Source organism: Humulus lupulus, chromosome 1 (assembly GCF_963169125.1).
Source record: "Humulus lupulus chromosome 1, drHumLupu1.1, whole genome shotgun sequence".
In the NCBI taxonomy this organism is placed as follows: Eukaryota; Viridiplantae; Streptophyta; class Magnoliopsida; order Rosales; family Cannabaceae; genus Humulus; species Humulus lupulus.
The window spans coordinates 292,295,290-292,367,378 of NC_084793.1; the positions used below are offsets into that span (position 1 = coordinate 292,295,290).

The 72,089-nt window shown below is 36.3% G+C and overlaps 1 protein-coding gene, 1 long non-coding RNA gene and 1 other non-coding gene across 5 annotated transcripts; 1 reads left to right on the forward strand and 2 right to left on the reverse strand.

Annotated features, from left to right (window-relative positions):
• Positions 1-34,471: 34,471 nt before the first annotated feature.
• Positions 34,472-35,216, forward strand: LOC133809846 (uncharacterized). Its single transcript, XR_009881586.1, has 2 exons — positions 34,472-34,782; positions 34,887-35,216. It is a non-coding gene; the product is annotated as an uncharacterized LOC133809846 (long non-coding RNA).
• A 182-nt stretch (positions 35,217-35,398) lies between these two features.
• Positions 35,399-40,312, reverse strand: LOC133809809 (PI-PLC X domain-containing protein At5g67130). 3 transcript variants are annotated; one of them, XM_062245979.1, is made up of 10 exons: positions 40,150-40,312; positions 38,577-38,675; positions 38,119-38,205; positions 37,907-38,029; positions 37,686-37,823; positions 36,975-37,073; positions 36,577-36,880; positions 36,249-36,472; positions 35,915-36,001; positions 35,399-35,751 (listed from the first exon to the last, which is right to left on the reverse strand). In XM_062245979.1, exons 3-10 carry the CDS (start codon positions 38,200-38,202, stop codon positions 35,566-35,568), a joined length of 1,245 nt encoding a protein of 414 aa, XP_062101963.1. In that variant the 5' UTR covers positions 38,203-38,205; positions 38,577-38,675; positions 40,150-40,312; the 3' UTR covers positions 35,399-35,565. The 3 variants fall into 3 exon arrangements, with proteins under 3 accessions (XP_062101963.1, XP_062101964.1, XP_062101962.1); XM_062245980.1 differs by lacking the exon at positions 38,577-38,675 and having other exon boundaries at positions 40,155-40,312; XM_062245978.1 differs by lacking the exon at positions 38,577-38,675 and having other exon boundaries at positions 40,150-40,311.
• Positions 40,313-61,308: 20,996 nt separating this feature from the next.
• Positions 61,309-61,415, reverse strand: LOC133813105 (small nucleolar RNA R71). The gene has a single exon (XR_009884149.1). It is a non-coding gene; the product is annotated as a small nucleolar RNA R71 (small nucleolar RNA).
• Positions 61,416-72,089: the final 10,674 nt, after the last annotated feature.

Below are 72,089 nucleotides of genomic sequence, written 5' to 3' on the forward strand. Positions count from 1 at the left end.
TCATTACATCGTAAAAATTACAACCCGCCGATCTAAGCAGCAAAAATAGGGTTAACCCCTAGTTCCTCTAAGAAACACCTTGGCCGTGGTGGTCAAACGGCCGCATATGTACACATCGCCACCTAAGCTCTCCACTCAAGACTGGGTGAGCTTTTCTTTCCCTTTACCTGCACCACATAGCACCCGTGAGCCAAGGCTCAGCAAGAAAACTTATTACTGCATATATGTAATATCAGTAAATGATTTTGGGGCTTGCAGCCCTAATCGGATAGTGAGTCATACTTTGGGCTCCGCACCCTAATCAGATAAGTGACTATTAAGTCATACTCTGAATAGATGACTAATAAGTCTATCTCTGGATAGATGACTAATAAGTCTATCTCTGAATAGATGACTAATAAGTCTATCTCCGAATAGATAACTAATAAGTCTATCTCTAGGGCTCTGCACCCTAACCCATGTGACGTTCAGTCACCCGAGCCTTTTGGCCCTGACTCTACGTAACTAGCCTTTAAATTAGACAAGCGCTTTTAGTTTTCATCGAACTTGGGGTCGGTCAAGCATTTCATGCTCATGTTGATTAGATCTAATCATTTTGGCCTGTGTTAAACACATTAATGCCGTTCTTGACTCTTAAGCCAATACCATACGACTAGTGCTCATATCACCGCTGAAATTGACTGATAAGTCATAGCTTCAGGATCAATACTAAACACCACTACCGTTCTCTGACTAATAAGTCAGTACCATACACATATAAGTAAAGCTGCTATGCATTTACTATGCAATCAATGTTCATATATAGAGCACTCAACATGTGTAATGCCCCGACTAATTCTAAGACCTCGGACCATTAAAAACTACTAAGACATAGCTACTATTTTGGAAGACATGCATAAAATAATATAAACTTTATTATAAAAATCCAAAATATGGTACGGGATCCCATTGTTTAATACATAAAAACATAAAGAAAACGTAATCTTTAATTAATTGTCCAAAACTATATGCGGAAAATAAATACATAAATTAAAGACTTAAAATAACTTCATCCTCGATCTTCCAGCAGTCCATTCAATCAGTCCATCCCTAATACACATGCCAAGCTGCCATAAATCTGTTCCGCCTTCCAAGTTTATTTTCTTGCACCATCTAAAATAAAAGGAATGAGCCTAATGCCCAGCAAGGAAAAACTACTAAAAACATATATCATAAATCATAAGACTATATCATAAAACATATACTATAAAACATATGACGTAAAAACGTATATCATATAGGACTACAATATTAATGGCCATTAACTCATTACCGTAGCATGTGATAAAACCATCTAGGTCCTCAGTCTACTAATCGAGGTAGGTTAGATCACAAAATAGTATATCCATGTAGGTCCTCAATCTACAAATCAAGGTAGGGTAAATCATAACTCTACTCCACGATAATGATAAAAATCTTAGGATTTGCTATATAAGCAATTATAAGTCCCAAGTGACTACAAAACATATTTATACATATATACATAGCACATACCATAAACATATCATAACACATATAATCTAACATATTTTCCTTACCAAAAAACGGGATATTGGAGACAAGAACGGGATTGGAAAACTCCTAAAATCAACAACAAGAATCATGAGTTTCTAAAAAAATGGAGATGAAAAGAGATCTAAACCATCAAGATAGAAACTTACCGAAAAACCTTAAGTTTCAAGAAACTTAAACACCTAACCAAAAGCCATAAAATCAAGTTAGGATCTGAAAGAAAATAAAAGAACTATGATGAACTAAATTTGAGGATAAGAATACCTTGATAGACTAGAACTTCGGTCTACACTCAATACCGAAATGTCACTCTATCTTACTTCCCAAGTGTTTAGAAAAGCTTAGATTGGAATCCCAAAACCCTAGTGTTTTCTCTCTAGAATAAACTTAGCAGCTTGGAACCTCTGAAGAATGCTTGAATAATGAATGAAATGGCTGAGTATTAGGTCTTATTTATAGAGTTCAAGGAGTGAAACTAACTACTTTTAAAATGAATAAATTAATGAATAATAATTGAATCAATTTGAATTTTCGTTTCAACAGATGCCCAGAACTCGGTCAAAAACGTTCAAGAGCAAGTCCAAGTGGTTGAAGGCTGTTTCTAGCTCGGTTTCCACGAAGTTTCAAAAATCAACCAAAGGGCCGATATATCGCCCTACCCTAGGTGATATATCACCTATACCTATGCCCGAGCCTCCGTGGTTTCGTTCGTGCGAAGTCGACGTGTTTTCCGTATCTTCCATAGACGATGTATCGACCTTATAGCTGCGATATATCAGCATACGATGATATTTTAAACACATTTTTACACACTTTCAGCATACTTGAAGTTTGTTAAAACAACTTTGACTGAGTAAAACATAATCCTAACAATTGCTGGAATGTTCTAGAGCTTCTAGATCTATCTTTTATTAATTTATTCATCTAAAATGCTTAAATCCTCAATAAACATGCTTGTGACAAGTGTCATGTTCTTATTAGTTCTATCTAAACCTTAGGTTATACTAAATAATATTTCTAGGACCAGCTATATTAATCAAACCTTATGTTATAATTAATATTTCTAAACTTATAAAATCTATAACTGTTTCTACGAGTTTCCAACTAAATCCCAGCTTAAACCAATAGCCACGAAAACTAAACTACTACAAGCTACTACTACTAATCTCGGCTTGAACCAATAACCACGAAAACTAAACTACTACAAGCTACTACTACTGCTATTACTACTGCTACTGATACTGCTACTGCCTACTACTATCTAGCTAAGTAAAATTCTGAGACGCTACAACATGCTTCATCAATAACCATACATGTCACATACTGGGTGCAATTTTCTTACCTTTAGTTCGAGCGTGAAATAATAAAAGAACAACCTTTGAGAACGATCAGTCCTTAAGTCCCTTAGCGGTCACCTAGTCTTAACCAAATATGAAATTCCATCAATAAAAATAAATAATAAAAGGATCATAATGTAAAACCTCGCTCCCGAGGCCTCGAATCGTACTAAAACGGTTAGTAGATTCGATCCCGAGCCTTAGGAAATGAAACCCCGAGCGTAAACCCTTAAAAAAACTCCTCCCTGGCACAAAAGGAAGGGGTGGGCTGCGACTTGGCCTAGTGAGTTGCGGCGCACCCCCAAGATAAAGAGCAATCTGTCTGGGGTACCAGGGGTGGGCTGCGACTTGGCTTAGTGAGTCATGGTGCGCCTGCCTAACAAAGCCCAGGGGAGGCTCTGGCTTGGGTCCAAGTCGCGACTTGCATGAACTTGGTCGCGACTTGACCCAGCGAAACCAGCTCCCCTACCCATTTTATCAATTCAAACCAGCCAAAATCTTCACCAATTAAATCCCAAAATCACACCCAAGCATTACCACAACATATCCATCATTCAACCAACAAAACCTAAGCTTTAAACAATTCAAAACCACATCAAATAACCACTTCTAAGATCAAAACTCTTAAGCTCAAGAACTAACTCAAAAACAGAGCAAACTAGAAAACTATGGCTGAAATCTTACCTTAAACACAGGTTTGAATCCCCTCTAATGGCTGATCACTAGCCTAAAACCTCAAGCTTTGATTCCCAAACTTGAACCCTCAATCTTGCTTCAAAATTCAAGCCAAGAAGAAGAAGAAGAATAAGAGATGATCGAGAGAGATAGGAAAAGAGCCATGTTTTTGCTGTCTAATTCCTTTTACAACCAGCCACTAACCTTAAGTATATCCCATGGTCAAAAGACCAAAATGCCCCTAAGCCCATTTAATTCCTATACATCCACCCAAGGGCGAAACAGTCATTTCTCACTTATCCCGCTAATTATAATTAACGTCCTCCGATTCCCGTTATTCCCAATATTCTCAAATAATAATTAAATCATAACCCATTACTCGTTCATTCCCGATAATGTACTAAACATCAAATTACCCCCAGACTTACCCCGAGCCTGGAAATTAATCCCGTTATAACAAAACCGTTAACTTGCATTCTCGGATCGTCTCATGTCGAGTAGCTCGAACATATCCACATTATAATGTGGTCTCATCCATAAATCATAAAACATGCACATAAATATACATATATGCAATTATCATCATATAATCATGCATTTAATCATGTAATTGCATAATAAATCAATTATGACCCTCTTGCCCCCCAAATCCAAGCATTAAACCTCATTAGGGATTTTGAGACATTACAACTATCCCCTCCTTAAAGAAATTTCGTCCTCAAAATTTACCTGAACAACTTGGGATACTGGCTCTGCATCTTTGACTACAGCTCCCAGGTCGCTTCCTCAACTTTGCTGTTCCAACATAATACCTTAACCAAAGGTATAGTTTTATTTCTCAGGACCTTGTCCTTTCTGTCTAGTATCTGGACTGGCTGCTCCTCGTAGGAGAGATTTTCCTCAAGCTCCAGATCTTTGTAACTCAAGACATGAGTCACATCTGATACATACCTTCGAAGAGCTGAAACATGAAATACGTTATGTAAGGCCGAAAATGCCGGTGGTAAGGCCAACCTACAGGCCACCTGACCAATCCTCTCCATGATCTCAAATGGACCTACAGATCTAGGGCTCAGCTTGCCCTTCTTCCCAAATCTCTTCACCCCTTTCCATGGTGAGACTCTAAGGAAAACATAGTCTCCTACCTGGAACTCCATGCTCATGCGTTTAGGATTGGCATAACTTTTCTGTCTACTTTGAGAAGCAAGCATCCGAGCTCTAATCTTCTCAATAGCCTCACTGGTCCTCTAAACTGCCTCAGGACCCAAGTATCTCATTTCTCCTGTCTCATCCCAATGAATGGGAGATCTGCATTTCCTGCCATACAACATCTCATAACTGTTGTTATAGGAAAACTCTATCAAAGGTAGATACTTACTCCAGGACCCACCAAGTCCAGCACACATGCTTGTAGCATATCTTCTAATATCTGAATTATCTTATCAGATTGTCCATCTATCTGAGGATGATAAGCAATACTGAACTTTAATTGTGTTCTCATGGCTTTCTGTAAACTTCCCCAGAACTTGGAAGTGAAAGTGGGGTCCCGATCTGACACGATCGACCTTGGTGCTCCATGGAGGCGCATGATCTCTCTCACATAGAGATTTTCATATTGGTCAACTGTATAAGTAGTCCTCACTGGAAGAAAGTGAGCCGACTTGGTATATCGATCCATAATAACCCATATTGAATCATGTTGACCTACAGTCTTGGGTAACTCCACCACGAAATCCATCGTGTTGTCTTCCCATTTCCACTCTGGGATATCCAAAGGCTGCAATAGCCCTGCTGGCCTTTGATGCTCAGTCTTGACTTGTTGACATGTCAAGCACTTAGCCACATACTCCACTACATCCCTCTTCATCCCAGGCCACTAATACATTGATCTCACATCCTGATACATCTTCGTGGTGCCTGGATGCAAAGAGTAAGGAGTAGTATGAGATTCATCCAGAATCTGTCGCCTCAAAGCAGTGTGTAACATAATATATATCCGACCTTTGTATCTCAACAAACCCATGTCTGATAGTGAATAATCTCTAGACATCACCCAACTGACTTTCCTTGATTCTCTCCAACAGCGTAGACTGTAGTGTAATGTTGGCCAACTGGCCCACCAATAATTCTATACTAGCTCTGGTCATATCCTCTTCTAATTCTCTGGATATCAGCCTCGCACTGAAAATCTGTCCCGGACCCTTTCGGCTTAAAGCATCTGCTACCACGTTGGCCTTTCCTTGATGATACAGAATCTCACAATCATAATCTTTTAGTAACTCCAGCCAATGCCTTTATCTCATGTTCAGGTCTTTCTATGGGATCTGCCTTTTCCCAACATGTCTGATGGGATCTGCCTTTTCTGTATATACTGGCAGCCCCAGTGCTTTATATTTTTCCAGTGGCTAGGCTGCTTTAATCCGGGCACAAAATGGGCTGCCACTCTGGTGGTCTATCGCATCCATCCCAGAAGATCGTTTTGACAAATCTTGCACTGCAGGTGTTAGCACGTCAAGCTGGGCTTGGATGGCTAGTGCAACTGAAGAAGTTCCAAGGTCTTGACCGCCTGGTCGGGCATTACCATATGGTGCACTGTCGTCAAGTATTTCTACTTGACTGGCAGGGCGGTTCAGATTTTGCCCTTCGATCGGGACGGTCCTCCTCTTGTTGGTGATAACGTCCCTTAGATCCTTCCGGGAAGCATGTTCTCCTACCTGATCAAACACTGTACTTTTCGATTTTTCAGAGGGCTTACTACGCGGAACCTGCTCTCTCCCACTACGCTGTTGGCCGGGATGTAGTGGTGGATTTTTGGTACGTCTCAGGCAGTCTTTTCCTCCTTGTTGGTCGTTGCCCTCTTTGTCCTTTGATTGGTCGGTATGATGACTATCAGCCTCATCATGACCATGCCCATCTTTGAATTGTGAAGTCCCCTTATCTCGACGAGTCCTGGTCTGATCCTGCCTGGGTGGACTCTTTTTACTACCCAATCGGTGACTCTCTAATCTAGAAGTTTCTGATCGGTGGCTCCTGGAGGGGATTCTAGAGTTCTCCCTTTGCGTCGAGGCAGTTCCGGATTGGACCCCATCTTCCCAACCAAGGGGTTACTCCTACTTCTGTCTGATCCCCGAGAATTGGCTCTATTAGTGGTCCTTCGACCATCATTATTATTTCTTACTCACTGTGCGGCTGCTCCTCGTGCTGCGGTCTGGGCATTGGCCCGGGTGAGCTGAGTGGCTGCTTCTAGAGAGAGTGCAGCCTCATGGTGTCGCCGATCAGCCTCCTCCTGTCGTCGCCTAATATCTTCACTCCTGGAATCCATCTCTTGTTTTTGCTGTTCTAACGCAACTCTCTGCCTGGCCATCTTTTCAGCGAAAGACTTTTACCGAGCATTGAATTGCATCATCTTCTCTTGGAAAACACTTATTGCTCCTTGGAGTTGTTCAACCTCTGGAGTCGTCTCCTCGAGAAAGACCCTGGGTTCAGTCTCACGGTCTTGAGGGTAAGGACCTTCTAATCTAGCAGGCTCTTTGGAGGCCGCATTGGTATTCTTGGGCGCCATAATGATACGATAATAGTATGTTTCTTCTCTTCAGGCTCTCAATGAAAGCACCAAAATGTTGACCACGAATTTGGCCAACGACGAATAGACGTCAAAACTACAGTAAACCTTCAAGAGAAAATACGACACTAATAATTTTATAGTGGTTTAGCCCCAATTTATTTTGTAATAGCCTAATCCACTTGGAGTTGTGATATATATATCCTACACTTAAGATCAGATGAACTTGAGTCAACTGAGTTTCTTAAGTGTAAGTAGAAAAATACAGAGTTTCTCTCTCTAGAGAATACAAGCTTTCTCTCTCTAAGCTCTCTCAGAAAATGCCCCAAGAATGCCCCAAGTAACAGTCCCAAAGTCTAAAAACTAGAGAGTTCTTTCAGTCTCCCAAAAAGATCAGATCCCCCAAAATGATGCCATGAGTCGTTTATTTATAAGCTTATGGATCGTACATCAGATATATCCCTGTGACCCGGTCCTTGGTTCTTCCAACAAACTTTAATTAATAAAATATAAATAAATTTAAATTACAATAATACAACTATTATTCTGGGATATCTGAAAGATTCCCGCGGCAGTTGAGAATGATTCGGGTTGAAGTTGTTACTGAGGCTTTACTGAAGAGTCACTAGATGGTAACTTCTGAGATTCTGATCCGTGGAACAACCAAATCCACTCCCGAAGTGACTGATCGGCCAAGACAACTCATCGGTTGACATAGGCAAGCACCTCTCGTCGGCATAGGCAAAGCACTCCTCTAGCACATCTCTGGTCTAGCATGACACATCTCTGGTCTAGCATGACACATCTTTGGTCTAGTATGACACATTTCTGGTCTAGCATGACACATTTCTGGTCTAGCAAAACACTTTACTGGTTAGGCAAAATAAATGACTGGTCGGCCAAACTACTCCATTGGTCGGCCAGAACATTTTACTGGTCAGTCAAAAATCTTTACCGGTCGGACAAAAATTCTACCTGGTCAGCCAAATCACTTCCAAACCAGGTAAATAATTTTCATGACCAGTAATATCACAACTCTGAAGATTAATCTCAAACCTTTCCCTCCTTGGTCAATACATTTATTGACTATTAATGTGTCATTTATTGACCATGCATTGCCACTTGTCACTTCTAATTGCCACATCATTGAACTGAAATTTTGGGGATAACAGTTATGATTAAGCTTTTGCAGTGGATAATCATAACTTGACCAAACTAAGCGGTACTTCAATGTTTAAAAGAGAAAATGATGAGTTATTATAAGTTTTAAACAATAAAGATAAGAATGTCTTATAAATTCTCTAAGATTAATTTGACCGACCCTAAGGCAGCACTTTAATTGTTAGAAAGTTTTATCATGGAAATTAAACTTTATTTTATGTGTTTTAATTGTGCTCATGCATCACGTTTAATTTCCAAAACTTTGATATTTATTTTTCTAAATATAATAATATTTGTATTTATTTATTTATTCCCAGCAAAAATATCTATTGGTGAATTACACACCGATGCTTTTCTCAAATCCTTGGTTTTTGAACCTGAAATATGCAACATTGGTTTCGAGGCATGTTGACCATTCTTTCCTATAAAAGGATGATGTCAACCGTCTGTGAAAAACCTCCAAGAGAACCACCTTTGGCTACTAACTATGAAGCAGAAGAAAAATATGCAAATTTGATGAAATCTGATCGCTTGGCACGTTATTGCATGCTTTCAACCATGCTTGATGAAATAAAGAAAAAATATATACACTATGACTCAGCACATGAGATGTGGCGAGCAATGACAGTGGAAGTCTTTGCTGAGTGTCATCGTTTATATCAAAAGAAAAAGGTAAATAAGATTTACATATATTTTTCAACTTTGAATAGTAGATTCAAATACTATGAATATCAGATTCAAAATTTTTGGATAGTAGATTCAAAATTATATGCCACTAATCTATTTTTCTTTTGTTTTTCCTTTCGCAGAATCAGAACCCTGAAAAGCAGGAAGAGACTGATGAGGATTTTGATAGCGAGTAAAGAGCTGGAGGAGTTGGAGAGTAGTTTTATTTAATAATTTTATTGTTAGTTGAACAATTTAAATTTCTTTATTTTCTTTTATAAATTTTAGATTTCTTTAAACAAAGAAAACTGCAGTCTAGAAATTTAGTTTATTGTTAGTAATTTTAATTATTAATGTTTGGAAACTTATTTCTATTTTTTGCATAACATTTATTTCTTTTATTAATAAAGTAGTTATTATTTCAAGAAATTATCTATTTAATTGTTATGCAAATGCTTTGGGATAAACAAAATTTGCATACTTACAATGAATGACAAATTTTTTATAATTCTGAATTATTTAAAACAGCTAATCCTAGATCTATTAAACTGATTCCGATTGTGAGACATATCTGTAGCACTTGAGATTGGGCCATATTGGTCTAGACAGAATAAATAGGCTTGTAAATGATGGTCCTTTAAGAGAACTATCTATTGGATCTCTCCCTGTTTGTGAATCCTGTCTAGAAAGCAAACTGACCAACCTTTCTCTGCTAAAGGTTCAAGAGCCACATAACCACTTCAACTAGTACATACGGATGTTTGTGGTCCATTTAATGTACAAGCAAGAGGAGATTATGAATATTTCGTCACTTTCATTGACAATTATTCAAGATATGGTTACCTATATTTGATGCAAAGAAAATTTGAAACTTTTGGAAAGTTCAAAGAATTTCAAGCAGAGAAATTAGGTAAATCACTAAAAGCACTTCGATCTGATCGAGGAGGAGAATACTTGGATTTTGAATTCGAGGACCATCTGCGTGAGCATGGCATTCAATCCCAACTCACAGCACCTGGAACGCCACAGCAAAATGGTGTTTCAGAAAGACGGAATAAAATGTTATTAGATATGGTTAAATCAATGATGAGTTTCTCATCATTACCACTGTCATTCTGGGGCTATGCGATTCAATGTGTTCTATACATATTGAATGATGTTCCATCTAAGTCTATCCAAAATACACCCATAGAATTATGGAATGGTTGTAAACCTAGTTTACACCATTTTCGAATTTAGGGGTGTCCTGCACGCGTGCTTAAAGGAAAGACCGGGAAGTTGGAATCATGCTCTGAAGTGTGCATATTTGTGGGATATTCCAAAGAGACTAGAGGTGGAATTTTCAATAGTCCAAAAGAAAATAAAACATTTGTATTGAAAAATGCAACTTTTCTTGAATATAACTATGTTAATAACCACAAACCTCACAGAAAGGCTGTTATGGAGGAGTTGATCTCGAGTGAAGTTGCAAAGTCACTAGCAACAACCAATGAAAAACGACAAGAGGAAACTGCTAGTTCTAGTCAGAATAGTAGAGAACTTCGTTGTAGTGGGAGGGTTAGTAAGCACCCCACACGCTATGAACACGAAGTTCAAATGCTTGTGTCTGACACAAACAAAGACGATCCATTGACATTTAAAGATGCAATGAATGATTTTGACAAGGAAAAATGGCAAGAAGCCATGAACCAAGAAATCGAATTGATGTATTCCAATTCTATCTGGGTTCTTGAAGATCCACCTGAGAATATCAAACCCATCGGTTGCAAGTGGATATTTAAGAATAAAAGAGGAGCGAATAAGAAAGTAGAGACTTTCAAAGCAAGACCTGTAGCAAAGGTTACACACAGAAAGAAGGGGTTGACTATGAAGAAATTTTTTCTCCTGTAGCCATGCTAAAATCCATTCGTATACTCCTGTCCATAGCTGTGTGCATGGATTACGAGATCTGGAAAATGGATGTCAAAACAGCTTTTCTGAATGGCTACCTTGACGAAACCATTTACATGTCTCAAGCAGAAGGGTTCAAATTAAAAAGGTCAAGAGCAAAAGGTTTGCAAGCTTCTTAGGTCCATTCATGGACTCAAACAAGCTTCTAGATCTTGGGATCTTAGATTTGATGACACAAGTAAAACATTTGTTTTTTGAACAAAATGTTGACGAACCTTATGTCTATAAACAAATCAAAGATGGTATAGTAGTATTCCTCATTCTTTACGTTGATAATATATTACTGATTGGAAATGGCGTAACATCATTATCAAAGGTAAAGAACTGGTTAGTTGAACAATTCCAAATGTACGATTTGGGAGAAGCCAAGTATGTTCTGGGCATTAAGATTCTTAGAGATAGAAAGAACAAAAACTTTGGCACTGTCTCAAGTAACTTATATTGATAAGGTGTTAGAACGCTTTAAGATGCAAAACTTCAAAAAGGGTGATATGCCAACCGTTCTGGAGTATTCCTTTCCAAGGAGCAGTGTCCCAAAACACCTCAGGAAAAGGAAGACATGAGACAGTATCCCTATGCCTCAGCAGTAGGCAGTCTGATGTACGCCATGTTGTGTACAAGACCTGACATTTTTTATGTAGTAGGGATAGTCAGCCGTTATCAATCCAATCCTAGATTGAGTCATTGGATTGCAGTGAAGAATATTCTCAAGTATCTTAGAAATACTAGAGATTATATGCTTGTATATTCAGGTGGAGACCTGAACCCCACTGGTTACACTGATTCTGATTTTCAATCTGATAGAGATAGTCGGAAATCGACTTCTGGATCAGTGTTTACTCTTGGAGGAGGAGCGGTAGTCTGGCAAAGTATTAAACAAACCAGCATTGCAGACTCCACTATGGAAGCCGAGTATATAGCGACTTGTGAAGCAGCTAAGGAGGCAGTTTGGCTCAAAAAGTTCTACTCCGATCTGGAAGTTGTACCAGAAGTGGAGAAACCACTTGTTCTTTACTATGACAACAGTGGAGCAGTGGCTAATTCTAAAGAACCAAGAAGCCACAAGAGGGGAAAACATATAGAGTGCAAATACCACTTAGTCAGAGAAATCGTACATAGAGGAGATGTGTCCATTCTGAAAATCGCATTAGAACACAACCTGGCAGATCCATTTACGAAGACGCTTCCTGCAAAGCAAATCAAGGGTCATGTACGTAATATGAGATTGAGAGAAATGCTCTACTTGCTTTAAGTACAAGTGGGAGATTGTTAGGAATATGTCCTAAAAGCATGTAAAAGATATTTATTATTTCGATGAATAAATAAATACAATGGTCAATTATTGTTGTATTTAGATTATTAAATTATTGTTTGAATAATTTTGTAAATATCAGAAAAATTCCATATTCATTATTGAGGATGTGATCTTGTATTAGTACGAGAGAATTAAGATCACATGAATGAATAAAAATAGTCAACAACAACAAATTGAAGTTATGGAATTATTTAATTGGGGTTGTAAGTACGGTTTGCTGAGTATCATGTTGATACAAATAATCTAGATTCAGATTATTGATGTGGTAAGACATCTCGGTAAATGTGCTTTATATAATATGATTATATATGACATGGACCGATATGAATAAAAGTCTTTATCCAAAAACCATTTAATAATAAAGACTTGTAATTCATATCATAACTGATGATCATTTATAGATCAACCTAAATCCTAAGTGTTCATGAACTCCTGTTCATGTTTATTATATCTTTTGATTCATTCGTTAAGGTCTCTTCATAGAATGCGGCTAATGACTTTTGTTTTGGAGATTTAATATCATGGATGGCTAGGAACATGTATCAACAATACGAAATCTAATCTTTCCTAACAGATCGTATATTAGTTCCCTTAAGGGTTAATTCTGGAACTGAATGATTTTGAGCTCAAAAATTATAATTAGATTATAGATTAATTATTCACTAGTGAATTAATGGTACTTAAGGAATAAGAAGTAAATTAGAAAGGTAAAATGGTAAATCTTCCATTCTAATTTATGAACTAATTAATTAGAGGGTTGAAATATTGTAAGATGGTTATATCAATGGACAACTTAGAATAAGATTTATGTAAAAGTATATCTATAACATAAAGAGTTCAATTCTGAATTTATAGTGGAGAAATATCAGAATTAATAAATTAACTATTATAATTAGAGAGTTTAATTATTTAGTTTCAATTTATTGGAGCTTAATGTTATAGGTTCATGGTCCCCGAAATGGCTCAAACAAATACTGACAAGGATAAATACAAAAATGGGCAAAATGACTTATTTTATAAGTAAAATATTTTTCTATGCACTAAACATAATTATTGTATAATTATTTGTAATTAATTAATTAATTAATTATTTAATTTAACAAAAATATAATTAATTTTGAATTAATTTATTTTTGGGATTTTTTGGTATTTAAATAATAAGAAAAATTGGGAAAAATCACATGCCTTCCTTGGCATGTGGTACATGTGTAGCACAGTGCACAGTCACTGTGCTACACACACAAGAAGCTTCTAGAAGTTTCTTTGTTCCACAATTTTAGTTATTTAAATATTAAATAAATAATGAGATATTGTAATGTGATTAAAATATTATTATTTAAACAAAATCTGATAACTGATTAGTTATTTTAAATTGTTTTAAATAACTAATATTTTATTTTAATATATTGGATATATTAAATATAGGATATCAGTTTTTCAGAGCGATACTTTTCAGTGATAGAAAATATATTGTGAAATCCCTGAGAGAAAGAGAACAGTGATACAAGCATAGGTCACTGTTCTTCAAAAACTTAGGTCCAAACTTTATGAGATCTCATGTGTTGAGAACATCTGATAAATAGATTTTGTCTATTGTTTTGTATAGCGAGCCCACACTCGTTCTTTGTGTGCTGAGAACATTTCGGAAGATCTTGATGTGAGATCTCAAGGATTTTTTCCGTACAAAAAGATAGCAGCAAGGAAGGACTTAAGGTAATTTTATGTTCATCTCTTTGATTCAATATATATATATATATGTTTGTGAAGAATTAGATCTAGAAATCTTGTGGGGCTAAATTAACAATTTTGATTGTTGTTCCGCTGCGTATAATCTCTGATTTGATCTATAAAAACCAACATATCATACATATCGTACTTATCAATTTATCACACTTAACATGCATATCATGTATATCGTACGTATCATCTTATCATACTTAACTTACTTAACTCACTCAACACAAACACGAGTGTATATTTAAAATACATCGGTTACTAAGAATCCTAGAAGAATTCAACATACTCTCATAATCTTAATAGTTTGATTCCAGAATCATCTTACATACATGTGTCACGGAGTTTAACCGGACTCTTATGTCACGGGTTTTAAGCCAAACCTCTTACTTATATCGGTGGCCAATCGAGCTTATTTACCAAGTCACCGGAGGCGTCCGATGCTTGTTTACTTACTTATCGAGAGATACCCAGTTCTTAGTAGATACCGGTAGCTAGCCGGTTGTTATAATCATCACTGCTTACCTTACTTATGAGTATGTGAACTCCCTTAGGACAACGATCTCAAGTAACCTTCCAGAACTAGCTTCTAGTAGTACACTTAAGTCTTAATATTTTTTTTTTAAAAAACTAGTCATATCATGTTGTATCCAAATATTCATAAGTTGTCTTATTTGGATTTCTTAGTTTGTTTGCAAAATTTCTCTATCTAGAGGTGAGCCTTCCAGCTTAGGTGACACTATAGTGAACCCATACAGTGACTCAGATTAATTATGGCAATTGAATTAGAAAGTTTATGTTGGGAATTATGGCTTTACTCTTTACAAATCAACAATAAATTATGATAATAATGCAATATTCCAAACCCTAGATATTGATCAAGATTCAAATTCAAAGTATAAAGACAATTCTTGATAATCAAAGAAACATGTTCATGATATGAATGTTAATCTTGAATATAATGAACTAAATGATTAAATGATGATAATATGAGTTTAGATATATTAAATTATCAATACTAACAATGAATAACATAATAGAATTACAAAATACAAGATTATGGTTAGAGAGATACAACCTTTGTATTGAGCAACTTGAATCTTCAACTTGGGGAACTTCTGAGGCTTATACACAATATGAATATTGTTGTCCAAAATCTCTATTCCAAGCCTTCCCAATTGCTTAAAGCTTCAACTAAGTAGAATGAGATTTGGGATTGAATAAGCCTTGAAACTCATGCAAGTCAAGCAAACTTGATGAGTTTCTTGGAGAAACCTTTGGTCTTAGAAAGCTAGAGAGAGAATGAGTTTTAGAGAAAGAGTTGGAAAGTGTGATCAAGACTTTCAACTCTAATAACCCATATATATAGTGTAGGCATCATCATTAGTCTAACCAATAGGATTAGACCATTTAAAATATATCATTTGGAGCATTTTGCGTAAATTGTACGGCCTTAAAAGACTGTCAAGGCGAAGCATCGCCTGCATGCAGACGATGTATCGCCTGATAGGTGATACGTCGCCTACTAGCAGGCAATGCATCGCCTGCTAGGGCTTTTGAAGCCCTTCACATTTAGGCGATGTTACGCCACTTAGGGGCGACGTATCGCCACCCTCTCTGACTTTGGACCACTCCAATGGTCCTAAAATTGCTCCAAATGCTACCAAAATTTTTGGGAATGTTTGGATACCTCATTGTATCACTTTAGACCCATAAAAGTCACTTTTAGACGCCTTCTACACAATCTCATTTTTTCACTTCTCTTTAAGTGAAAATCGTTAAGTGTTTTGCACCTCAACGTGTAAACAACTTAACCATTATATTTAACGAATCTCAACACTCCCCCACTTGGTTAAATATAATCATCTCTTCTTAGATTAACAGTTTTGGTGCATAAAATAAAGTATCTTTTGATTTGAATTTTATCTTAGTGAAAGTATTACAAAGCCTTATCGAAGTCATTGGTGTCTTAAAGATTGAACCAAGTACTCCTTAATGATAAAACTGGTAACACCACATACACCCCCACTTAACCATTCATTTTACCACTTTTCTCACTTAGCATTTATATGGCCATGTGCTCATCCATTTCATGAACTTCCCGGGGAGAAACTCTAACTCCCATGAGAGACGACACCACCTCTAAGTTCACATAGGTGAAGTTCTTACAACATCTTTGCTACCTTTAAAGATGCTTGTTGCACACAACTAAACTTCATTAAAAACCCTAAGCTTAACCCTCACTCGGTAGCAACCAACACTAACCATTATTGGATGGAACACATGATTTTAGTGTTGAAACTATTCACCCAATAACTTGTTCTTACCCATTGAACTTTTACCCTTGATGTTCACAAGTTTGGAGTTGGGTTACCATCATTGGTGAATATAGTCTAGGAGTTTTAGTCCTATCCCTTTTGAAGTAGAACTTACTAACCTCTTCGCAAGAGGTTTTGTAAATGGATCCGCTAAGTTCTAACTTGTCTTAACATATGAGATTGATATGATTCCTCCATGAATCAATTGTCTCACATACTCTTGTCTTAGACTTATATGTCTAGACTTCCCATTATATACTCTAGCCAATGTGGCTTGACTATCATAAAGTATCGAGAACGTCGATACCTCATCCTCAGAAATTGGGTTCTCCAACATGAGATCCCTAAGCCACTCAGCCTCTTTGCTGGTTGCCGCTAGAGTTATAAATTCGGCCTCCATGGTTGAGTGTGAAATACATGTTTGTTTCTTAGAACCCCAAGAAACCGCTCCTCCTCCGAGCATAAACACTCAATCGCTTGTGGAGAGATTATCTCAGACACTTGATATCCAACTCGCATCGAAATATCCTTCAAGTATATTCGAGAACTTTGAATATTGGAGGCCTAGCTGCTTGGTCATTTTAAGGACCCTAGAACTCTCTCAATCACTTTCCAATGTTCCATACTTGGATTGCTAGTAAACCTACTTAGTTTACTAACTGCATATGCAATATCTTCCCTTGTACAATGAGTGGCGTACATTAGGCTCCCTATGCACTTGCATACTCAAGTTGAGCCACTACTCTACCATTATTATTTTCAAGCTTTATGCTTGAATCAAATGGTGTATTTGCCTCTTTAATTTTAAGATGACTAAACTTGTCAAACACTTTCTCAACATAGTGTTCTTGACTTAAGGCACCCTCTATTTCTTCTCACTTTTATACCCAAGATGGTATCAACCTCTCCAAGGTATTTCATCTTGAAAGTGGAAGATAGAAACCTCTTCATTTCCATTATGCCTTTCATATCATTACTCAAAATCAACATATCATCAACATATAGACACACCAAGATGACATAGTCATCACAAGTCTTAGAGTATAAGCACTTGTCCTCATTATTGTGTCTAAACCCATCTGAAATTATGGCTTTATCAAATTTCTCATGCCATTTTTTCGGTGCTTGCTTTAAAACATATAATGATTTAACAAACCTACACACTTTATGTTCATTTCTGCTTAGAACAAAACCCTCTGGTTGTTCCATATAAATCTCATCATCGAGATCTCCATTTAGGAATGCCGTTTTGACATCCATTTGATGAACATAAATGTTATATATTGATGATAAGGCAAATAGTACTCTTATAGTGGTTGTCCTAACAACTGGTGCATACGTGTCAAAATAATCGACTCCTTCATTTTGTTTAAACCCTTTGGCTACTAGTCTTGCCTTGAAGGTTTGTAATGTGCCATCGGTGTGATATTTCCTCTGAAATACCCACGTGCACCCAATTGGTTTTGAACCTTGAGGAAGGTCTACCAATTTCCATGTGTGGTTTGAAATAATTGAATCTATCTTATCATTTATTGCCTCATTCCAAAAAGCGGAGTCTCTCAAAGACATTTCTTCTTGGAATGTTTTGGGATCATCCTCAACTTGAAGAACCGGTTTCCCTCTACTAGTTAGAGTGTCTCCACTTGAGAACATGTCTCATTTGATACTAATTCTTTAAGCCTTTGGCTTCTCCGAGGCAATATGGGTTGCTCATCAACCTTTGGATCTTTCTCTTTAAGAGATTCTCCAACACTTGTGGGTTCTTGAGAATTGCTATCACAATATAACATATTTTCGAAGAACTCCACTTCTCTTGATTCAATTACCACATTAGACTCCAAGTATAATAGCCTATAGGCCTTGCTATTTGAGGCATAGCCAACAAATGCACATTTTATGGCCCTTGGACCCAACTTGGTCATTTTAGGCTCCGTGCTCTTGCAATAAGAAATGCATCCCCACACTTTAAGATAGCCTAGGTTATGCTTCTTTCCTCTCCATAACTCATATGGAGACACATTTTTCTTTTTCATAGGAAGTCGATTCAATATATGACACGCAGCAAGCAAGGCTTCACCCCACAAATTATAACACAATTTAGCATGTAAAAGCATAGAGTTAATCATCTCAAGATAAGTCCTATTCTTCCTTTCAGCTATTCCATTTTGTTGTGGAGTGTATGGTGCAGTGCATTCATGTATAATGTCATGTTGTTCACAAAACACATTGAAATCATTTGAAAAGTATTCACCACCTCTATCACTTCTAAGAGTCTTTATTTTTCTTTCCAATTGATTTTCTACTTTAGTTTTATAGATTTTAAATGCATTAAATGTCTCATCCTTACTCTTAAGTAAATACACATAAGTATACCTAGAGCAATCATCTATAAAATTATGAAGTATCTATTTTCTCCTTTAGTCAACATGTCATTCAAAATCACTATGTATTAAATCTAGCAAGTTTGAACATCTATCAACACTTGGAAAATGTTTCTTTACCATTTTAGATTTAACACATAATTCACATTTATCATGCTCATTCACATTGTAATTAATTAATCCACATTTAGCAGCTCTTTTAATTGTGTTATAACCTATATGAGCAAGTATATTATGCCACAAAGTAATAGAATTAGAATTAGTCACATTGCAAGATTTAGATGCCATATCACTATTGTCACTATCAAGAGCACAAAGTTTGATCGCTCCATCACATGTATAACCTTTTCCTACAAAAGTGCCCAACTTAGTCAAAGTAAGTTTACTGAATTCAAACTCCATTTTGATATCAGATTTACTCAATAGACTTCCACTCATAATGTTTTTAGTGATATTGGGAACATAGAAAACATTAATTAGGATCATTTTCTTTCCATTAGTGAAGAACACATCAATTCAGCCCCTTCCAAGTTCCTTGGATCTCTTTTCATTTCCCATTTGGACTTCAAGTCCCACCTTTGCACTTTCAAAGGTTTTGAAAATAGTTTTATCATAGGTTGCATGAATGGTGGCACAAGTATCATACCATCATCCTTGTACCTTTCCCTGGGTGGCATTAACTTCACTCAAGGTTGCAATGATCTCAACATCAAATGCATTGGCCTTGGTATCTTTACTTAGGTTTGCAATAATCTCAACATCAAATGCATTGACCTTAGTATCTTCACTTTCTTTTGCAATGATCCCATCATCAATTGCATTGCCATGTTCTTATTCTCTTAAGGTTGCATTAATCTCATCACTACATGCATGAATTATGTCAATTATCTTTAGGGTTATCATACATTCCTCATTGAATGCATTAAATTCAATTAATGTCACCAAGATCTCATCATCAATTGTATTGACCTCAATCTCATTATGGTTAATTTTACAATTTCCATATCTCACATGATGATCAATAACTTTACAAACAAAACAAGTACAACAATAACCATTGAATTGTTTATTAACATTCACCATTGTACTCTTAATATAAACAATGATATCAAACTCACAAAAATATGGCAGCAAACACATTTCATTCAAATTCTTGAAATCTACGCATTTAGAAATAAAGAACTTGATGATACCAGTCTCCTTAAGCATGTAATCCCATTGAGTTGTCTCATCCTTTGTTGATGAAGACTTTGAATCCATATCCACATTCATGTAGAGCATTTTTAAATAGAACTTTATTTGATCTTTCATGGTTATGTGTCCAACATAAACCAAATCTTGAAACAAGGATTCGAAGGTTGTAGAAGATGAACCAATTACCCTCATTATTGATTATGGAAAACATAAAATGAAAGTAATTAGAATTAGAGATTTTGATTGTTGGGAATATATGGCTTTACTCTTTACAAATCAACAATAATTTGTGATAATAATGCAATATTCCAAACCCTAGATGTTGATCAAGATTCAAATTCAAAGTATGAAGGAAATTCTTGATAATCAAAGAAACATATTCATGATATGAATGTTAATCTTGAATATAATGAACTTAATGATTAAATGATGATAAGATGAATTTAGATATATTAAATCATCAATACTAACAATGAATAACATAATAGAATTACAAAATACAAGATTATGGCTAGAGAGATACAACATTTGTATTGAGCAACTTGAATCTTCAACTTGAGGAACTTCTAAGGCTTATACACAATATGAATATTGTTGTCCAAAATATCTATTCCAAGACTTCCCAATTGCTTGAAGCTTCAACTAAGTAGAATGAGATTTGGGATTAAACAAGCCTTGAAACTCATGCAAGTGAAGCAAGCTTGATGAGTTTCTTGGAGAAAACTTTGGTCTTAGAGAGCTAGAGAGAGAATGAGATTTAGAGAAAGAGTTGGAAAGTGTGATCAAAGTTTTTCAACTCTAATAACCCATATATATAGTGTAGGCATCATCATTTGTAACGACCCAACTATCTATGAGACTTAGGTCATTAAACCTACTAGACATAACTACAACTTTGGAGAGAACATACATAAGAAAATTCATAATTTTATTGAAAACTTTACAAATAATATTTGTAATACATAAATGAGCTCATTGTTTTAAAATGAAACATAACTTTAAATAAAATTGTTTAAAATCTAAATGCGGAAAAATACATAAAAACGTAATTTAAAGAGACTAAAACAAAAAAAAAACGTTGTCCTCGAATCGACACGCAGCCCATCCACTCCATTCACCTCCATACACACACCAAGCTTCCAAGAATCCTTCCGCCTTTGCATCTATTTTCCTGCATCACACTAAAAGAAAATGAGTGAGCCTAATGCCCAGCAAGGAAAAACTACTAACAACATAAATCATATACATAAAATTATATCATAAACATATACTATAAACATATCATAACATATACTATAAACATATGACTATAAAAACGCATATCATATAGGACTATACTAATAATGGCCATTATGACATGTGATCAACCATCTACGTCCCCTGTCTAATATTTGAGGTAGGTTAGATCACATGTAGTGTATGATAACCCATCTAGGCCCCCTGTCTAATATTTGAGGTAGGGTAAATCATAACATAACATATCAAAACATAAACTTATCATAACATATTATACATAAACATAACATATAATCATAACATATCATACAAACATACAAGATCTATCATATTTTCCTTACCAAAATCAGGATATGAGCACAAATGCGGGACTTGGAACACTCCTAAATCAATAATAAGAATAGTGAGTATTTCTTAAGAGAAAGAGATGAAAATAATAGAACTAAACCACCGAGAGAAACTTACCGAAAAGACACCTTAAGTTCAAAGAACTTAAAAACCTAACCACAAAACCATAACAAAAGTTAGAACCTGAATGAAAACTAAAGAAACCAAAGAATCAAACAGAATTGAACTTAAGAATAAGGGTACCTTTGTTGACCTTATGGATTTGCCTAACTCCAATACCGAAATACTCTAATCCTCACTTCCCAAGTCTTTGATAAAGCTTAAGAATGGTAAAGCTTTTTCCCAACCCAAGTGTTTATCACTCTTATGGTCTCACTAGCACCTTGGAGTTTGATCACAGCTGAAGAGTAAGTGAAAGGGCTGGGTTCTAAGTCTTATTTATAGAGTTCTAGGAATAAAAATCTTCTTTTTGGCTTGAATAAAAATAATGAATTTAATTGAAGATAATTGAATATTCGTCAATCAGAGGCTGAAGACTCGGTCAAAACTATCAGAGGTAGGTCTAAGGAGTCAAAGTTGGTTTTTAAAATTAAAAAAAAAAGAGATTAATATAGGCGATATATCGCCCCTATGTGGCAATATATCGGCTGCCCTCTAGTCCCGACTATCCGTTCGTACGATCGTGCAACGTCAACGTGTTTTCAGTATTCATTGTCAGGCGATATATCGGCTCTAATGTTGCGATATATCGGCATACGTGATTATTTTAAACACGTAATTGCACTTTTTCAGCATAATTAAGGTTGGATAACTACTTTGACTGAGTCAAACTACGACCCTAATAGTTTCTGGTGAAGACTAAGTCTTATATTCCCTTATAATAATTCTTTAATAATCATGCTTATGACAAGTGTCATATTCCTATTGGCTCTATCTAAACCTTAGGTTATAATAAATATCATATTTATAACCAACAATAGTAATCAAACCTTATGTTATAATTAATATTCTTAAACTATAGGTTAAACTTATAAAATCCATAACTATTGCCAGGAGTTTCCAACTAAGTCCCGGTTTGAATCGAAATCCACGAAATTTAAAATACTACAACTACTAGCTAGCTAGCTAACTATGTAAACATTATGGGACTCTACATCATTAGTATAACCAATAGGATTAGAGCATTTAAAACACATAATTTGGAGCATTTTGCGTAAACTGTACGACCCTAAAAGACCGCCCAGGCGATGTATCGCTTGACAGGCTAGGGCTTTTGAAGCCCTTCACATTTAGGGAATGCTACACCACTTAGGGGCGATGTATCGCCACCCTCTATGACTTTGGACCACTCCAATGGTCCTAAAATTGCTCCAAATGCTACCAAACTTTTTGGGAACGTTTAGATACCTCATTGTATCACTTTAGACCCACAAAAGTCACTTTTAGATGCCTTCTACACAATCTCATGTTTTCACTTCTCTTTAAGTGAAAACCGTTAAGTGTTTTGCACCTCAATGTGTAAACAACTTAACCATTATATTTAACCAATCTCAACAGTTTATTTAATAATTTGGGCATTGAAAATCGAATACTTGACTCTTGTTAAGTCATACCATAATTCTAACATGCATTTTAACCTTTAAAACAACTACACCCTCTAAGTGTCGAAGAAAACTGGTTTCCAAAACCACTTTCTAAATCCGTTCCATAGCTATCTTAGTCCTCAAGGTAAAAGTCTTGAGTATCCAGAGTCATTAATGAGTCTGCGGAGTCTTACTTCTAATGGTAACGTGGTCTAATTACAACGTTCTTGCAAGTTTTGTAAAAACTGCCATTAATTAATATCTCTAAGAAATATCTCTTTTAATCTCTTATTAGAAAAATATTGCTTAAAGATTCTTTCTAGGAAACTAGTTACAACTTCCATTATATTAATTTTTCCTTGGAGATAATTTATTTTAATAAAAGTTGTACTTACTTAGTTCATTATATTACCAAATACACCAATAAACTCTACTTAAAGTTTTTTGTGTAAAAAAAAAGTCAAAATACCATTTTTACACATCAAGACCTATTTATTAAATTATATATTTTTTTACAAAAATTTCTTTTAAGACAAGCCTAATCAAAATGGTAACCAATTAAAAATAGGTCTGCTTATTTTAATGAAAACCAATTTTAGTGTTATTCTCCAAAAGTGGGCAATTGGGCCCTTTTACTTAATTTAATGAAAATCTTAATATAATTAATTTAGAAAAATATTATTTAATCATATTAAGAATAAATTAAAAATCTACTTGTAACGAATTTGTGAAAAATATTTTATAACCAATTATTGTAGCAAACCCTAATATTTTCTAAGTGTTGAAAACTGCCCATTTTATGAGAGAGTCCCAACTTTGGGATGCCACCAATTCTAAACCGCTTACTGTTTTGCTATGAGACTATACAGGTTTAAACTTTGATATAACACAAATGTTTACACAAAATTTCAGCTCAATCAAAATTCTCATTCGAGGTGAAATTCGTTCTCAAAAACTATAGTTTAAGCTGCCCATATTTTACAGAATTTCCAGTTTTAATCTTCCAACTTTGAAAAATTATAACTCCCAAACTATAGTGAATTTTAAAAAAATAATTTATAGGATTAATATTGAATATACTAAAATATACAGTTAAAATTTTAGCCACAAATAATTATTTAACCCATTCAAATCGCTGCTCAAAGTCTTAGTGTTAAAACTGCCAGTCAACATTTCAGATTGCACATGAAATCCCAAAATCCTTATAACTCAAAGAATATAAAATATTTTTAGGTGCTTCTTGATTCTAAAATTATATACTTTCTCTTAACTACACAAATATGAAATATTTTTTTTTTTTATCAAAACAGTTCATAAAATTTGTGATTAAACTCTTGGAAGTCAGGTCACGATTTTGACAGCAAGCAATTTTTTCCAATGTCCTAAGGAACTTTGGATTCCAACTAACACAACAATAATATAGCCATGCATGCAACATGGAAACTTTAAAATACAGTATTACACATCAAAAGACTAAGCTAAAATCAATTTACAACCCATAAACTCAGATTGCTCACATCTATAAGAAAACAAAGATAAAATGCAAGTTTTTTACCTTTTGTAGTTCGATAAAGGGCGTAAGCTTCTAAGGTTGGCTCTAGACTTTCCCCAAACGTTTCTCCACCTCCAACAACACCCCCAAACCATAAATATCAGAATATACTCAAGAAAAAGTGAGTATAGACTTCAGAGAATACGACTTAAAACCCTAGAAAGTACTTTTACCTTAAACTTGGTGCTTGAACTTGTGCATGCAAGAACCAAGATTGCATGCACTTGGAATGGGCTCTATAGACAGCAAAAAATCTTGTTCTCCTTCAATGGAGAGTAGATAACAATAGAAAAAGATTAAAAAAATGGAAAGAGATGGAGGGGGAGCTGTGGTGTGTTCAACTCCTACAAGAAGAAGAAGAAAAAAAAAGAATGAAAGGTTCAAAGGACTTACCTTGAACTAGGTTTGAGTTCTATGGTTAGAAGCTTCAATGAAGCCTAACTTTTTGAGAAAGAGAGAGTGAGAACCGTACAAGAGAGAGAGGGAAATAGAGAGTCTGATTTTTTTTTTTTCTTATGATTTTCTCTATTTCTTTACTTGTTGAAGGGTATTTGAAAAATACTCAAGTACTAGATAGGTGTAGGTAAGAGTAGTCCTTTCATATATATTTTTTTCTATATTTTTTTTAAGAATAAAACTAATCATGGCCTTTTAGGAGCACATGATCAGCCAACCCTATAAATTACCCCCTACCGCTATTTTTTTTTTAAAGAAACAAGGCTTTAGAAATTTCACAAGGCTAAAAGGGTCATTTTGCTACTATAAATTTCCTACACACTTCTGCATAGTTTCATGAAACAAAACCTTAAGGTACAATTTTAAATAGGATAAAGTGTGACACCATGAATAAAATAAATTCATGATCATAAATTAAAAGGATACTTTAATTAAATTATGAAATTTTCCACTAAAGACTATTCATACCACTTAAGTGACATTCCTTAATAAATGTCTCTACATTCTAATTTCTACAATTCATGAGAAACATAATTTATTAAAGTATTTTATTTTATTTTATCTTCCTTATTTTATGCACAATAATAATCTTTTCCATAATTAACCAAATTCTTAAAAATATGCAAACCGAGAATTTCCCGGTTAGGGATTTTTGACTCGATTAAAAATCAAGAGTCTTGTTAAGGCCGAAAATCTCATAATTTCCATAAGGGCTAACATTTAACATAAAAGAACTAGGTTCTCACATAAAATACATAGAATAACGTTCCCTACTATTATTCACATAATATGGGTACATAAACAGATAGAGCCCCAAAAAAGTGGGGCGTTACAATATTCAAAAAATACCCCACCAAATAAAATCATGACACCACTCTCTCCACCTTATTGTTTAGTTCCCAATCTCCCTCTTCCTCCTCTGCATGAAGTTTCTCAATACGCCCCACAAGCTCCTCCATATTCACCTTGCACTCACCACTGCCACCTCTAAGGTTCCAAGCTCTTCTCGTCGAGAGCACTTTTGGGAGTTTGAACTTAGTCGATCTAAGGTTGCCAAATCTTAATATTAATGAGTTTACACTAAGTCATTCTTTGCCGTTTCAACAAATTCCACATTGTTACGTTGCAAAAATTGGATGGGGGGAATATTTTAAAATTAAAATTTTATTTTCTACTATATAGCAATGCTGAATCTGTAATGCCCCAAATTTCCTAATGGGGTTTAAGACCTTGATTAGGAGGCCGGGAGGGCCATAATTGATTTATTATGTTATTAAATGATTATATGCATGTTTAGGTGTATTAAATATGCATGTGAACTCATTTCTGAGTAATTGGGTGATTTTCATATTTTGGCCATTTCAGGTATATTTGGCATATATGTGATATGTGTGTGGTGCTTTATTATTCTTTGGTTATGCTAGGGTTACCCAGCACGAGACGATCCTAGGAGGTAAGCTAGTGGGAAAGTCACAACGGGATTTATTCTTCACTTGGAGTGAGTCAAGGGGTATTTAGAGCATTACCGGGTTATTGGGTAATAGGAATAAATATTTGGTGATAAATTGGGAGTTAGTAAGATCAGGGGGAAATTCTGGAGGTTTTGACTATTTTGCCCTCGGGAGTGTTTTCGGGACCCCGAGCGTTAGGATTTGGTTGAGGCTACTTAAGCTTGAAGTAACCTTTTAAAAGAATAAAAGAACATTTTGTATGTTCTCTCTCCCTCTAAGTTTCATTTTTGTCTCCCGATCGTGTTTTCGAAGGTAACTTGAGTTCTAGGACTCGGAATCAAGCGAGGATCGAGGCATATCGATCCTAGGAAAGATTAGAAGCTTATTAGCCGGAGGATTTAGTTGGAAACAACTCAATTGGAGGTAATTCAATTTTTAAGTTTTAAATTTTTTTTAAGTTTTTAAGCTTGAATTGGACTTTGTGTTTTGGTGAGTTTTTGTTAGATTTGAAGCTTGGGTTTTATGGGTTTTGGATCATGGGGATGTTTGGGAACTTTGATTTTTGGATTAGGAGGTATTTAGGTATGTTTTTGGGAGGTTTCAAAAGGCTAAAATTGGGTTTATGGTTGGTTCTGGGTTGGGGGCCACGACCCTATTCTTGGGCGACGCGACCCTAGTTCGAAGAAGCTAGTGGGGGCTTGTTGGCCTTGCTGGGCGCCGCGGCCCTGTGTGTGGGGCGCCGCAGCCCTTGCTCCTTGGATGGTTGGGGGTCGCGACTCAAGGTGCTAGGGTCGTGGCTCAGGCAGGTTTTTGAGCTCGTTTGGGTGTTTTGACCTCGGGAACTTGGTTTTAGGCCTCGGGATCATTCCTACTACCCGGATTGGTGGGGTTTGATGTCTTGGAGGCTAGGTTTTGGTTCTGGGATTGATTTTAGAACTTGAACTCATTGGATCACCATTTGTGGTTGTGACTAGGTTATCACTAGAGGCTTGGAATCGGGATCGTGCTTGTGGCTCGTTTATTTGGTAACCTATGCTTGGACCAAAGGTAAGAAAACTGCACCCCATATGTGACATGCATGGTTATTCTTGATGCATGTTGGATGTTTAAATGTAAACATTGATAGCATATTGAATGCTCAGCAATCTTTCTCATATGCATAGGTTATTATTGAGGCATGCTGGATGATTAAATGTGATGCATGTGATGCACGAGAAACATGTGATTAGGGCATGCCATGAATATTGAATATGAGATTGATTAGAGTTTGAGTCTCTGTGTTTGTGCATGATCATAGTTGTGCTAGCAACTGTTAAGTAAGCATGATGAATGCCCTATGTTTGAATATTCGACATATGACATATGCTTGGTGGCATTGCTTACTTGTGCATGGCACTGACTAATTAGTCAGAATTGGCAAAGGTGTCAGTATCAACTGTGAAGCTGTGACTCATTAGTCAAGTTTGGCAGTGGTACTGGGCACTGGTCACACAGTGCTGACTCATAAGTCAGGAACGACCTTAGCGTATTCAACGCAAGCCAACAAAGATTAGATCTAATCGATATTCTGCATTAGATGACTCAACAAGAGCATTAATGCCGGACCGACCTCAAGTTCGATGAAAACTAAAAGTGCTTGTGTGACTTACTCATCAGTCACTCATCTGTTTAAGCTAGTGACTACCCATCAGTCACTCATCTGATTAGAGCCATTGCAGGAAAGCCCAGGTAACGGTTTTGTTACACGACTATGGGCATCGAGCCCCATAGTGACTTGTTTGTCAGTCACTCAATATGGTTAACAGAACCTCAAAGTGATATTCACTCATCTGTTCAGGGCTGTAAGCTCTGTATGATCATTCTGATCATCATTTGCATGGCTTTGGGTGCTGAGCCCCGTAGTGACTTGTTTGTCATTCTCTCAGTATGGTTTACCAGAACCTCTAGTTTTAAATCACTCATCTGATTAGGATTGACTTGATAGTCATCCAATCAGGAGGGCAGGATTTCTTATCCTCGATTCCCCAGCATTGTCTAAATTTAGTTGCATGCTTGAATAAAGCTATGTTTGCTAGGCATGCCAGATATGATTTGATTGTTCATGAGCATGTTGAGTTTTCTTGCTGGGCTTCAGCTCATGGGTGCTATGTGGTGCAGGTAAAGGAAAAAGAAAGCTGGACCATCCTTGAGTTGGAGAGCTTAGGTGACGACGTGTACATATGCAGCTGCTCGACCGCCACGACCGAGGTTTGAAAGAGAGGAACTAGGGTTAAACCCTGTTTTGCCGCTTAGATCGGCTGGTTGTAAATATTTTGTTGTAATAAACCTTTAAATTATGTTTTTGGGATCCCAATATATACAATAAACGTTCTAATGAAACGTTATATCTTAACCAAAATTTTTAATCCCTAAAATGCTAATCAAACTTAGTTACACGATTTTGGCCAAATGACTCGATTAACGAGTTTAGCACTGTTTACAAGGCACACCGCAACGGTCCCTGGAGTCTAGGGCGTTACAAAATCAGTAAGCCCAACCATTTTAAGAGAGGCGGCAACATATATATATATATAACATGATATATATGTCAGATTTTTTTTATTACATAATAAAATCATAGATATTACAATGTAGTACAGAACATACTATGATGAACCCCAACGTTCTAATACACACACACACACACACACACACACACACACATATATATATATATATAAGATTTTCCAAGTCAAACACAGCGCGCCAGTGGAGATACGTCAGCATGACCCTGGGGGAAGGAGTGTCGAACAGCTCGCAAGGTAGGGGACCAACAACATGAGCACCACAGAAGGTGTGATAGTCAGAATCTCGTGATCTGCAGGGGGAAAGACCGGGTAAAAGCTGTGCAATCCCAAATCTCCTGGGGAAGGTCAAGTGTGATGATTCGAAGACTGTGTAGGTATGGGACTACACAGTTGAAGATGGCTTAAATGGATTGATGGGTACTACCTGTGCCAACAAGATGCATCTTCTTTTCGGTAGCCCATCACTTGAGAACTCCAAAGTTAAGTGTGCTTGACCTGGAGTAGTCTTATGATGGGTGATCTCCTAGGAAGTTTTCCCAAGAAGCGTGCGAGAGACGACAAAGCACACTGAAAAGACTCATGTTGGTTTGCAAGGCCAGCCATCATTCCAAAAAGTAGTCATAGTGATGTGGGGCGTTATAGAAGAGGACATCAACCATCACCACCATAGGGAGACAATGTATAATATGTACATAATATACATTTTTTGGGCTGAGGGGGGGGGGGGGGGGGGGGGGGGGTTGAACCCCCAACCTTGGCTATGACGACCAAAGCCCCACTAGTGGAGATACTTCAGCATGACCCTGGGGGAAAGAGCATCAAACAGCTCGCAAGGAGGGGGACCAGCAACATTAGCACCACAGAAGGGGACATCAACCACTACCACCATAGAGGGACAATGTATAATATGTACATAATATACATTTTTTTGGGCCTGGTGGGGGGGGGGGGTGTTTGAACCCCCAACCTTGGCCATGACAACCAAAGCCCCACTAGTGGAGATATTTTAGCATAACCCTGGGGGAAAGAGCGTCGAACAGCTCGCAAGGAAGAGGACCAACAACATCAACACCACAGAATGAGACATCAACCACCACCATAGGGGGACAATGTATAATATGTACATAATATACATTTTTTTGGGCCTAGTGGAGGGGGGTGAACCCCCAACCTCCAAAGCCCCCACCACCCCGCCCAAGGGTGATGGGCCATATGTCAGATTGTTTTTTTCAAATATATATGTGAGATATGATATATATATAATCTTTCATGATAAATTTATTGATGAGAGCATATTTATACACTAATTCTTATCTTTTAAACTATGAATTATTGTACTTTCCTTAAGTTTTTGTTTAGTTTTGATGCATTCTCTTAAGTGTGCAGGAATGAGCTTAATTGATGATTTTGTAGCCAACATGGAATTTCAAGTCGAATTTTTACCATTATTCCTTTATATTATGGAAAAACTCTTAGAAATAGAGGTTGTAGATCTTTTTCTCAACTTTCCATAACATTTTTGAATTGTTGCATTTGGAGTTTGAATGAAAAAGTTATGCATGTTTTACTGAGCAGTATCAAAATCAAGAAGTGAAACGAGCTAAAAAATTGAGTTTACTAGAAACTGACCCGAGAGGCGCCATTGCGCCTAGACTGCTGCCAGAACTTAAAATTTCATCTCGAGTCAAAGCTTCAGGCACCATTGCGCCTAGATTCCAATTTTTAATCAATTTTAAATGGAATTTTCAGGGTAATTTATTGTGGGCTATAAATATAAGCTTAGGGTTTCATTAAAGGAACTTTTGGAAAGTCTTAGAGGCAGAGAGTACATTGGAGAAAAAGGAGAAGAAGAATTGAAGCCAAATTGAACATGTAATCTAGTTTTTCTTCTCTTACTTTTCTTTTTAGTTTAATTAGTTACGAACATGAATGTTATTGGTTTAATGTTTGTGATCATGAACCTAAATATATTTTCTATAGTATTGATGAAAATATTTTAAGTTATTGAATTAAAGTTTTTATATTATTCTCATGAAGTTTCTCTAATTTGTTCATGCATTCTTTTGTTTAATGTTATCTTTTTAATGCTTGATTACCATTGAGTTAAACTGAGATTTAGGATTTTACACTTGAGAGAGGTAATATTCAATTGGACCTAGAATTGCATGACATAGGAAATGTGTGAGATTGATAAATTCCATGATCAATAAGAGAATCATAATGCTTAATGAATTCTTGTTTAATTAATATTGAATAGAGATATCTTGTTGATTAATTTAGATTAAAATCACTTACACTTGAGAAATGTAGATGATTTAAATTAGGGTTCTTGAAATTACAAATTCGGAGAATAATTGGAATAATTTATTAACCAAGATTCGTAATTTAAAATAGGAAAATCAATATTCTAGGTTTCCATTCTCTGATTTTCAAATTGTTCATCATTCTTATTTTATTTATTTTGTTAAACATTCTTATTTTTTATTTCTCTAATTAAAATTAAAGGCTTAAATATTTAGTAATTAGTATAATTAATAAATCAATCCCTATGGGTTCGATATCATTTTCAATTAAAATTATACTATAATAACACAATACACTTGCGGTAAAAAAACCTGTATCAAATATATATACTAAATGAGTTTATTCATTCATGTATTCATTCTATATTAAACGCACACACATATACATATATATATCTTCTATATAAAGAATGTGTAGATAACGAAAATTTTACGTTTTTTTTTATTTTTTCCGTTAACTTTAACGAAATATTATTATATTTAACTTATAAATAAATAACATGAACTAAACTAAATAAATAAATGATTAAACACATTAAAATAAGATATTTTTGAGATATTTTACAATGACAATTATTTTAAAATTATAAAACCATACGTTTTATAACTTAAATAAAATTTAATTAAACTTAAACTTCACTTTTAGAATAATATAATTATTAAGCATATCATATATATAATCTACTATTAATTAACAACAAACTTCTTTTAAAAAAAAAAAAAAAACTAGCAAATAACTTAAATTTAAAATCCACCTATAATATTAATATTATATTAAACATATAATAATCTCTTGTTGTCACTGCTAAATTAAAAAAAATAGAACAAACATAAACTTAAACAAAATTAATTAAATAATTAATCAAAATATGATATTTTAAGATATTTTATAATAATTTAAATAGTTAAATCATATTTATTTAAAAATAATAAAGCCAACCCAATACTACAAATCGCATAAATCACTCAACTTTCTCTAATATATAAAACACAAAAACAAGAAATACCCACCAATCGAAATTCCCCATTCTACATAAACATATATAATTATGTATATAAAAATAAAAATGACGCAAAAGTGTATTTGGATCTTGGCCTCGACATTGTCGATGGTGTTGCTACTCTCGATCTCGAGAGTGATGGTCTTAATGAAAATTTGCATATTTCTTCTTCTACTACTATTACGTCATCTTCTTCTAGTTTGAAAAATTTAGTGGAACCACGTGTGGTTGTATCATTTTTTTTATCTAATAAATTTGTGTGGTAGTCTGTTTTTTATCAAGTTATTGAAGCTATTTTTTCTTCATCAAATTCACCAAATGACATTGTGAGATACATTAGAAGCTAAAAATAGTTGATGCTTGTATATTATTCTACACTATGACTTTTTCTATTCTTATTTTATTCTATTATTAATTTCTTTTTAAATATTATTGTAATTTATATATATATATATGTCATGTAACTATGTAAATATATATTAATATTGTGTTTAGATGTCATATATGTAGAAATTATTGATATAAAATTTATATATACTATAGAACTGTAATTTATTCTATTATATATATATTTGAAAAAAAGTGAACCAATTTTTATTAAAATTATAGATAATGTTTTACCCTAAATTTTTTAATACATTTATACACTACTAGGTAGATGCAACGTGCAATGCACGTTTGTTTAATTTTAAAGTTGTAAACATGTTTATTCAAACATGTATTTAATTTTATTATATTTTTTAATTATCATATAAATTTTAAATAAAAAATATCATAAAAATAAATAAAATATGTTTAATATAATGTATGACATAAATGTATTAAAAAAATTAGGGCAAAATATTGTTTATAATTTTAATCAAAATTCGTTCACTTTAAAATATATATATTTATATAATAGAATGAATTATAGTTCTATAGTATATATAAATATTTATATCAATAATCTTTATATATATGACATCTAAATATAACATTGACATAGATATATATTTACATAACATATGTATATAAATCATAGTATACATGCATCGACTATTTTAATTAATTAATTAATTTTTGTTTAAGTTTATGTTTATTTTAGTTTTTGAATTTGGCAATAACAACAAGAGATTATATATTATATGTTTAATATAATATTAATATTATACATGGATTTTAAAGTTAAATTTGTTGCTAGTTGATAGTAGATTATATTATATGTTTAATATGATATTATTCTAATACGTGAAATTTAAATTTAAGTTTAATTAAATTTTATTTAAGTTATAAAACATATGGTTTTATTATTTTTAAATAATTATCATTGTAAAATATCTCAGAAATATCCTATTTTAATTTGTTTAATTATTTATTTATTTAATATAATTTAAGTTTAAGTCAATATCTCAAAAATATCCTATTTTAATTTGTTTAATTATTTATTTATTAAATTTTATTTAAGTTTAAATCATGTTTACAATCTACCTTTAAATATAATGATATTCGGTTAAATATAAGAATATTTCGTTAAAATAACAAAAAAAATAAAAAACTGTTAAAACTAAGAATTTCCGTTATCTACACACTTTTTATATATAAGTGATATTAAACATCTTTTATTTATTTTTATGATATTGTTTATTTATTTAAAATTTATATGATAATTAAAAAATATATAATAAAAATAAATACATGTTTAAATAAGCATGTTTACAACTGTAAAACTAAGCAAACGTGCATTGCACGTTGCTTCTACCTAGTACATATACACACACAGTTTTATTGTAATTATTATTGTTTTTGCCACATTAAATATTTTATATCTAGTGTTGTTTATATTAATTTTTGGGAAAATAATATATTCTTATTAAATAATAAAATATTTTATTATTGCATAAGAAATAAATTTTAATTTTACAAAATTAATATATTTAATATTTTTTTATATAATTTTATTAAAATATATATTATTATATTAATTTAATATATTCATGTGCTTACTGCAAAAAATATTTGTAATATTTTAATATTTGTGCTTAACCAAACAGAGTATATTAATGTTCTGAAGAAGATTCAGATAAAATTCTAGTATACAACCAAACATAATAATATAGCTTCCCAAACATTTCAATTACAATCTTCAACTTTACCAACTTCCCATACCAAACGACCACTAAAACCCTTAAGGCTTCGAACCAGGATGTTTGTCTAGAAGTATACAAATAATCGGAACTTAGAACACTATGACTACACTAGGATTGTTATGGTGAATCACATCAAGCAAAAGGCCTACTATCAAGTACCAACCATGATCACAAGTGTGAAAGCTAGCTTAGGATGCTAATCCAAGCAAAGCAATTCCAGTCTCTTCAGCTCAGCATAAGTTAACTTCTGCTTTTCCATGAACTGGGGGAGCTTCACTCCGGCCTTCATCTGCTTCCCTGCACGGATTCACAAAAGTAATATCCCCTCCTCCCAATTGGTACACTTTTTATGTTTTTTTCTTTCTAACCAAGTTAAACATCTTATTTACTGTCTCTTGGCCCCAATGGATGCATGACAGTGAGTTGGGGATAGCACAAATTACAGATGGATAAAATAGAAGGTGAACCAGCTAATAAAAGAGATGCAGGCAACATCAAGAGGAGAAGCCATTGTTTTAGGTGAATTGACCATCTTGAACTCTGCTGAGAAACTAGCCATAATGCCATGCAAATTTTAATTGTATAGTCCAAGTCATGAATTGGGGTGTCATAGTTCAGAAGCTGGTAAATTATAAGTTTGAAAAAAAGAGTCCAAATACTGAAAGGCTAGAGCATACTAGCCTAGAAGATAAGTATTTAGCATGTCATATGAATTATGAAATAATGACGCCCAATAACTTGTGTGCAGATGTTTCAATCATTCAGTCTAACTCATGGAAGTACAAACTAAGTACATACATCTCAGATACACACATGAAATTTAAACAAATGAATACATACATTCACACATATATTTATGTTATTCTTATCCATATGCTAAAGCTGATAGAAGTGAGGTAATTGTATACACATATCAATCAGTCAAAGAAGATGTAAACCAGCAATAGTGACTAATTGTATCTGATATGATTTTCTCCAAATTTTACAAACACAACGGCTCAAGAATGAGAGAACCAAACAGTACATCAGGCCAAAAAAGAGGGATTTTTGCGTTGTTCAAAGAATTAGAAGGGGGCTTACAGAAGAATTCTCACAATTCTAAGACCAAAAGGAGAGCATTGTAGCCAAAACTATACCACACAACCACTGAAGCAGAACTGGTCTGCTATCAAATGCAGCCATGTTGGACGAGCTTTGCAATGGTGGCGATGGTGACGTGCTACCAGACGCAGGTGGAGGGGGAGAAATTGGAGGAACATCACAGGTACCAAAGGTTGCATTTTCCTGTTCATGTGACATATTACAGGTTAGCTAATTGGAATAAGCACTTTTTTTTACCACATCTACCTTTAGAAAACAATTCATATCTTTCATGAGGATTTTTAAGTTGTTTTAATGGGAAATTAGAATGGATAAACCAGTGAAAGAGTGGTAAAGAGTAGCAGACCTTGCAAAAAGAAATGTTATCACACCCACATGTGAGATGACCATTAGCTTGGTCAACAGCTTCTGGGGCTCCTCCACCATCGCTTTTCTGCAATCAAGAAATTTAAAAGCTGATGCGCAACACGTGGATGTAGATTATATTGATCAAACCACATATATATGTTGTGTTCTTGTGTTTCAATTTACATTAACTTAAGGGCCATAATCATCAAATTTCTTAGTTAAGTCATAACACAAAGGGTTCTGTTTTCCTTTTCCAAGTTCAGTATATTATTCCTCAGTTTTTGCTTAAGTAGATAAGATATGACTAGAAATGTTTGTAGTTAAGTACATACCTGGTAGTAATCAACAGCGATAAAGTTAGGCCACCGAGCACCGGCTACTTCAGAACAAGTTTTCAACATGGCTGCTAATGAAGCTGAATTATCTGAACAAACCGCGGAGGCATTCGGATTGTTGGGGAAGTAATTCACTAAAACTAGTGATCTGGATTTTGTGTTCATAGGAGATGATTCAGCACGGTTTGGGCACGAACCAGACATCATCCCGCCATTTCCATCTGGTCAAATGCGTAAGAATTGATCAATTCCACCAAATTAATGCAAAAGAACTATGTTTTAAGAACAAAGAGAACTTCACTACACATGCTATTAAAAAACTCACATTGATTTTCTACCACATAGTTCCACTCATAAGCAATTCCTTCAGAAGCTTCTTTACTTGATTTTGAGGTAAAGATAACCAATCTTTGGTTCTTCTGAACCATATCATCAACCGTTGGCCAATCTCCACCATTCTTTGGCATCCGAGAAACTGGGAACATATATTTATTTAGGCCAGCGGTGTTGAACACATTTGACAATCCCTTAGAAGACGTCACATAGTCCTCAATAAAAATGGTGACAATCTCTGATGGGTTTTTGTCCAAAAATGATTTGATATCTTTCAGCACGTTAATGGCAGGTTGCTAAAAGGAAAAGAAAAGAAAAGAAAAAACAGTTCACAGCCAAAACTAAATTAAACAAAAACTTCATTATTTAATATTTGTTTGTGACACTTACAAATGCTGTGAAGTTGTAACATTTGCCTCCAGTGGAATGACATAACCAAATGTCATTTTGAAAGTCATACATATCTAGCATGAGCCCCCTCACTCCATTCTATCAAAAAGGAAAAATAATAAAGAGAACAATTGATTCTTATCAAAATGATATCTTTAAATAAATAAATAAAAAAGCAGAGTTTAATTCCAAAATTTTATGCTAAAAAGGAAAGAATGAAGCATATGTTCCAGGACAAAATTTTGTACATGTGGTGGGCTAGAATAAGTGCACGACTGATGAAAGATGAGACTAATCTCAAGTGGATTAGTTGGAACACTTATAATAACTTGTTAACAAAAGGAGAAAAATACAGACTGGCTTAAATGCTTGATTTTAAAGCTAAGGGACAGCCAAACATGGACTAAAATAATCAAATACAGACCCCACCCGCATCATGAAAATTTAAAGTGAAAAGAAAAGAAAGAGAGGTCCCACAATTACACTTCACTATTACACTTTTCGATTTATGTCCTTTTCTATCTCAATTATTCATTTCACTTTCTTTTCTTTTTTTTTTTTCTAAATCCTAAATTTTTTGTACCACATGTTTTTCTTCTCATTTCAAAACATGTGCTTTTGTAAATTTTACTCCAAAACTATTTGTGGATATGACTAGTGAGTTTCCCAAATAAAAATTTAACCCATAAAAGAAGAAAAAACAAATCTTACATTGAGCTGAGAAGCAACAGTGTCTTCCTGATTCATAGGTGTGACCAGGAATGACCCAGTGGCCGATTTATCTCCGGCTCTAGCGAACGAGTTGTGGGTCGTCAACCATGAGTACTTATTAAATGGCAAATTTTTCACCTATTTACAATTTTTAATAAATAAATGAATAAACATATAAATAAAGTGAAAGAGAAATTCAAAAACAAAAATACAAAAAAGACCTTTGAAGTTGGGATGATTGGCTGAATCCGAGTACATCTAGACCGAGTATTTCCATTAGCTGGGCAATTTTCGCAGCGCAATCCAGAATCACACTCGCTGTCTTTGGAACAGCTTTCACCAATCTATTCAGTAACTAAGAAAATTAACAAGAGAAAGAAAATCACAAAAATAATTTTAAAGAAAGTAGTTAGATTAAGGCAAAAGGAAAAACCTTGAGTGCGGAGGAATAAGATATGAAGAGGAATAAGGCGATGATGAAAGCTTGAAAGTTGAGGCTGCTGATAGAGAATTTCATTATCTATAAATGACACAACACACGTAATCATAAACAAAATGTGACATTTCTTTGTATTTAAGGTGCAAATGAAGAAGAAGAAGAAAGTAAAGTAAATTTTGATGTAGGGGGAAAATACTCTAGTGAGGTTTTCAAATGGTGCAATTGGATCATGCATAATAAAAATAAAGAAGCAATAAACTCTAAATTTTAGAGCAATTCCCTCTTAATTTGCTTTAGTCAACAAATCCTTACCAATATTGACACCTCACACCTCCAATGCCAAAAGAAAAGACAATTGTTTTAGTATTGTTTTCAAAAGCCAAAGAAGAAGATGGATAGTGGATGTTTTGAAATAAAAAAAACATGCACAATAAATGAGTAAGAAAATTTACTTTATTTACAAGTTTTGTTTCAAATTTGTTTGTGTATGGGATCCAAGTTTCAACAAACGTAACTATATCATCCTTAGTCAACAAAATGTACCTGCTGGTCTACAAAATGCAATAGATTCAGAGAGTACAAATACAGAACAAGAAGATGAAAATTGAGTATAATCCTATCCCAAATTGATGTAAATATTCTTAATTTTCAAACATCTAATGCATAACAAACATGATGATTCAACATCTCTTCACAATCAAACAAAAGCAACGAGTTTCAAAAGTTAAAGTTTAACCCAAAAATCATTTATTACTTGTAAAATAATAGTAGTTAGATGAGACACTAACAATGTTCAAAATTACAATATAGAAAAAGAAAACATTCAATCACAGTGACATTGCAGATCACAAAATAGCAAATGCCAAATTAGAAGATGGATTGTGCTACTTGAGTTAGAAAATTGACTTTGGGTTCGACTATCTTAATAATATTTTAGAAAATAAACAATACTCAAAGGCTTTGAATCTTGGAAAAGAAAAAGTAGTGAGGGTGAATATATGGAAAAAGGAGGAAGAAGATATCTAAGGTAAAAGAAGTTAAAACCTCAAGAGATATCTTCTATATAAGTATATACATACATGGTATAATATAATGATTCCTAAAACCCAGTAATGAACTGAGTTCATTAGAAATATGAATCCAATCCAAGTTTACCTCGTGTATCATATATGAGCATTAAAAATAATACAAAAGATTAAAATACGTATCCATTGCTTTCTCAAGAAAGATACAAAACCCATATAAGAGCATATCATATTACAAAGGACAAGTTATTAACTTACTATAATGAAACTCTACCAAACTGAAACTAATTTTTAGAGAAATAAACTATATATACAGCAAAAAACATTGGTAGGCACAAAACAATTCATTTGGATAGTTTGTAACAAGAACATGCAATTTTAAATTAACCAGTGATTAGAGATAATACATACTCACAATTATAAAGTAAATTTATACTTATATACTGGCCAGAAGCTTATTATTCAGATGTTAAAGACAAAATAACCATAAATTAAAATCTATTCACTGATATTATAGGTTTCAAGCAACTTGAGTTAAAAATGTTGATAATTTTAAGATTTTGGAGAAAGATATTGACATAAATTTAACAAAATAACATGAAATTCATACACTTTCGAACAACCATCATAGCAACAAATCCAACTACTAAGAAGAAAGAGAAAGCTATCTGGGAAAAGAACAGAGAGAATGGACATGAGAAAGGAGGGTCAAGTATAAAACATATACATATAATATATACATATATCTTTCATGGAACCCGATTTGGACTTTGTAAGGCTTTAGACAATAACAATTGTGTTCACAAAAGAATGAAAATGTGGTATGGAAAAGGGAGGAATGAAGAGAAGAAAGACCCAAATACACACTTAACCCAGGAAAAAAGTTTGAATTTTGTACAAGATTCCACAACTATATTTATACATTCTTCTTCAAATTCCAATAACATTTCATGCAGAAGAACTACAAAACCAGAGCAGAGAGAGAGAGAGATGGCAGTACCTGACCGTTATTTGAGATCAAAATGCTTGTAATCTGAGTGAAGATGTGAAGAAGTCTGATACAGATGAGAAAGCGTGGATAGGAAAAGAATGAGAGAAAGGCTCTGAACCTGAGATGGGTAAAAGCTCTCTTTCTTCTACAAAACCTATTCTAAATAAAAGCCCTGCTGCGTTTTATTATTATTATCTTTTACAAAGATGAAAGTCATTGATTTGAATTCTAGAAAGAAAGAAGGCCAATTTTGTAATTTAATAAAAAAAATTATAATTATTTTATTATTTATGATTTGACAATCGGTTTGGGTTTGGTGAGGATGAAAAAACTTGTTCAATACTCCGATGTCCATTATGGTTTGTGGTTTTTTCTATCTTCTACTCCTACCATCTATTAAAACTTATCATCTTTTTAATCTTCCTTTTTTTACTTTTCCCACTTTTAAAAATAGAATATTCCAAAAGAATTTACTTGGCAATGAAAATGACAATATCATTGGATTGGTCAAGAAAATTTGTGCTTGTGAAGAGTTCTTCTATTAATATTATTAGTAAGAGATGATTTTTTTTCTTCACAAAACACTATTTACTTCTAGAAAAGGGCTAGTTGACTTGTGTAATGTAAAAATTATGAAAAGGGTATCAACTTGCTCAAATTACTAGCATTTTGATCATACAAAGTGTAACAGTAATTATCATCCTTTTTTTCTTTTGTAGATGTGAATCTTATTTAGTTAAAAACAAGCCATTTTCATAAATAGAAAATATTTCAATCTCTTACTACAAATTTTTTTCGTTAGTATTGATAGTTATTTTTCCATATAAACTAGAGGAACTGAAAATTGATGGACCCAAATGATATTTTTTTCATCAATTTTTTCTTTTATTTTTGATGAGCAATATGATTTATCACCTGATCAGCTTGTTGTTATCAAGTTATTAACTTAGTTTAACAATATTATTATGATTCATCAACATGACATGATATATAGGTTAAGTGAATATGACATTATATTATCTTTAACATTTAATACATATGTTTTTTTTTCTTCAGCTAATTACTTTCCACCTAAAGTCTACCATGTGGTATTATTTACATTATGTGATATTTCCTTTTGTATAATTATACAAAAGTTTAAACTTTGAACGGTGGAAAATTAACTTCTATAAAATAGAGGGTTTTTTTTAGGAAAATATGGTGTGTGTTAGTTTGCCATCTATTATTGGTTTATTTGTAAATTCATACATAGTTAACCTCTTATGTGTGATTAGTTTGCATTATATGAGTGGTTTATTTGGAGAGACTATAGTCATCTCAGTGATCTCACTATATTGATTTGCCAACTTTTTCTTTGGGATGACTTCATTATTATTATTATACAGCATTTCTCAAGCGTCTAGAAGAAATTTTAAATGAACATTCATATATAATCCTTGTCAATTGTTGGAGATGTCAATTGTGAAAGTTAGAACTTAGAAAACTGACAAAAAACACAGCTTCTCTACAATCTAAACTGCTATATAAATTGATATATTTATATAGTAACTTCCAAGAGAATGAGTCTTATGAAGAAAGAGTATAAACATGACTATTCCAGATAACATAATCTTATAAAACATACGTATCTTATCATACTAATTAACAATTTTTTTATATATATATAAATCTTTAATTTGTATTTGTTGCAGCCTTGTATGACTAATAAGAATAACCTGTCAATTAAGTTGGAAGCCTAGTTGTCATATTTTATTTTTTTGATGCTAATATTTTTTTTAAGGAAATATTTCATTTACTTAAAGATCAACTAAGAAATCAAGAACAAAAATAGCTAATATTCTGCATATTATATAAAATATTAAATGTGTCAAAGTCCAAAGTTTTACAGGGACAAATGGACAATATAGAACAGATATGCCCACATTAGTTGGCTATTTCTCTATCTGAGATTCTCTCCATCTGTTTTTTTTTTTAAATATAACTTATTTATTTATGATACTACAGCAAATGTATGCATTAAATAAACATAAAGTGGGCCACAGAAAAACCAGTTTCTACCATCAATGCTCATAGATTATGACTCATCCACCATATTAATTTTAGACCTACTTTTTAAAGAGTGAATGTATCACATTGATGGGAAAATACAATAGATGTGGAGAGATCGATTTCATTTAAAAAGCTATTTGTCTGTCCTATGTGACCAATAATAAAAAAGTCTATGTGACCAATAATAAAAAAGCCACCTCTGAAAAATTAGACAAAAAGAGTTCATAAAAAAAAAATACTTAAAAAGAAAGTCCAGTAAAATCCTATTAACAAAGAAATTCTAATTGATTGTCTTCTAAATCCTTTGATAATCAAATAAAGAATTGATAAGCTATAAACTTTAAAAATAAATAAATTAAAATATAAAAATTCACTCTCCTTCTCTCTAAGTAACGAGCTCTTCAATTAATATAAATGTTGATGCAACAATTTTGATCTTTCTATTTCTGGAAGTATCCTCACACGTCTTATTGATTCTCTAATCTTCTTCGACCGAGATGAGATCTCTAATGACTGTAGAATTGCCTAGAGGTACCCGCAAAGACACTCTGATGTTTAAGTCACATGAGTGTTTATTCAAGCATAGTAATATTGCAAGAAAAATCAGATATGAATAATAGCAATGTGTCCAAAACCTCCCCCAAATAACATATCATAAAGTGTTATTTATAGATAATGAGCGGGTTAGAAAGTGACAAGAAAAGTCTTTCTGTGATTGGACGAAGGCCAACTACTTTTCTCGCCTGTTTACCATTTAAATTTGTTCTTAGCAGAAGCTAAGATAGGAAGACCTTGTCTTCTGATTTCTCACCTTCTATCTTTCTTTACTTGCTTCCGCATCCGTCTTAATAAAATAATGTGTTTTGCTTACAATGTATTCTTAAAAAGTTGTCTGGAACAAGTTTTCCTAAATAATGATCCAAATCATTATCGCCAAGTACGATATTGAAAGACTCACATTAGTGCACTAGCATGTCTCTCTCTGCACCAATGATCGTTTGTCATCATTTAGAATGGCATGTAAATACTTGGCCAACTCTACCTCCCGATTCGGATATTGACTTTTTCTGCAATCTCTCGGTCATGTATATGCTCCCGAGTTTTTTCCACGTGGACTTGTTCGATACTTTGTAGAAGGTCATTCACCTGTCCTTCCACTACCTTCAGTTTTTCTTGCGAATCCCCCACGACCAGAGTCGTCGTGTCATTCTCCGCGATTGCCATCACACGAAGCTTATCCGCTTCCTCAATCTTCCCCCACAAAATCTTCACTAATTCCTCAGCTAAATCCAACTTCCTTTGCACTGCCAACTTATCCTATTTAACCTTCTTCTTCTCCATCTTCGCATTGACCAACTTCGCCGCATGGCCATCAGCCTCCTCTGACATCTCCTCAACTATTTTCTCGTTCTTTAATCTTAATTCTCTTTCTCACTCCAAAGCTTGTCGCACCTCCACCAACTGAGCTTCCAGCTCTGCATTCCTTTTCAACTGGCCCTCTGTCACTGTCTAATGTTATCGTCTGTTGATTATCACATCCGCATAATAACAACCCTACAAATTTATATAAACTACAATTAGCTTTATATAATTAAGGGAAATTACACTCTGAGTGTATGGAAACTTACCAGTATCAGATGCTCACACATCGCCTCCTTTTCCTTGCGAAGGTCATCCATGTGTGCAACCAACTCATTTGGATATTGCACAATAGTCGCTCGCAGTATATCCTCATCTCCAGCATCATGCATCATCACACCAACGCCTCTGCTGACTGCAACTGTCTCCATTTTTCTTTCAACAGTAGAGGTAGGAGGGGCATCAACCATAATCACTCCCTAAGGCTCGGTAGACGTAATAGGCGCTTCTGCCATGATGCTTGTCTCTTCTGCTTGGCACAAAGTTGGAATGGACATCACAATAATGCACATAGATGTGATCCTTGGTGAGTAACTCACATTTGAGCCACTTGGCACAGCTGAGGCAACAATGTTCACACAAATACCTTGCCTCTCAGGCTCAGTCGAAGCCACTAACACATCAACACTTCCTTCTTCATCACCATCCAGCTCACTTGATAGAAAGATAGGGGTGTTTACCACAGTCGAACCCAGCTGGTTTAAAAACTCTGTTGGCGAGTCAAAACTGGAGGAAATGGGGAGCAATGGGAGAGATGGAGTAGAAGAAACTCCAACGACAGAACTTACTTCCGGGCCTCCACCTTTGGGATAGTTAACTGTATCTGTCTCTTCTGAAGACTCATCCACACTAGCAAAAAGATTATCGAGGAATTGGCTTTTCTTCAAAGAAGTCGAACCTCTCTTGGCCACGCCAAGACTCACAGAGTGGCCACCCTGCGAAATAAGGGCACCAACTGAAACGACAGAAACTAAAATTCTAGCAGAAGGCACAAAAAGGGCAACAACATTAGTTGCCAAAACTCGTGCAATCAGGCATGATGGAGTTGGAGAAGACCTCACACTTAGGGATTCAAGCGCAGAAGAAGGCCCAGGAACCAAACTATAAGGTGCTCCCGTGGAACCACGAATGGCCAAAGACACTTGAGGGGCATTTGACACTCCCAAAACTGGGGCAATAATCTGAATGATCATGTGTGCCACTCTCCCTGGCCAGCGGATGCAGTTATAGAACTAGACAATGTAAGAGATGCAGGACTCGAACCTGAGCCAAAAGATTTAGTTGCCAATAGACTGGTAGATTCTTTCATTTTAAACTTAAACTGGGACCCTAGAGCAGCCCCACCATCTGAGTCATCATCAGAACCAGCAGAATGAGCTTTCCTCTTCTTCTAAGGATCAGATGAACCCACGGTTCGTTGGGATGATCTCAAAGCAGCAACCCACAAATTCACGGAACGAATATGTTGGGAACTAATATTAAGTGCAACTTTGGGAATCTCAACGGAAGACACTCTTCTGCTTATGGCCTCCGGGACAGAACAATGCTTCTCATGTGTCGTTTGATTTTCCGAGATTGCCCTCTTGATCTCTTCATCAGAAAGGGAAATGACATAGGATGGAAGATGTTGATGGAAGATGTTGAGAAGTAAACCTTTTCATTGTTTCCCTACACGCTTTGAGGACATCCTCTTCCTTCCAATCACCCCACATTGCCCGAACTGCAGCGACATTTGGGTCCATATCCATCGTAAAGCACAAGCAAGACATAATCTGCATACAATAGGGATTGCAAACTATCCAGATACTGATAGCCAAATCTTTAGACTCATGGAAGAAATCTCTTTCCATCAAGAGGTTCTCTTCGGCGTCACTAATTTTAATAGTTTGCCAGAAACAATATGGAATTGCAATGAAATAGGCACAATAGTAATGTAACGCCCTACTACCCAGGGACCGTTACACTGTGTATTTTAAATAGTGTTAAACTCGTTAAATGAGTCATTTGACCATAATCGGGTAACTAAATGTGATTAACGGTTTAGGGTTAAAATTTTTGGTCAAAGATACAAATGTTTCACTAAAACGTTTACTCTATACATTGGGATCCCAAAATGCATTTAAAAGGTTAATTACAATAAAAGATTTACAACCAGCCGACCTAAGCAGAAAAATAGGGTTTAACCCTAGTTCTTCTTTAAACCTCGGCCGTGGTGGTCGAGCAGTCGCATATGTACACATCGTCACCTAAGCTCTCCAACTCAAGGATGGTCCAGTTTTCTTTTACCTTTACCTGCACCACATAGCACCCGTGAGCCGAGGCTCGGCAAGAAAACTTAAACATGCTCATAAGCAGATAATAATATGTCACAAAATCATAATAAGCATGCCTAGCAGTAATAATCCTATTCATGCATGCAGGCAAGTACAAATAAATAATTATGGGGTCCTACGCCCTGAATAGATGGTTGTTAAGTCATTTTGTCCTCACTCGCACGGTTCCTGGAAAAACTTCCCAGGAGGTCACCCATCTTGAGATTACTCCAGGTCAAGCACGCTTAAGTTTGGAGTTCTCAAGTGATGGGCTACTGAAAAGAAGATGCATCTTGCTGATATAGGTAGTACCCATCAATCCATTTAAGCCATCTTCAGCTATGTAGTCCCATACCTACACAGTCTTAGATTCATCACACTTGACCTTCCCCAGTCGATGTGGGATTGCACAGCTTTACCCGGTCTTTCCCCCTACGGATCACGAGATACTGACTGTCACACCGGGAGGGCCATAATTGATTTATTACACCATTAAATGATTATACGAATGTTTATGTGAATTGTATTATTATATGATGTTAAATGCATGCATATGGGTCCACTTTTCATTATAAGGGCATTTTGGTAATTTGGCCCGTTGGGGGCATATTTGTTTATTTTCATGCATGTTGGTGAATTTTGAATAAGACCACATTATAATGTGGATTTGTTCGAGCCATTCGGCATGAGACGATCTTTGAATGCAAGTTATCAGTTTGGTTATAACAGGGTTAATTTCAGGGCTCGGGGTGAGTCTCAGGGTGATTTGATGATTAGTTCATTACCAGGAATTAAAGGGTAATGAGATATGATTTATTAGCATTTGAGAATATTGAGAATAACAGGAATTGGAGGGTGTTAATTATGATTAACGAGATAGACGGGAAATGACGATTTTGCCCTTGGTGGCTATTTAGGGTTTTATTTAAGCTTGGGGTCATTTTGGTCTTTTGACCTAAAGGATATATATCATTTAAGAAGGCTGTAGAAAATAGAAACCAAAACAGAGCATCAACTTCTTCCTCTTCCGTTCATCATTTCTTCTTCATTTCTCTTTGAATTTTGAAGCTCATTTTGAGGAACCAAACCTTGATGATCTAGGGTTATGTTCTACCATTGAAGAGGGTGTGATCCTGAGCTTGATGTAAGTTTCTAGCCATTAGAACTTATGTTTTACTCTATTTTCTTATTAAGTTTTAGTTGGAGTTTTGAAGTTGAAAATTGAGAATTGATGGGAGTTTTTGGCAAAAGTTGCTTGGGTTATGATGCCTAGGACTTGTGTGTTGGGTATTTGGGTTCATTTGGGAGTTTGAATGAGGTTTGGAAGCATGTTTTGAAAGTTGGAAATGGAAAACTCGAAGGAGGAAGAACCAGGGTTGGTTCAGCCTGGTTCTAGCGCTATAGCACCCAAGGGAGGGTGCTACAGCGCTAGCCTGGGCAAACCAATTCTGGTTGTAGCGCTGAGGCGCTAGGGGGGCAGCGCTGTAGCGCTACCCTACTTTTCCTGATGCATATTTTGGGCACTTTTGAGGGTTTTTGGCTCGGGGTTTCAATTCCTAAGATTCGGGATCGAATCTACTAACTGTTTGAGTATGATTCGAGGTTCCGGGAGTGAGGTTTAGGTCAAGAACCTTTTATTTCTCATTTTCATTAATTAGATTCCATATTTGGTTATGACTAGGTGATTGCTAAGGGATTAAATGATCGATTGTTCTCAAGGGTCGTTCATTTGTTATTTCTCGCTCAAACCAGAGGTAAGAAAACTGCAACCCATATGTGACATGCATGGTTTTTGATGTAGCATGTTGAGTGCTCTATTTGTATATCTGGAATGCATATCAAGTTCTTGGCAATTTGCTATCTGCAAATGGTACTGACTTATTAGTCAGAATCAACAATGGTGTCAGTATTAACTGTGAAGCTGTGACTCATTAGTTAGGTTCGGCAGTAGTATTGAGCACTGTTCGTATGATATTGGCTTATGAGTCAAGAACGGTATTAGCGTGTTTAATGCAAGTCGAAAAGATTAGATCTAATCGACATAAGCATTATCATCAGAAGCACGAAATGCTTGACCGACCTTAAGTTCGATGAAAAACAAAAGCACTTGTCTAGTCTAAAGGCTAGTTATTTAGAGCCAGAGCCAAAAGGATAAGGTGACCTACACGTCACATGGCTAGGACAGTATGGGACCTCAGAGATAGACTTATCAGTCATCTGACCAGGATAGACATATCATTCATCTGATCGGGATAGACTTATCAGACATCTGATTGGGATAGACTTATCAGTCATTTGACTGGGATAGACTTATCAATCATCTGACCGGGATAGACTTATCAGTCATCTGACCGAGATAGACTTATCAGTCATCTGACCGTGATAGACTTATCAACCATCTGACCGTGATAGACTTATCAGTCATCTGACCGAGATAGACTTATCAGTCATCTGATCGAGATAGACTTATCAGTCATCTATACAAAGATAGAATTATCAGTCATCTATTTAGATAGTGACTTATTAGTCTACTATTCAGAGAGAGACTTATTACTCGTCTACCTCAGAGAGACTTATTAGTCATCTACCTTAGAGCGAGAGACTTATTAGTCATCTACTCAGAGCGCAGGACTTCACAAACATTTATTTGTACTTGCTTGCATGCATGAGTAGGGTTATTACTGCTAGGCATGCCCGTTATGACTTAGTAACATGTTATTACTTGTTCATGAGCATATTAAGTTTTCTTGCTGAGCTTTAGCTCACGGGTGCTATGTGATGCAAGTAAAGGCAAAAGAAAGCTGGACCATCCTTGAGTTGGAGAGCTTAGGTGACGATGTGTACATATGCAACTGCTCGTCCGCCACGACCGAGGGTTTAAAAAGGAACTAGGGTTAAACCCTATTTTGCCACTTTGGTCGGCTGGTTGTAAATCTTTTGTTGTAATTAACTTTTAAATTATATTTTTGGGATCCCAATGTATACAGTAAACGTTTTAGTGAAATGTTGTATCTCAACCAAAATTTTTAACCCTAAACCGCTGATCATACTTAGTCACACGATAATGGCCAAATGACTCGATTAGCGAGTTTAGCATTGTTTAAAATGCACACCGTAACGACCCCTGAAGTTTAGGGCGTTATAGGTCCTGTACTCTGAATAAATGACTGGGGTCATGTGCCCTGAATAGATGACTGGGGTCCTGTGCCCTGAATAAATGACTGGGGTCTTGTGCCCTAAATAAATGACTATCAAGTCGTTCTGGGGTCCTGCGCCCTGAATAAATGACTATTAAGTCGTTCTAGGATCCTATGCCTTGAATAGATGACTAATAAGACATCTTGGGGTTTTGCGCCCTAAGCCATGTGACTATCAAGTCACCTGAGCGTTTTAGCCCTGGCTCTGAGTATCTAGCCATAAACTAGCCAAGTGCTTTAGTTTTCTTCGACCAATAGGTCGGTCGAGCATATAATGCTCATGTTGATTAGATCTAATCATATCGACCAACGTCCAATGTGTTATTTCCGCTCTTGACTCATAAGTCAATTCCATACAACCAACGCTCAGTACTATTGTCGATCATGACTAATAAGTCATAGCTTCACGACCAGCATTAAACACCATTGTCGTTTCTAACTAACAAGTCAGTGCGTTACTCAAATAACCAATGTATTCCAGCATTCATAATGCAACAGATTTCCAAATATAGAACACTCGACATGCTTCATCAATAATAATGAGCATAATTATGATCATGCACATTTACAGAGACTCAAGCTCTGATCAATTCCATATTCAACATTCATGCCATGCCATAATCACATGCATCACATGCCTCACATATTGGGTGCGGTTTTCTTACCTTTAGCCCAAGCACAAGTTACCAATGAACGACCCTCGAGCACGATCCTGTCCCGAGCCCTAATGGTAACCTAGTCACAACCATAAAATAATAATCTCATAAGATTCAATCCTTAAAAACAAACTCCAGGACCATTCCCGTGCTCTCGGGACTTCCAATCCACCCAACGGGGTAGTGGAACCATCCCCCAAGCCCCCAAAGTCCTCCCAAGCCCTAAAAATGGGCTTTGCTGAAACATGTATAGTGATGGGGCACCATGGATAGCGATGGGGCGCTACCCCCAAGTCAGAGAGCACCCATTTGCCCTCCCTTGACTAGCGCTGGGGTGCCCAAAAGTGGTGCTGGGGCGCCAACTCTACACCCCAGAACCTTCTGGTTCTTCCCCTGCGTTTTCCCCTGAGTTCCAATCACTAAAACCTCATCTAAACACCATCCAAACTTATAATTTAACCCCAAAACTTCATCAATACATCAACCTCATCAAAACCCAAGTTCAAACACAATCAAAACACCACTAAAAACTAAAATCCAAAACCTTGAATCTTAAAGCTCAAGAACATAAAAACTAAAACAAAACTCAATCAAAAATAGAGTTTGAAGCCTACCACAATGGTGATTATGCCCTCCTATCTGCAACTAATCAAGCCCCAAAGCAAGCCTTCATTCCAAGCTTAAGGTCTCCATTAATTTCCTAAAAAATTCAAACCAAAATAGGGAGAGGAAGAGAGAAACTGAGAGAAAGATAAAGAGAAAGAGATGATGCTCTGTTTTGTGATTACTTCAGCAGAGGGGAAAGGTGACTAAGTCACTGATTTTTGCTCAAAATGACCACTATGCCCCTAGGGTCAAAACACTCTCCCAAAGCCCTTCAAGGGCAGTTTTGTACCAAAAGTCTCAATTAAGCCTAGGACTATCAATAACACATCATAGGCAACAATATAACACTTCTAACTTCATTAAAACTCCATTGAAACCCAAAATCCCATCTTGAGCTGAACACTAAGAAACCAACCATAAATTCACAACAAAACACAGGTTAAACCTTACCCCAGCTGTGTGATTACGACTCCAAGCTGCTCTTAATCAAATTCCTAGCTCCAAACCTTCAATTTCCCAAGCCAATTCTCCTAAAAAATTAAAAGAGCTCAACCCACTAAGAGGGAGGGAGAGAAAACGAGAGAGAGAAAACAAGGAGAGCTATTGAGTGTTTTTGCTGGTTTCTGAAGGCTTCTACTAGCCTAAGTCTGTCCAAGGTTAGGGAAAGGACCACAACGCCCCTAGCTTTTACTTAGTTCCTTAATGCCCTCAAGGGCAAAATGGTCTTTGACCACCATTTCCCGCCAATCTCAATTAACACCATATTTCCCAATTAATTCCAATATCCCCAAGTAATCACCAAATAACTTTCTATTACCCGATAAATCCTAGTAATGTACTAACTTTTTAATTATTTTCTATATTTTGTTTTATTATAATAATTTTTATTTTTAATAACTTTATAATGAATTTTATATTATTTTAAATAATTACATTTTTTAAAACAATTTTTAGATTATTTTAAAAATATTTAATAATTTTCAACCAATTAGAAATTGACATGTAACCATCGAAGTCGTTTTAAATGAGACTTAACAGTAGAGACATTTGACTGCACCAAATGTGTAACGAGGAATAAAATAAGAAGAACATTTAATATTTATTTATTTTCAAATAAGAATAAAATGAAAAGAGGAATCATGTTATAGAGTCATAGACTATGTGTTAATTAGTATAGGGAAATTTTATGTATTATACATGATAACCTAGTGAATTTTTTTAATATGCCAACATAAGTTACTATCCCAAATAAATGACAATTTTAATTTTTTGGACAAAAATACCCCTAACATTCAAACACTTATTTTCTCTCTTAGTCCGAACTCTCTCTCTCTCTAATGTCTCTCATTGCATCACTCTCTCACTCTAATATTGTAGATCATGAAAAAATACCAAAATTAAAAAAAAAAATCTTAAACGGACATTTGAGTGAAATAATGTGAACCTCCAAAGTTTTCATCAAATTTCAGTGTAGAGCATCGAAATTGCATCGAAAAAACATCATTTTTGCCAAAAATCAAGTTTTCATGATTGCATACCAAAATACTAAATTACCAAAATACCCCTAGGTTCACCCTGAGTCGGGTATTTGACCCCGTTGTGACTAAACTGCTAACTTGCTCACTAGGATAGCCTCATGCCGAATAACTCAAATATATCCACATAATAATGTGGTCTCAATCCTAAAACACATATATTTAAAAATATACCATCAATGAGTCAAAATTACGAAAATACCATTATAACAAGAAACGGGCCCACATATATGCTTAATACATCTAAACTTGCTATAATAGTCATATCATAATATAGCTCACATAATCCACATAATCATACATATAATCACATAGACACATAGTTAATCTAATTATTTCCTTCCTGCCCCCTATTCAAGACACTAAGTTTTATTAGGGAATTTGAAACGTTACAGTTACTCTGCTTGAACAAACACTTATCTGACTTAAGTATCAAAGAGTTTTTTTGCAGTTAACCCCGATGCTTTATTCACTTCGTAGATTCAAGATTCCAATCGAAGAAGGGAGTCGGAGCCGGTGAAGAAGGAAGATCGCGTTTTCAAAAATACCACAACAAATTTTCAACCTCAACAATAAAAGAATCTCATTGTAACCAAATATATTTTAACATAACCAAGCCGTAAGCTGGTACAAAAGATTAACATAACCAAGCCGTAAGCTGGTACAAATACATATTACATCAGTACAAAACATATTACATAACAAATCCAAATAAGAATTGGCACATACACACTTGAATTTAAATTATGCTTTTTGTCAAGAAAATAAAAATAAATTATGTTTGGTAGAAAAAAAATAGAATAATAAGAATTGTAATAAATAAGTAAATTTGTTAGAAGATAAATTGTATTAGCTGATTTAGCTTACAATATAATCCTTTCTTTGAAACATATAATTAATTTAATAGTGAAATGGAATGAAATAAATATTGTATTGATAATTTTTTTTAAATAATTAATTAAAGTAAAAGAAATAGATATTTGCGGCAAAACTCCTTATTCTTTTACAAATAATTGCAAAAAAACCTCAATAAAAAATTTTGGTGGCAAAATCACTTACATTAATTGTTTGTTGCAAATTACCTATTTTAGATATTAAATGTCATGTAAGTAAGTTAAGTGACAACTAACATACATATGACAATACTTTATAGGGTCACATGTTAAATAATAAATAAAATAATAGAAGAAAGAAGAAGAAGAAGTCTACAGGAGGAGGAAAAATAGAAGAAAAAAAAATTATTAATTTAGATTTTTTAAAACAATTTTTAGAATATTTTAAAAATATTTAATAAATTTCAACCAATTAAAAATTGACACGTAATCATCAAAGTCAAACTTAACTGAAACTTAACAGTAGAGACTTTTGACTGCACCAAATATATAACAATAGAAAATTTTAAGGTCAGAAATTTTACATAAAAATTTAAGGTAACAAATCAAACTATATAAATACTAATGACGCAAATTTCCCTTAATTTATTTTAAAAATTGTACGAATTAGTGTTCTCAAAATAGATGCTTTAAAGTAGCAAAACATTTTATTACAGCACATGTGACATTATATTATATTAACTGATCAAATTTGTCACGTTATAAAATAATACGCCAGAAGATATTTCTACCCAATTATTATTTGTTTATTTATTTATTTTCAAATAAGAATAAAATGAAAAGAGGAATCATGCTATAGACTATGTGTTAATTAGTATATATATGGAATATTTTGGGAAGAACATTTTGATTGTTGGTCTTTCAGTATTGTCGGCATGCTAATCACGTGCTCTTGTAACTAATTTAATTTAACATTTTTGTTGTGTTTAGTTCATCTTGGATTTATATTTAAATAAATAAACAAAACTTTAGGATAAAATAGATTTGACAAAGATTTTTGAAGCTTAAGTGGAATGCAAGTGCTAAATTATTTACATAAGAAGAATAAATAAATAAAAAAAGGTAGCATATAACATGCATGGAAGATTCATTTTTGCCTCTTAGTTTATTGAATTAATTAAAAGAAATAGTCGAGAGTTAGTACATCTAATTCTTTTACTTTATTCGATTAAACATTAATCTAAACTACAAAAAATGTCTCATTCTCTCCCACTTGTCTCGACAGTACTTATATATAATTATTATTATATAAATTTGTGTATATATTTGATTATATAACGACTGGGATATGTGAATTTTTTGGTTTTAACGCTGGTTGGATTAATAATAAATAAACCTTAATATTGTTTGTCATGATCCTGTGTGAGTGTACATAAAATAAGTCTGCGCTTGGTTGTTGTGATCTAGGTAATCGAATGAATAATATGATTTGTACACCGTATAAATAAGGTCCTAGCTAGACTAATATATTATGAGCTTGTAACTGGAAAAAACACAGTTGTAGCTGTGAACTAGAGAAAAATTGTTGAATGTTTGATGGATAATAAATTTTATGAATGTTAAACACATCTTAATCAATAATAACATATTTAGTTCATTTATATAATCACCAAGACCAAACATATACATGAATCCTTTATGATCATCATATCTTATAGTCTCATCCCCATCAACAAACACGGCCGAACGCGAAGTGTGCGAATTCTTATACAAAATGTGGCATTTTACTAATTTCTTTATATAAAATGATAACTTTCTAAATTTGAAAACCTTTTGTAAGTGAAAAAAATTAATATTTTTTAAATGTTTAGGACTTTTTTATATGAGAAATTTACACAATACACTTAATTTAGAAAAAAAGTTTCATTTATACGACTACATAGAAAAATTGACAATTTTACGACTGAAGTATATTTTTTACGTTTATATGGTGTGCACGATCGACAAAGGAGACGAGATTTGGAAGAGATGCGAATGAGATGAGGTGCAGGCATGGTGGTAGATGGGATGAGACTTACTTTAGCTACTGGGGGATGGTGATTTGAATTGGGGAGGCGAACTAGCTTGAGCTGCCGGAGATGGTGAGAATCGAAACAGGTGATGGTGGCTGGGTGATATTGCCTTCAAAGTGGACAATCGAAGACCCCGTTGTTCCCTTGCTGTGAAGAATAGACAGACGTCGTCGAGCCCTCTATTCCGACCTAGTGCGTTTGCTCCGGACCATCCCACCACCTCTTCCCTAGGGTGGCCTCGAGCCATAAAGAAGCAACTTGCTCCACAAACTACTCTTCATCAACACTTGCATCAAGATCGTTGCCTATGTGCAACAAAAGCATTATGCTCCAAATCAATATGGCACGGTAGTAACTGAGGGTAGACACAATAATAGGTTATGTGAAACTATTGGAAGCAACAGAATAAGATGAGTGAATGGTAGAAACTATCATGAGCAAACCTTCAGGACTAGGATTGAAATACTTTATCGTGGGCAAAAACTAGAGCACGTTGAATAGAAAGGAAGAAAGCTTTTTTCTTGGGGTTGCTGAGCTATAATAATAAAAGCATATAGAAACAATAGAATATGTGAAATAAAGTCAATAATACCAATTTTAAGCAACAAGTTTTGTCTTAGTTTACTTTTATCTTTTGCTTAGTCATATCCCACTTTAGTAAAAGCTTCAATTCTTATGTGGCTCAGCAAGACCCACGTGGTGCCTACAGTATTGAGTATGTGTCTTTTGAAGAGTGTTGTATGCTAAAACTACTCAATTTGTCAAATTAAATTTGATTTTAGTTAGTAAATTTAAATTATATTTTACACAAATATTACTTTCTAACTCATAATACATAATACAAGTATAGTTCAACATATATATATTTATAAATATACATGTTTATTTTGGTTATATATTTAGTTGTTCTTAGTATATTTTAAATATATTTTTAGCATATTTTAGTAAGTAGCGAGTTGATGTCTAGTTAATTTATAATTGATTACATTTTTTGTTTTGGGTATATTGATATCTTTAGTTTATTTTTGGTACTTTAGGTGAATATATTTTTAATTTTTGTTATTGTATGGGTTGATTTTTTCATTGTTAATTTTTAGTTTATTTTAGGTATTTATTGTAACGCCCTGGATAACCCAAGACTGTTACTGTGTGTAGTGCTTAACTCGTTAAATGAGTCATTAGGTTATAAACGTGCATCTAGGTGTTATTAATAGGATAGGACAAAGGGCCCCGGGGTGACTTATTAGTCCCAAATCCTAGGGCATGGAACCTCAGTATGATTTATTAATCGTGTAATTTGGGCATTGGACCCTGATATGATTCATTGATCGTTTATCTTGGGCTATTGGCCCTTATGACATTGTAGTCATTTATATAAATGGTATACATCCATGAGTAGGGTTATTACTGCTAGGCATGCTTATTATGACTTAGTAATATGTTATTAACTACTTATGAGCATGTTTAAGTTTTCTTGCTAAGTCTTGGCTCACGGGTGCTATATGGTGTAGGTAAAGGGAAATGAAAGCTGGACCATCATTGATTTGGAAAGCTTAGGTGACGATGTGTACATATGCGACTACTTGACCACCACGACTGAGAGTTTAAAGAGTAACTAGGGTCAAACCCTATTTTGCCGCTTAGGTCGGCAGGTTGTAACCTTTTAAATGTATTTTGGGATCTCATGTATGAAGTAAACGTTTTTATGAAACGATGGTACCTTTGACCAAAAATTTTAACCCTAAACCGTTAATCACGTTTAGTTATACGGTTATGGTTAAATGACTCGTTTAGCGAGTTTAGCACTATTTAAAATACACAGTGTAACAGTCCCTGAGTAGTAAGGTGTTACAACTATGTTCTCGATAATATTATGAGAAATTAGGGCGTTACAACTCAATCTTTTTTTTTTCAGCGGTAGATATACTCAATATCTTCAAAATGTTGCACTTTTATACTTAAATTTTTTTTTGGCGGTAAATATACTCAATGTTTTTAAAATTTGCACTTTTATACCTATTTTTTCATTATTTTAAGAAATAATAAGAAAGTTAAGGAAAAATATAGGTTTTTAATTATTTTTTAAAATTTAAATTATTTTCTCTTTCTTATTATTCCTCAAAATAACTATTTTAAATTAAAAATTAAAAAAAAATGAATTAAAAAAATATTTTTCCATCAATTTAAAATATAAGTTTTTTTTAAAAAAAAGTGAAGAAAAAATATAAGTTTTAATTATTTTGATTAATTTTAAAATCTTAAATGATTTTTTTTATAAAGAATAAGGAAGTGAAAATAATTTAAAATTTAAAATATAATTAAAACCCTATATTTTTCTTCCACTTTCCTATTATTTATCAAAATAATAATAAAAAAGCTATAAAAGTGCAACATTTTAAAAATATTGAGTATATTTACCACAAAAAAAAGTTTGGGTATAAAAGTGTAACATTTTGAAGACATGGAGTATATTTACCGTCGAAAAAAAAGATTTGGTATAAAATTGCAACATTTTGTAAATATTAGGCATTTTAGCCGCAATTTAATCTAAATATAAAATATCAAATATCACTTTTTCCAATTTTTTATAAAATATGAGAAACAATTGTATACATTTACAATAGTAATATTTTGAAGAATTTTTCTTAAGAAACAACTTAACAAAGACACATATTTCTTTTTTAAAATCATATCTGTTGTCCGTGATTTCTTCATTGGACACGTGGCAGTAATTAGAGAAGTAATTAGGCTCATCGGGATATAATAAAGCTCTATAGATCTTGTCCAGAGCTTCTCAGAGTGTAATCTCCTCCCAACAAGCCATGATCCCTTTTCTGGCGTGGATGTCTCCAAGTGAGTCCACGTCCCTAGGACCACACTAGCGGTCCTCCCATTTTCTTAACCCAATAGTCCTCTAGGTCTAGGAGTTTCGTCCTCAGGCCTGGGGAGAGTGCCATGTGTCAGTCACTATAGTCTTGGGCCACCACAAGATCGTCTGAAAACTTTTTGGGTGCCTTGAGTAGTGGTGTCAAGTTCGTACACTCGACAATTGGTATTTCCCACAATGCCGCTTGACACAGAAAAATGTGTAGCTATATTCTGACAGTGTCAGAGGCGTGTCTCCTGTAAAGTTAGGCTCTGTGAAATACGCATAGGCCCATAGTCTTAATTAGAATATTCGGAGTGGCTGAGTAGCAATTAACTCCCCAAATAATTGGAGAATATTTGTAATAAATGATATTAATGATCGAGGCCTCTATAAATAGGGCTAGGGTACCATTGTAAAAAGGATTCACAATTTTTCTACTCAGAGCAATATATACACTGCATGAGAAAACCTCCATTGAAGCGTGTCATGTCTAGCTTCAAGAGTACTAATACTAAAGACTCGTGGACTAGGGTTGTTGTATAACCTGAACCACGTAAAATCTTGATGTTAATCTTTTTTATTTTCTTTAAGTTCTGTTATTAAGTTGATAGCGAAAAAGGCAGCCAACAACATTAAATTATTTAAAAGAAAAAAACTGAGACAGAGTAAATTACTGGAAGTTACTTTAATATGATGAGTGTCAAATAATGTTTCCTCAAATATATCATATAAAATAACTACTTAATCAATGATATAATCAAGCACAACAAGTAATGAGAATTATTTGGCTCTCTCCAAAGGATCATTACTTAAGTTATTATTTTGTAGATATAGATAGATAAGAATACTATTATTTTTCGTATTTCTCCTAATAATTCAAATCTTTGGCTCTAAAATCTAATAATGCTTATGTTACGCCCAAATTTTGAGAATAAAATGAATAGCCTCGAAATGTTGGTTCGAAATAGTTAAGCTCGTGTATACAAATATTAGCAAAACACTTGTGCGAATTATTAAATGGTTCCAGATTTGCTATCAGTACTCTAGATCTATTACTAGCACTCGAGCATGAATCGCATCGTTCAAGCCTGAGGTGCAGGCTTGAAGAAACCAACCTTCTCCAAGGAGCGTACTCGACCAAATTACTAGATGAGGAGGAGGTTGTAACTGGAATGGTGAGATCGAAGCCCAAGTCGGTCTTGAAAGCACGTCAGCACTACGATCTAGCTCAGCGACGCATTTTGCATGCGGGAATGCTGTTAGGAAATCCCTATTCCATCGGGATTCGTTATTATCATATATTAAATACCTATTATCATGGGATAATATGTATTCAATGCATTTATTGTATTTCAAATTAATATGATTGATTGTAACTTCCTTGAATCAGAGGAAGATATTCTCATGACCAGGTCTATAAATAGTCTGGTCTGATTCATTTGTATGGATGCAAAAAATTGTACTGGAGAATACTCTGCCAAATTGCTTTTTCAAAAAGCTTTGAGAGAGTAGCGAGAATAATAATAGTGACTCGTGGACTAGGTAGATTTTAACTGCTGAACCACGTAAAAAAACCTTTGAATCCTTCTATTTTTTCTGTATCTTTGTTTAGTGCTCTTCATATCTAATTTAACCAAAAACATCATCAACAACTGATGAGTCAATTTTTAGCATAATTTTTAACTTGTGTTTAGGGTAAGTATGAGTCAATTTGGTGGAATGTTGTGCGATATTACGCTTATTTTGGTATGTTTGCAGGAAATAGAATGAGGAAGCATGGAGTTGAGGAAATGAACGAAAAATCATAGCAATTGGGAAATTTATGCTAAAATTTGACAAGAAGACAGTTGATGATTCACATACTTGGAGAGACTTGTTCATTTTGGAGCCTTGGAAGTAAATTTTTTGGAATTGTCAAGGGCCATGGCGCAAGTTTGAAGGGCTGCGGCACGTGCTGGAATTAGAGACCATGATTGCGCAAATTCAGAGAGGCGGACCGCGGCGCTTAAATATCAGGGTCGCGATGCGTGTAATTTTTGCGTGGCCATCAGAAGGGCAAAATCATCATTTATTTTGAAAAACAGTTTTAGGGTTCCTATTTAAAAACGTTTTCAAAAGTTAATTAGGGGGGAGTCATTATTTTTATGTTCAGAGATTACTAGAGACCTGGGAGAGAACATTGAAGATTTGAGAGTTTTATTTCTTGATCTCTTCTTTATTCTCTTTATTCTTGAGTTTATGTTTTTATTTAATTTGATTGATTTCATTATGTTTGTCTTGAACTAATCTTGTTGTTAGGGTGTTAGTGGATTCTTCTTGAAGCTTTTGATTTCTTAATGCAGTTTTTCTGAGTTTCTTTCTACTATTGTGAATTATTTATCTTATGCTTAATGCTTGTGAATGATTGATCACCATTTACATGTTTATATGATTTTAACCTATGCTCTGAGAAGAGAAGGCTAATGATGCTATAGGTAGATAATCGCAATTTTATATTAGACGAGAGTACTTCTATAAATTGTGTAGTTCAGAGATTACGTGTTTAAAGCATGCAATATGTTGATTTACCACAGAGATGTAGGAAATAATATGTTGTAGAGAATTATAGATCCTAGCAAGACTATAATATATAGTTGTAATCTGCTATCACAGTAGAATTAAGAAATATTGAAAATTGATTAGAAATCATAAGTGGATGGTTGATGAAACTAAAATCCTAACCTTTACATCCATTGAATTAAATCATATTTTTATCTCTGAATTTCTCTAGTGATTAATTGTTTCCTTAATTTTAGTAATAATTATTTAACTCATAATTATGAAATTATTATTTAAATCAATTAGAGTTAGAAGTTAATTATTGGTAATTAATATCAATCTTCGTAGGATCGACACTTTACTTATCATATATTACTTGATTCGACCACGTATACTTGCGTGTTAATTTTAACAGATCAAGTTTTTGGCGCGCGTTGCTGGGGACTGTTTTTATTAATATCAATAAAGTTAATTTTTGTTCTAATTTGATTTGTTTTCTTATTTTTTTTCATTTCTATTTAACATTTATTTGGATCAAGGTTTTATTGTGTTTCATGAATTGTTGGTATATGCAAAGCAATAGAAAAAAGGAGATTATACCAATAGATCGGGAAATTGAAAGAACGTGCAGACAGAACCGGAAAACAAAGAGGAGATTGGATTTTACTATGGTTGACAATTTGGGAAACGGTGCTAATAATGGTCAAGGGGCTGCAGAAGTTCCTAGGGAGCAAGGCCCAAGAACTTTGAGAGATTATGTACTTCCTCCTGTTACAGGAGTGCATTCATGCATTAGACCTCCAACCATTGCTGCAAACAATTTTGAGATTAAGCCCGCAATTCTTCAAATGGTTCAGTCAACGGAGGACCCCAATTTACATATAGCTAATTTTCTGGAGTTATGTGCAACGTTCAAGATGAATGGGATGAGTGATGATGCTATAAGACTGAGGTTATTCCCATTTTCACTAAGGGATAGGGCGAAGAGTTGGCTGATATCTTTACAGACGAATTCTATCACTACATGGGAGGAGTTAGCTCAGAAGTTCCTTGCCAAGTTCTTTCCTCTAGCGAAGGCTGCAAAATTGAGGGGAGAAATTAATAATTTTTATCAGATGGATGGAGAGTCACTGTATGATTCTTGGGAGCGCTTTAAGGAGTTGTTAAGGAAATGTCCACACCATAGAATAGAAAAGTGGATGCTGGCAAAAATATTTTTAACTTACTCATACCTCTTGTGCTTGATCAGATATAAGAATAATATTTCTCAAAAAAACCCAAACACACACGCACAAATAAACCTATGAAATAGGGCAAGTAATCTATGACTATCCTTGCTTTATTCAGTTACACCCAGATTTCGAGACCTGAGGTTGTGACCTCGAAAGCTGGATTCGTCAGGTGTGAGCTCGCGATAGCTAAAATACACGTTCATAATCTAGACGCCAAACCCTCAAAGTAGGTGGCAACCTCGAAGATAGGTGGCCTCGAAGTCCTTATAAGCTCGAAAGACGGAACATCAGAGTATATCCATTGTCGGGTAGCCTCGGATCAAGTGGCCCGAGCTTGGCATGGGTGTGAGCCTGAAATAAGGTGGCCTCGGTGGTATTTACCCACTCCGAGCTGGTCTTGGGGAAAGTAATACAGCTCGTAATTTACTCAGAGACCTAGACTGGCATGATGTTGATTGCTGACCTTGAACGGCTTAGTGAGTCACATGAGGAGACGCAGTCCATGCATTTAAGAGATATTTATTGTTGTAAATTCCCTACAATAAAGGGATATTAACTAGTCGGTTATACGCCCCCTGGTCTTCAGGGGACGTTTCCTTGTATATGGGAGTTACAAACTTTAAAGTAATTAAATTTATTAATTTACATAATAACTTCCCGAAACGTGTGGGATTGGATTCTGAGATCTCCTATATAAATAGAGGAGTCATGTACCTTTGTAAAGGACCGAAATTTTGTGATCTTGAGAGAATCTCTGGAGAATTCATCCCTGAAGAATTTCCAGAAATTTCCTAAGTCCTAATAAAAAAGACTCGTGGACTAGGCAGAGTTAACTGCTGAACCACATAAAAAACTCATTGTTCTATTGTATTATTCTTCTTTGCCATAGTTATTACTGTTTACGTGCTCTACATTTTAAGTTGATGAAAAACAGCGTCAATAGTTTGGTGCTTTCATTGAGAGCCTTAAGCGGTACAATCCCTGAACAGCTATGGCCGCGAATGATCAAAATATTCTTGAAGAAAACTATCCACGACGCCCTGGGAAGCAGCCAATGGTAAATCCAGAAACTGAAGAGATAAGCGAGTCCTCCGATTCTCGGGGATCTCCAGCACCTCCGGCCCCAAGGGATGATGAGGACATGTACTATAATCCTGAACGGTACGTCCCCATTGTGGAACTTGAAAACCGACAGTTGAGAAAACAGTTGGCTGAGGCCATTAAGCGGAACGAGGAATTGGCTAGGTTAGCCGCGGAGGCCCAGGCGGCTTAGCCCCCACCTCCGCGTGAGAACCAAGCCCCACCTCTGTGGGACGTGCATGTTCCTCCTCGCAGGCCTCGTGGGCGACCTCAGAAAAACGCTGCCACAAGGAGACCAGAGCAACCTCCGCCGCTGGTGGGGCAATCCGCTCCCACGAGACCCCGAAGAAGTACTCGGGCTAGGGCTCCGGTTAATTCAACAACGGAGGCACCAGCAGAAACTGGGAATAACTGAGCCCCTGCAGAGGCTCGGACTCAGATTCCTGGTAACACACAGAATGTTACCGAGCCAACACGAGCAAGCTCAGGACCGTCCAGACCCCGAAATGGGTGGCAGCCACCGTCACCCATACGATTCCCTCCATCGCCTATAAGATACCCTTCATCGCCTCACAGGAACGCTCAACCAATTCGAGATGATGAGGAAAGGCATGCAGGAAGGAAACAAGGAAATAGAGAAGCCTTCAGGGAGCGGAGAGGCGCCCAGCCTACAAGAAGTCAAATGTCTCGGTCTCGCACTGCAGAGATGAGGCAGCATGAAAGAGATCCATCTTGGAATAATCATGCAACAAGCCTCGCCAGTGATGACTCAGGAGACACTAGATCAGTCAGCATGTATGGTCAGGGTCGAAGAAATACTGGAAACCACAGGAATCGTTCCGACCTGCGGGAACATCTGAATCAGAATCGGGGTAGTGGTAATCCATCGAACCCGGACCTAAGAGATCGCCTAAATGGGCGCAAAGATCCCCTGCGAAGGCGCGAGCCTAGAATTGTGATCAATGATAACCAATTTCAAGCAAGACCCCCTACGGACCCGGTTCAGGAAAGAATTGATCAACTAGAAAAGGCCTTTAGGCTCTTGCAAAATGAGCGAGGTCGGAGTCGGGATGAGGATTCTGATGAGGAGCTCGAACCATTTGCTCCCCATATTTCCAACACTCCGTTTCCTCAAGGGTTTTGGATTCCTCATGTCCCGCCTTTTGAGGGGAAGTCCGACCCGTACAGCCATCTGAGTACATTTAATACCATAATGAGAGCAAGTAATGTGGGTTACGAGCTCAGATGCATGTTATTTCCTGCATCGCTTACAGGACCAGCAAAAAGTTGGTTCGAGAAATATAAAAGACATTCAATCACTTCTTGGGATCAGCTATCAAAGGATTTCAAGAAACAGTTTAGAGCCATGATCGGGGTAAGACTCGAGGCATCAACTTTGACCAACGTTCGGCAACAGCCAGCCGAAGCGTTGAAAAGCTACCTTACGAGGTTTAATCTGGAGGTTGCCCGAGCTCGAAATATGGATGACAGCGGTCATCTAATGGCTGTCCAAGCTGGGGTAATGCCGGGAAGTCCTCACTGGGACGATATGCAGAGAAAACCTGTGAGGTCTTTAGCCGAGTTTAATAAGCGAGCTCAGAGGTTTGTCAATGTAGAGGAGGCGAGGTCAACACTGAATATGACTTCTCAGCCCATAACTACAACGATAAACATAAACTCTGCCTCGACCTCGGCAGACCCAGCAGCTTCAAAGCCTCCTGCGGAAAACCCTTCCAAAAGGAAGAAGAACAAAGGAGGTAACCCCGAGGCAGAAGAAGGTGGAAAGGTATTTCTCCGTGTACAAAGTGTACACCGTGCTCAATGAGTCTCGGGAGAATATATACCTGGCTAATGAAAACCAGGTCCCTTTCAGGAGTCCAGACCCCATGAGAAATCAGAAGTCCAAGAGGGACTCCAGCAAGTACTGTCGATTTCACAGAGACACTGGGCACACTACTGATGAATGCAGATAGTTGAAGGACGAGATCGAAGGACTGATCTCGAGAGGATATTTCAAACAGTATGTCAAAAACCAGAGTAACAATCAGGCTTCTACTAGCCAGAGGGCAGCTGCGCCACAACCTGCTCAAAACAATAATTCCCAAGCAAGAGAAAAAGATAGGCCCCCTCCAATTGATGGAGAAGATGTGGTAACCATCTCGGGCGGGCCTCTTCTCGCCGGGATGGGCAGGAATGCCCAAAAGCGATATGTGAACGAGCTAAAAACTGGGGACGGGTCTCCTTATGAACCCGAACCTAGAGCTCCAAAATGCCAAAAGATTGAATCTCAGCCGATAACCTTTACTGAGGACGATGCGTCCCATGTTCAGTTTCCCCATAATGACCTACTCGTCATCACTCTCCAGCTCGCGAATAAGAGAGTTCACCGAGTTCTCATAGACAATGGGAGCTCAGGGAACATTCTCTATAAGGCCACCTTAGAAAAGATGGGACTCGCGCTTCGAGACCTAAAAGCCTGTGCAACGACCTTGTACGGTTTTTCAGGAGGGGGATTGCCTGTATGGGGTCCATCGAACTCCCGGTAACCTTGGGAGACTACCCAGTCTCAGTAACCAAGATGATGGAGTTTGTAGTAGTGGACCTGCCATCGGCCTACAACGTGCTGCTTGGGAGACCCGCCCTAGTAGGGCTAGGGGCAGTCTCGTCTGTAAGGCATTTGGCCATCAAGTTCCCGACTTCTAGTGGCATTAGGACGCTGAAGGGAGACCAGTTAGCCGGAAGGGAATGCTATAGCATTTCCGTAAGAGGAAAGAAGCAGGCGAGCGAACAAGCACTCATCGTTTTTCAGACTAAGGACGGGACAATCTTGGAGATAGATGAAGAGATTGATCCAAGAATGGAGGAAAAAGCTGATCTCGAACCATTGGAAGAACTTGAAGAAATCAAGCTCGAAGAGTCAGATCCCTCGAAAACAGTAAAGGTCGGGAAAAATCTCCATGAAGAAACTAAATAGCAATTAATTTGCTTTTTGAAGAAAAACCAGGATGTCTTCGCGTGGTCACATTCGGACATGGTAAGAATAAGTCCAAATATAGTGAGCCACGCGCTGAATATCGATAAAAGCTTTCCATCGAAGCAACAAAAGCGAAGACAACTGGACGACGATAGGAAAAAGGCCCTGAAAGAGGAAGTCGACAGGTTAAAGGCAAACCGATTCATTAGGGATGCTTTTTACCCCGATTGGGTAGCCAATCCGGTACTGGTCCTGAAGCCCAATGGGACATGGCGAACCTGCATTGACTACTCGGATCTCAACAAGGCCTGTCCTAAAGACTGCTTTCCTTTACCACGAATTGATCAGCTCGTGGATACCACGGCAGGGCATGGACTAATGTCATTCATGGATGCCTATTCTGGATATAACCAGATTGCCATGCATGCCCCCGACCAGGAACATACGAGCTTCATAACAGATAAATGGTTATATTGTTATAATGTCATGCCATTCGGGCTCAAAAATGCTGGGGCCACATACCAGCGGCTCGTGAACATGATGTTCTCTGAGAAAATAGGGAACAACATGGAAGTTTATGTTGACGACATGTTAGTCAAGTCTTAACTTAACGATAACCATGTTGATGATCTCGAAGAATGCTTTGTCGTGCTCCGGAAATATAACACGAAGCTTAACCCTCAGAAATGCTCCTTTGGAGTATCTTCAGGAAAATTCCTGGGTTTCATTGTAAATGCTCGAGGAATAGAAGCTAATCCAGACAAGATCCAGGCCCTGATCGATATGCCCTCACCTCAAAAACACAAAGATGTCCAGAGTTTGACCGGCAGAATGGCGGCACTAAGTAGGTTTATCTCGAAATCTACAGACCGTTGTCTTCCATTTTTCAACCTGTTGAGGGGAGGCAAAAAATTTGAATGGACAGAGGAGTGCGAGTTGGCTTTTCAGGAACTCAAGAAACACCTTGCAGAACCCCCTATACTGTCAAAACCTATTACGGGAGAAGTTCTGTACTTATATCTTGCCACTACCGAGCACGCCATAAGTGCAGTGCTCGTACGAGAGGAAGAAAAGGTGCAGATGCCCGTATATTACGTCAGTAAAAGGTTGCTGGGGGCAGAATCGAGATATCCCTTGATGGAAAAGCTAGCTCTCATCTTAATTCACTCATCTCTGAAACTTCAACCCTACTTTCAAGCGCACCCCATCCATGTACTAACTGATCAACCACTAAGACAAGTCTTGTCTAAGCCAAAAGCTTCAGGTCGACTTCTTAAATGGGAAGTAGAACTCGGGCAATTCGAGATCACCTATCATCCAAGGACGACCATTAAGGCGCAAGCCTTGGCAGACTTCAAAGTGGAATGCACTGGTATGACCAACGATGAAGTTATAACCCCGGCCCACGAGCTGTGGAAACTTTACGTTGATGGGTCATCTAATGAAAATGGGTCGGGGGCAGGAGTAATTTTGATCACTTCTGCAAGAAGCAGATTTCATTCTGCCTTGAGATTTGACTTCAGCGCATCAAATAATGAGGCCGAGTACGAGGCTTTACTGGCGGGACTTCGCATAGCCAAGGAGCTCAATGCTAAAGCAATGCATTGCTACAACGACTCCTAGCTAGTAGTTAACCAAATTTTGGGAGAATACCAGGCTCGTGGTACAAGAATGGCAGCTTACTTAGAAAAGGCAAAATCAGCATTTGAACACTTCGAGTTCTATGCGATAGAACAGGTCCCCCGAGAACAAAACTCAAATGTGGACGCCTTAGCCCGGCTCGCTACCTCTACCGAGAATGACGAGCTAAATGTCGTACCAATTGAACATCTCTTGGCACCGAGTATTAGCAAGCCAGAGCAGGAAGACGTGTGTATGATCGATTCCGAGCCTACCTGGATGACTCCGATAATTGAATATCTCGAGACCAGCGTCCTTCCGAAAGATCGGAATCAGGCTCGAAAGTTGATGTATCAAATCCCTCGTTATACCATTATGGATGGAAGACTGTATAGAAGAGGATATTCCATGCCATTACTTTGGTGTGTGACTCCACCCGAAGCCAAGAAAATCATTGAAGAAATTCACGAAGGGTTCTGTGGAGACCATACTGCGGGGCATAGCCTGTCCAAGAAAATCATACGCCAAGGTTATTTCTGGCCTACCATTAAGTCAGATTCTTTTGATTACGTAAAAAAGTGTGATAAGTGCCAACGATTCGCCACAATTCCTCGAGCTCCACCGTCCGAGCTAACTATGATGACCTCCCCATGGCCATTTGCGGTATGGGGAATCGACCTCATAGGCTCTCTTCCGAAGGGCAAGGGCGGAGTAAAATACGCGGTAGTCGCCGTGGATTACTTCACAAAATGGACAGAAGCTGAACCGTTAGCTACTATAACCTCCAAAAATTTCCTTGACTTTGTGGTGAAGAACATCATATGTCGATATGGGATGCCAAGGAAGATTGTATCCGATAACGAAACCTAGTTCGATAGTGATCTGTTTACCAACTTTTGCGAAAAAATGGAATAATAAAGAGTTTTTCGTCAGTGGCCCATCCCCAGAAAAACGACCAGGTCAAAGATGTGAACAAGACTCTAAAAAGCTCGCTGAAGAAAAAGTTGGAAGAAGCAAAAGGAAGATGGCCCGAAGAATTGCCCCAAGTTCTATGGGGATATAGGACTATGGCCTGTACATCGACAAGACATACCCCGTTCTCTCTGGCGTACGGTTGCGAGGCTATGTTGCCAGTTGAGGTCGAAATTCCCACAATTCGAGCCCTCGCTTACGATCAAGGCTCGAACCATTCTCAGCTCGAAGAAACTCTTGACCTGATCGAAGAAAGAAGGAACGAAGCTCAGCTAAAAAATGTTGCATACCAACAGCGAGCTACCCGGTACTTCAACAAAAGAGTTCGGGATCGAAAATTCGGTGTGGGAGATTTAGTGCTGAGGCGTGTATTCTTGGCAACACGGGATCCAACAGCTGGCGTGCTCGGGCCAAATTGGGAAGGACCCTACCAGATAGAGTCAGTCATTCGACCCGGTGTTTACAAGTTAGCGAGATTGGATGGAAGTCTAGTATCGCGAGCATGGAATGGCGAACACCTACGACCTTACTATCAATAGTATAGGAAGGATGTTGCCTATAACCTTGCTTTTTTATCTGTACTGTTTTTTCTATTTTTGGATTTTGTCAAATAAAGGTTGATTTCGTTTAATATGCTATATTTTGTGCAATCTCTGTTAATTTAATAACCTATGGTCACACTCATAGGATATTAAGGGGGCATTAGTGGTATATATACCATCAGCTTGAAAAATAAAATAACATATACGAAATACATACAAGTGTTTGGATATAACCAAATACGCGAGCTAAGATAGTTTGGATGTAACTAAGCTATCAAGCACAAAAAAAATAGTTTGGATGTAACCAAGCTATCAAGCACAAAAAAAATAGTTTGGATGTAACCAAGCTATCAAACACAAAAAAAAATAAAAACGTACAAGTGTTTGGACGTAACCAAATACGCGAGCTAAGACAGTTTGGATATAACCAAGCTAGCAAAAAGATAAAATGTTTGGATGTAACCAAATATGCAAACTAGATTAAAATGTAAGTGTACGGATTACAAACCTAACACGACCTTAATAGGTTTGGAACAAACCAGCTAAAACTAATCGGAAGTAAGTTTGAGCATAACCCACTTCGTGTTAAGCTGAGATCGAGGCTAGAATATCTTGCAAAACAATAGTTTTGACCTTATAACTTCGGAAAGCTAACCGAGGACGAGGAAAAGTAACTAAAAAGTAAGATATAACTAAACCGTTTGCATTACACACCATACAAGTACTTTTGGGTGCATGGTTAAAGTAATATTCGACCTTGACAAATAACGAGATCGGAAGCAGATAATTCGAGCAAACTGTGCATGAATGCATTGAACCTCGAGCTTAAATCCAAACTATGTTTGTGTAATTAAACAGGCATATATAACTCTTTAATATAAAATGTGCAAAATATTTCAACCCGAAAAATTGTACCAGCCCCATGGGCATAAAAATAAAAGAAAACAATTACAAAAGTAAAGGGACGCAGCCCCGAGGTATCATCTAAAGAGAAGGAGCAATCTCCTTGGCCTTCTCAGCATCCTCCTTGGCCTTCTCAGCATCAGCGACCTCCCCAGTTCCCTCTGCGCCATCACGAGCAGTCTCCTCATCCTCTAGCCGAGTCTGCCATTTGGCTACGAGTTTCGTCTCAAGATGGCCCAAGAAGCTGGTATCGAGGTCGACATTGTTGGCCCATATTCTGTACATGGCCAGGTCGACCGCCCAATCCTTTTTCTCCTTAAAATCTTCAAGAAGACGAGCCTTTTCGCCCTCAATGATCTCAAAAGTGGCGGCCTTATCTTCTTCGAGCTTGGCATTGACCCCCTTGAGCCGAGTATTTTCCTTCTCAAGATCTGCGAGCCTGGCGTTCTGCTTCTCAAGCTCGAATATCTTGGCCTTAAGCTCCTCGGCTCCAACCTCAACCTTTGCCTTTGTTGCCCTGAGCTCATCACTCAGTTTGAGCTGAAGATCCTTCGCCTCCTAAGCATAGGACTTGCTCGAGTGGATCTCATTATTCAATTCATAGTTGAGCTGAGCAGAAACAGCAAGAGCCTGGCATACAAAGAAATCAACATTAGCATATGGATCATCTACAAATACAGCTAGTAGCAGAAAAGAAAGTTACCGCGGCAGTAAGCTCGGCACTCTTATCATAAAGTGTGTTGCAGTCTCGGGCGTTGTTCAAAAACTGCCAGTGAGGAGCGTCAAAGCCGCTAAAGCTCTGATCCACTCGAGACAGAATGTCCGAGCCCAGCGTAGCCCCATGGGGCCCGGCAGCATTGTCAACTACATACTCATCAACGTGAGTAGAAACTGACAACTTGCGGGTTAGGGAAGCCGAGGGTTTTTTCGGAGGTGGGCCAAGCATTAAGTGAACCAGGATGGGTGGTTGGGGCTCGACCATAGTGGATGCCCCGACCTATGGAGTCGGCTCCACAGCGGAGCTCGTGGCAGGCGGAGCTGGTGGAGGAGGTGTCTTTTCAGTCCTTTTAAGGACCTTGGTGGGCTGGTCGGTCTTTCGCGACCCCCTGGGACGCTTACTCCTCTTGGCTCCGCCACTCTCAAGGATGTTGTCAAGATCAGAGTCCATCTCGCCCACACAGTTACACCACAATATGAGTTATCAAAAAAATTAAGTAACTCAACATCATGAAAACATACATGGGATAAAAAGACAAGTGGAGAGAAACCATAATTGGAACTCTCCCCCGAGCTTGAGCTCGGCGACCACAAAATTCCCCCATCTTCAGAAGAGACGGGGGGAGTACCTTCCCTATAGGTGGACGTCAACCTCGAAAGGTCCCTATAGTCGTTGGTCCCATTTTGGACGGCTATTCTGTTCCATACCTCGTTCAGGCTATACATGATGTCGTATTTCTCGAGCCAGCTATCGAACCTATGAACCCGTTCATCTACCCAAGACCATACATAAAAATGGTTCCTATCATCCTCACACAATACTAACCTATCGGTTTTATGCTTTAATAGGGAGGGGGACCACATATTCGAGCTTAGGATGACTGTTCCTTGCTCATCCGAGCCCGAGATTGAGGCCTCGTCGTTGGCCTCGTTCCCTGATTGTGGACTCCTTTGACGAACTGGAGGCGGAGGCCTCGCCTCTCTCCTTGGGGGGAGGTTGCCCATTGGTAGAGGCATGAGCTCCTAATGGTCGTATTTTTTATTGGACCAATCCGATGTGGACTGATCCTCTCCCAAGAGCCCACAAGCCCGGAGCTTGTCTTCATGCAAGAGATAGGAAAGGGATCTCCTGCCATAAGGAAGTTGGAGCAGAGTCTCTCTGCGCTCCTTCATCTCGTCAGAGGGGGTGGGGCGATGATAGTTGGCTGGAAAGTTAAGCACATTTTAGCTAAGCACGAGCCTAAAGCGAATTTCGAGCATAAAAAGAAGGAAGTGGAAATACTTACGAATCCGTCTGAATGAATAGAATCGAGACGGAGCTAGGCCATCTATCCAGAAGAAGGCCTTCATGAAGTCGAGAGGATGATTGGGAAGGTCTTCAAACATCTTCTTCTCCTTCGGATAGCTCGAAAGGTAGTAGAAGCCGTCCCCTCCCTGAGCTCGGGAGGGATTGCTTTTCAAACAAAAGAGATACAGGATCTCCTTTGGCGATGGTCTTTCCCACTTCAGCTCGTGGTATAACGACCTAAGGGCAGACAGAACCCTGTAAGAATTGGTGTTGAGCTGGAAGGGGGCCAACCCAACAAAGTCTGTGAAGTCTTTGAAAAAAGACTTCAAAGGCAGTACCGCTCCTGCCTTCATGTGCTCCTGGCTCCAAGCCGCGTACCTCAGCTTGCTGTCAGGATTTCCATCTCCTAGAGCGCGACAGCTTCGCTCGTGGGAGGTCGGGGCTCGACACCTTAGTGAGCCCAATAGTCATATACCATGAAAGGCCAGGATATCGGTTATTTGGCCTAGTGACGTAACCGAGCTCCAATAATGCT

Bases quoted from the DNA above. Each gene is read 5' to 3' on its own strand.
- LOC133809809 (XM_062245980.1), bottom strand. From the start codon at position 38,202: ATGAAATTCTCTATCAGCAGCCTCAACTTTCAAGCTTTCATCATCGCC. The intron at 36,881-36,974 runs GTAAGTGTCACA...TTTTCCTTTTAG, and splicing joins GTTACAACTTCACAGCATTT to CAACCTGCCATTAACGTGCT. The intron at 36,002-36,248 runs GTATGTACTTAA...TCTTGATTGCAG, and splicing joins TCGCTGTTGATTACTACCAG to AAAAGCGATGGTGGAGGAGC.